Here is a 70,125-nt window from a genome sequence, read left to right as displayed (position 1 = left end):
TGACAAGAAACCTGAGATATATTTTTACAGACTGCTGAAAGCTACTGTAAAGAGAAGCAAATTAATCACTAAAATTCAAAGAAACAAATGGTCTCCAGGCAGTGAAACACGGATTTGCATTTATCATATCATGTTAATATGTTGAATTGTGCAGTAAAATCATATCCTATATATTGTATTATAGTATATCGTATTGACAACTCATCAACTAAATATTTACCATCTTAAATTCTGCATAACTGGATGTTTTTAAATAAACACTGACAAAAACTATATACGTTTTTCAGCTGGACGATATGACGAGATATATAACATTGATATAAGTGATCACCGGGGTTTAGACCAACCTATTTTGTATTTACAAAATGAGTTCACAGGCAAATTTGCTTTATTTATTTTAAATAACGCTAAAAACAGACACATATAAGTGTTAGAAAACACGATTCCTGGCTGCATCCATATCCATTGACCACTGGATATTTGTTCAGTTGTTATGAACATTATATCGAGTTCAGCAACCTTTAGTTTAAAGGGATTATCGTTTCTTTTACTAGCGTTTTTGCATCTTCCCTATTAAATCCATTCACGCTGAAGGCTCTTTTGCCACTCAGTCCGGCTGAGGGGGCGTGTCCCGGCGGGAAAGTGACGTCAATGCATAGGCTCTGTATAATTTAAATGTACGACTTATACCGAAATACCTAACAAGAAATACATATATTAGCAAAAATATGCTTATTATCAGTAGTAGCATAAAGTGATAGAGTAAAAAGTGCTTAGACAAAAAATTGGGACTCTTAAAGAATTGAGTTACGTCCACAATAAATGTTTTCTGATCATTTATGTTTTTTTTGAGGAAAACATTTTCAGGATTTTTCTCCATTTTGGACTTCAATGGTGGCAAACAGGTTGAAAGTCTAAATTGCAGCACAATCTCAGCCGAGGAATAAGGGTCTTATCTAGTGAAACGATGGGTCATTTTCTAAAAAAGAAAAAAAAAAAGAAACCTTGTGTACTTTTTAACCACAAATGCTTGTCTTGCACTAGCTTAACCTCACGCATTACGTAATTATGCACGTGTCGTGTGACGGTAGGTGGATGTATCGACCCAGTGTTTACAAAGCGTAGGTGCAAAGAAAGTTTACATAAAAATATACTTACATATACTTTATTTCAAAAAGGTAGGTTAGGGCAAAAAAACATCTTATTTTCTCCTCCAAGTTCAAAATCATCCTCTTCCTTTTTTGTAAAGAGCATTTTTTATTTATTTTTTAAATGACCGATCATTTCGCTAGACAAGACTTTTATTCATCAGCTGGTATCCTGTAGAGCACTGTGAAGCTGCTGCATTGAAACTGCAATTTAGACCTTCAACCCCTTTGCTCCCATTGAAGTCCACTATATGGAGAAAAATCCTGGAACGTTTTCCTCAAAAACCTTTATTTCTATTCGACTGAAGAAAGACACGAGCATTTTGGTTGACATAGGGGTGAGTAAATTATCAGGACATTTTTATTCTGTAAGTGAACCAGTCCTTCAAAATGCACTAATGTCGTTGCATTTGACTTAAAATTAAGTGGCATCTGTGAAGAACTGATGCTTTACTGTTCCTCAGAACTAACTTTTAATTTTCTTTACCATTTTTACAGTTATTTTTAGGCAGCTGCTCCAGGTGTTTTACTATAGTCAATAAATGTTTTTAGTTGCTTTAAAGAGCACGCAGGTGCCCTAGCAGAGCAGCCACAGGTGTAGTTCATGTGCGCTATGAACTGAGAAGGCGCGCATTCAGTGCACGCTTGGGTAAATATTGAGTTTTGCTATGTTTTTATATTTTGCCGCTAGGAGGCGACAGTGCAGTTTGTTTTTGAATGAAACTTCAGGAGTATACTTTACAAAACAAGAAGAGTTCTGTTATTCCGTCTGGTTATGTGGAATCATGTTCTTCTGTATTGTGCTGGAAACAGAGACGGTGAATGCTAAAAAGTGATTTTCTAGGAATCTGTAGCATTACTTTCTAGACAACTTATACTGGCCGCACAAATATTACACAAAATGGGACAGATAAAGCACAGACCTTCAGAGTTAATGACACACACAGTATTTTTATGATTCTGAGCTATGTTTATGCATTTCTAACGGTACAAATATATGTGCCTTTTTGAATTAAAGTTTCCTATATGGTTATCATTTTAAATTCAAGTAAACTTACAAAGGTTATAGCGCAGAGGATGAGTGATGGCATAATTGTTTGATTACCACAATATTCACACACAAATATTGTAGGTTGTAACACCAGCACTCTTTTTATTTCCTTGACATGAATAACATATACACTACCAGTCAAAAGTTTTTAAACAGTAAGAATATTAATGTTTTTAAAAGTCTCTTCTGCTCACCAATCCTGCATTTATTTGATCCAAAGTACAGCGGAAACAGTAAAATTTTGAAATAATCTTTGGATCTTTCTATTCATCAAAGAATCATAAAAAATGTACTCCACTACTTTAAATATTGCTAATAATAATAATAATAATAATAATACAAATGATGAGAATGATTTCTTGAGTAATAATGCTGAAATTGATCTTTGATCACAGGAATAAATTTCATTTTTAAATATATTAAAATAGAAAGCGGCTCTTTTAAATAATAAAACAAATATTTCAAAATTTTTACGGTTTTCGCTGTAGTTTGGATCAACTAAATGCAGGCTTGGTGAGCAGAAGAGACTTCTTATTAAATATTAAATATCTTTTCAAGAACTTTTGGTTGGTAGTGTAAATGCTAGATTAATGGAAATATTTTATTTTGCAGAAGACAAAACGGCAAAATCAGTGACAACGCTGTAACAAAATGATCTATTATAAATATGGTGTTGTGAGGGAAAACAGACTGACATCTGTTTGCCAATCTTTGGTTACTCCAGTTAATGCTTTAAAACAACATGATAAACTTTCCTCTCACTCATGTTTTTGTCAGAACATGGTGTGCGAAAATGACGAACCAATGATCTTCTCTAAAAATAGAGAAATTAGCCTCGCGTCAGTGACTGAACGCTAATCGGATGCGCATCACTCATTGCGCGCGCAGCTGTGAACTCGTGCCATCATCAGGCGCTCTGAAAAGTTCATGGATAAAAGGAGCACGGCATGGTGCTGGGCGATACCAACAGATCTACTGTCGCGCAAAGCCACGGAGAAACTATGAAGTCCTTGATGGGCGAGGAGCGCGCGCGAGAGACAGGTGCGAGTGTGGAAACCTCTAACGGCATGATGATCTCCGAGGTCCTCATCCCTCGCCTGTTCAAAATTGCGCACGAGACTGGAGAGGTGGCAGTGGCTGCGGGCTCCGGATCCTTGGAAATGAAGCCCTCCGGCTCCCCGATCCTTCTGGAGATGATGGAGATGGCGAACGGCACGCGCTGCGCGGAGCAGATCCTCAGCTACGGAGAGGTCGAGAAGGTGCTGATCGGTGGAGTGCTGACCATGCTCACGCTCATCACCATCTGCGGGAACCTGCTCGTGGTCATCTCCGTGTGTTTCGTAAAAAAGCTACGGCAGCCCTCCAACTATCTCATCGTATCCCTTGCGCTCGCCGACCTCTCCGTTGCGCTCGCGGTGATGCCGTTCGTCAGCATCACAGACCTGATCGGTGGCCGCTGGATTTTTGGCAAGTTCTTCTGCAACGTGTTTATAGCCATGGATGTGATGTGCTGCACCGCGTCCATCATGACCCTCTGCGTTATTAGCATCGACCGGTGAGTGGACTGAATATTGATTATCATAATCATGAATTTGCAACACTTTACAGTAGCATTGTTATTAATGAATTTATTAAGTATCATAAATTAACAATCAACAATAATTACAATATTTATTTGGATATTTTAATACCACTTTTTTACATTTACTGAACAAACAGTATTTATCTAGAATACCAAAGGCGTTTTTGTAAAGTGTTACCGTTGACACTTTAAATTGTTATCAAGTAGGTTTCTCTGAAATTTAATGCCTGTAAGTTTTATTTTTCTGCACTGAACCTCATGAATGGTTCTTATGAGATGACATGCAGCGTTCTAGAAATTCAATCTCTTGGCTGTTTTGATCAGGCTGGTCAATAAAGCCTATATCAAAAATCTAAAATTTGATTTCAGATGCAAAAGACTGTAAGTGCCATTTGAAGTTTTCTTCTAAAGTGAGCATTTTTTTTATCAGGCTCCTATGTGTAGGTTCAGTAATTTCACTTTAATGGTAATGGATAGGTTCTTTTCAACTACACTTAGAGCATTTTGCATCTGAACTTTTAAAATACTTCATAGTTCATGGTATTTATACAGTGGTGGCTAAAAATTATTATAACACTTGTATTTTCACCACCTAAAAATGGTTTTAAGTCAGTTATTTCTATCCTTTGCTGTAGTGTGTCAGTAGGAAATATCAGTTTACATTTTCATTTTAGCATTAATTGTATTAATGCAATGAGATTTTTGTTTGCACAAGGAGTCTGACAACAGCCAGTGCTCCACACAAATATCTGATCTCATCATCATCACCATCCAGTCTGTCTGGAATGACATGAAGAAACAGAACAAACCGAGACAGACTAAATCCAGAAGATCTGTGGCAACGTCTCCAAGGTGCTTCAAGGGACCTACCTGCAAAGCTACACTCTTAAAAATAAAGGTGCTTCACTATGTTATAGAAGAACCTTTTTTGTCTAAATGGTTCCATAAAGTATAAAGTAAAAATTGTGCTTCTATGGCATCACTGTGAAGAACCTTTTAAAGCACCTTTATTTTTAAGAGTGTACCTGAAAAACTATGCACAAGTGCACCTACACTCTTAAAAATAAAGGTTCTTTATTGGCATCAGTGGTTCTATGAAGAACCTCGAACATCCATGGAATCTTTCAAATGCAGAAAAGGTTCTTTATAGTCAAAAATTGTTCTTTAGATTTTTAAAATATTCTTTAAAATTGTTCTTTTAGGAACTGTTCACTGAAAGGTTCTTTGAGGAACCAAAAATGGGTTCTTCTATGGCATCACTGCAAATACACCCTTTTGGAAAACTTTATTTTTAAGAGTGTAGGGCAAAGCTGCTTTAAATGCAAATGATTGTCACACCAAATATTGTTTAAATTTAGTTAATATATGTTCACTGATAAAGAAAATCTATTTATGACAAAATTTTTGACAGTGTCCTCATTTTAGTGTCCTCAGTGCCTTAAACTTTCAACAGTACTGTAGCTTTGCAGGTAGGTTTCTTGAAGCATCTTGGAGACGTTACCACAGTTCTTCTGGATTAGTATGTCTCAGTTTTTTTTCTATTTCTTCATGTCATTCCAGACAGACTGAAAAATGATGAGATCAGACCTCTGTGTAGAGCACTGGCTGTTGTCAGATTTCTTGTACAAACAAAAATCCCACTAGATTATTACAATTAATGGCAAAATGAATGTTTGGAAATGTAAACTGATATTTCCTACTGACACACTACAGCAAAATATAGAAATAACTGACTTAGCATTTTTTAGCTGGTGAAAATACTAGTGTTCTAATAATAATTTTGGCCACCACTGTAGCTGAAGCTAGTTTTGTCATTATAATTTGACTAAACAATATATTTATAAGTCCGTCTTACTAGTTTTCCACACATTTTAATTTGTATTTTCCCTCTATCGCAGGTACCTTGGCATCACCCGACCCCTAACATACCCGGTAAGGCAAAACGGCTGGTGTATGGCCAAAATGGTGCTTTCCGTATGGCTGCTTTCTGCGTCAATCACCTTGCCGCCGGTCTTCGGCTGGGCGCAGAACGTCAACGATGACCGTGTGTGTCTGATCAGCCAGGACTTTGGCTACACCATCTATTCTACAGCTGTTGCGTTTTACATCCCCATGACTGTCATGCTGGTCATGTATTACCGCATCTACCGTGCCGCCAAGCTCAGCGCTGCCAAACACACCATCACCGGCTTCCCTCGTGCAGGACAGGAGGAAGAAGAAGATGAGGTGGAAGCAGAAGGGGCCGATGGGGCGGAAGAACACGTTGAAGTGGATTGCGTAACTGTCGCAATCAAGCTGCAGAGGGAAGTGGAAGAGTGTGCGCGTCTGCCTCGACTCTTGCGAGGAGTGGGCAGGAGGAGCTCGGACCGCAGGAGCATCTCCATTTTCAAGCGAGAACAGAAGGCGGCGGCCACACTCGGGATTGTGGTAGGAGCGTTCACCGTCTGCTGGCTTCCGTTCTTTCTTCTCTCCACGGCCCGGCCCTTCATCTGCGGGACAGAGTGTAGCTGCGTCCCGCTGTGGGTGGAGAGAACGCTGTTGTGGCTGGGCTACGCCAACTCACTCATCAACCCCTTTATCTACGCTTTCTTCAACCGCGATCTGCGCACCACCTACCGAAGCCTGCTCAGCTGCCGTTACCGCAATATTAACCGCAGACTGTCAGCCGCTGGCATGCATGAGGCTCTACGATTGGTGGAAAGACCGGAGGTGGTTGTCTCTGGGTGACCCAAACTATGCACATAACAAAGTTCAGAGGTCAACATTTGCACAGGAACTCACAAGCCTAAATGGTCATGATGGCGTTTAGGATTGTGCCATGTTTGGACAGTACCTTAACAGTCCAAATTAGACAGAGGCGTGCATTATGGTCAATGCAATTGCATTTTCTCATCTGACACAGGAACACAATCACTGGCTTTCCTTAGTAGAATGAGAGAAATTTACATATAGCTGATGAATCAAATAGAGTCCAGCTTTTGTTTCAATTCTAGATAACCTAAAATAACAGAAAATACAAGGAATACATATATATGAATTTATATACAGGACAATATTGCGCAGTATCGTGATATTTTGTCACTCGAGGGATTCTAGATATACAGATCAATAGAACTGTAAGGAGAAATCTGTTTAGATTCATCCATTCCTGAAAGCAGAAAACCACTCAGCTCGGTTTCTGCTTTAAAAACGTTTATCGAGCCGTGAGAAACTCGTTTGTCAACTGTCAGCACCTGTTAGTTCACTAAGTGTGATTCATTTGCGTCTGCATCTTGCGCCTCTGTGCTAAACGCAACTAAAGACAAACCATTTCTACTCTCAGTCTGCACATGCTCGCTCTATAAAACCACCACAATTTTTATCCATTGCCATTAAAGCACAGATCTAATGTCAGCTAAGCTTCTTTCTGCAGCTGTGGTTAAGCCAGAAGGAACAGGACGTAATCTGATCACAGATCAGTAATTAAAGGGATTCTGATGAGATTGACTTGGGTCTCTTTTTTTGTAGGCAGCTATTTATAGTTTGATTGTGCTTGAATCTTATGTGATTAGCTTGTATGTCGCTAGTATTTGTTTATGATACATGTCCCTGAAAAATTCATGCACTTGGAATCAGGTCCACTCTTTTGAGTCCCTCACAATTGACCCTTTGCAGGAAGCTTGATTGACAGGCGATTTGACCAATCATAATGCCGAGTCCACAATTTTGTCTGACAGAAAAATCAGACAGGAGAGTAGGTTAACTTTGGTGGACTTAGGCTACGTTTACATGACAACGACATAGTCAAAAACGGAAACGTTTTTCCCGTGTGTTTTTAAAAAGTTTCACGTATACACAACGTTTTCAAAATGATTCACGTTTACACAGATCCGTGAAAACTGCCCAAAATGCTGTATTACATATGCCAGGCCAGTAGTTGGTGCTGTCAGTACCTGTAGGGAAGTGACGATTAGCTCTTTCGCCATTGTTGTGTATGTTTGTTCACGCTTGCCTTTAAAATCGATACATACTACACGTACTACACAAATGCATGCCGTCACTGTTTTCAAAGATTCCAGTATTGGGTGTTTATATGGAAATTATAACAGTGGCGTTTTCCAAATTATGCATTTTCAGTCCCCAAAACACTGTTGCCATGGAAACGAACAGGCAAAACGCGTAAAAAGTTTCCCGTTTTTGGCTGAAAATGTAGTGTAAACGGCCCCTTAAACTTGAAAAATGGTGTGTATTGACGTCTTTCCACAGTTGAAAATAAAATACCTTCTAATGTTCATTTATGTTCCTGTCATGCTTTAAGGCTTTTTGTTTAAACGCATAACTTTTGCTATGGTTACACCTGTCGTTTACACTTCTCTGGCATTTTCAACCCTCAAAAATGGAGACTTTAGAAAATACTGCAGACTCCGTTTTAGTTTTTAAACTCCGGGGTTGTGTTTCAGTGTAAACGGACCAAAACTTTTGCCATGGCTGCCCACATTCGCTCTGAGTATTCTTGACAACCATGTAAACATTAACATCATGCTCATGTGTTGCATCTCATTTTGGAGGCTCATAAAAAGTAACCGTTAAATTGCAAAGTAACAAAAAAAAAAAAAAAAAAAAGGAAAGAAAGAAATTAGTTTTTTTTACACCCCAAGGTATAACAGTCAATTTTATTATGGTTACTTCTCTTAAATTAAAACATCCTTGACCTACAGCACTACAGCGATCTGTCACGACACATTAAAGAGCCACAAAACAGTATGTATTGTTTGAATTTCTTAAAAATGACAAATTTTGAAAGCTACGACTTTGTTTTATACCAGACGTAACCTGTGCTGTCTTGTCTTTCAGCGCGTGTTCAGTTTCCTCTTTCCTTTGCGATGTATTTTTCACTGATAGTCTTTGCGAAGGGTCAGTTACGTGTGCATAAAAAATAATGTCAGCAAATTTGTAATGACTTTTGTACTTATGTCTGCTGGTGTAAATATTAAAAGCAGATGCACCAAAATGTAAAGATACCTATTCAATGTGTTTTTATTGTAGTAGATGTTTTAATGTCACTCCTTGTGCATATTTTCTCAAACAAGTTGGAATAAATGATGAAAGAACTGGGATTTTTGTGAAGTTCTTGTATTCGAATCAACCTCTGAACATTGCCAGATTTGTTGAAAAGCGCTCCCCAATTACATATTTTTCCCATTAGGTTGCCATTTCTATGACTTCACCTTGGATATTGAATGCATCCAGGCGATGAGGATAAGAGAAGGATGGTGGGAGAAGGGAAAGAAAAGAGAAGCGAAGTGCGGGGGATGTGTTCCCATTCACTTAGAATCACTAAAGCACTTGTTATGACTCAAATCTAATTAGTTGCCCAGTCCTTGAGGCCCTGCTGGGAATTCTATTTTAAGGGTCCAGTGTGTCTACCTGTGACAGCTACCTGCCGCTGGTGAAAAATCCATTCATGGAAAGACTGCATTGCTGCTGCTGCTGATGGACCTGATTTCACACTGGTGTTTCACTCTACGTGAATCTGGTCTGGTCCGTGAGTATTGTATGAGCTCCTGCTGACACACAGAAATAATTTTTGCCCACCGAGCTTAAGAAGTAAGATAACATGAAGGCTGACACTGCAGTGGTGGATGGAATGGAGGACTGTACAATTATAGGTCAGAATAATTCCCTCACATTTTACCCAACTGAGAAAATCCTTTCAGCCGTAAGAGCGAGAGAGAAGAATTTTGAGTGGGCAGTAATCACCAGTGTCTTTCTTTATATCTTTTTTATTACTTGTCTAATTTTCCTTCATCTTTATTTCCACTTTTCTACTGACATTTAAGTGTTCTCTCCATCTATCATGACACTTCATCAGTGATGTGATTTAGTTCAGATTAACTCACCTGAGTCCATTTCTCCTTATGAACACTAATTATAGATTTTTTCTTTTGCATAAATTAAAGGGATAGTTTACCCAAAAATGAAAATTCTGTCAATAATTACTCACCCTCATGTCATTCCAAATCCGTAAGATCACAAATTAGGATATTTTTGATGAGATCTGAGAGCTTTCTGACCCTGCTTAGGCAGCAACGGTGCTACAGTATTGTAAGCTATTTTATCAATGTCCTTACTACTTTTCTGAGCCTTGAACTTGGTAGTACCGTTGCAGTTCATACAGTGTCGGAAAGCTTATGGATTTCATCAAAAATATCTAAATTTGTGTTCCAAAGATGAATTATGGTCTTATGGGTTTGGAACGACATGATGGTGAGTAATTAATGACAGAATTTGATTTTTTTGATGAACCGTTGACATTAATTCTGAAAACCACATTATGCTCAGCTGAACTATCCCACTGAATTACCTTTAATATTTTCCGTAAAGCTCGTTTGAGTCCTTAGCACTCACACTTTGTCAACTTTTTAGTGTACATCACTCAGAGCAGAATGGATAATAATCGTAATAATGCAATTTCCTCTTGCTTTCCTCTTGTCTTGTTGTAGTGGACTGTTGAACTGCTCTTTATGTGATTTCTGCGCTAGAAAAACAGATACGTCCGCGTTCTTCATCAGTCTGCGTCCCATTTACATATGAAGTGGTTCAGAAGTGTGCTGGTCACAAAAATCGCTCCAAACTACCTGCTGAGAGAAAGCGAGAGAGATGAGAGCACTGAGAAGCAGAGAAAAATAACGAGAGGCTTCATCTGTGAGCATTCTGTGCACTTAAGACTGATTAGCTCACACTTGTGTTTGACTCTGCTTTAAAAAAGTAATAAATATTCAAGCTGGCTTATTTCACTACAACAGTAATCACAGTTGCTAATCATGATACAGAATTTGCATTATATACAACATTATTTAACAATCAGTGGCATTCAGAAAACAAAAATTATGACATCTTTAAATCGGCATTCTGATTAGGCTGTTTATCAAAAGAACTCGTTGCTGCTTGTCCAAAATGTTACCTGTTACTCATCAGTGCCCTTTGAGGACGTCTTTTACACACTCAGATTCACTCAGTTCTGTCTCATATGTTTGTCACTCTTTTTTTTTTTTTGCTTTTAGGAAGATTGAAATCTTTGTCTAACTGCAGGGCTTCCTTGCTGCACCGATATGTGATAACCTAAGGACTTGCTCCATTGTCAGCGCAGGTAATTATTATAATGGTTAATGCAATTATGTCTATACAATAGATTGCAATAATACTTGAGTGACTGTCTGTACATCTGGCTTCCTTCAAGTTATTGTTCCTCTGGAATAAGGATCGAAAGGCAGTACAATGTAGAGGAGTGTATGCTAACTAAAATTGATCACCAGGGTAACTCCATCCTAGTTCCATGCTTGTTTTGTTAGATTACTACACAGAATATACTTACAGAAAAGTTATAATAAAGATTGTTAAGAAAGTTTCTGTCAGTACACATTGTTTGACTTATTTTTCACATACAGTATTTTGTTTGTAGGTTGTAGGCAATGTGATTCACCTTACAGCTTGTTGGTTTGGTTCATAGCTTATAACACTTTGAGATTTTTTTTTTTTAATTACTCCTCCTTATTAACACTGAAATGAAACGGCATTCTAAAGTGTCTTTTACTGCACGAAGTATATGAAAAATTAACTGAGACAAGCTCTATTCATTTTATGATTGGCTGTTTTTTTTTCACTACACAGCCTTTTAATCTTGTTGTATATAAACATGTGATAGCTGGGCATATTTTACTGTCTTTAAGACATTTTTATAAATGGTGTGAAAAGCCCAAAAAGGGTATTATTATAATTATAACCCTTCATGACAGAGGCCTGTATATGATCTGTGCACAAACTGCAAAACTCTCCATTGTCCAGTTTTCTAGAAAACGTTAGTCCACAATGTATAATGTCTTATAAAGTCTTAATTCAACCTTTCACAAATTAAAGCCCTAAAAAGTTTTAAATTGTTGCAGAAAGTCAAATATCTAAAAATATACATATTTAAACATCCTTGTTTTCCCTTTCAATTAATTTGTTTTTTCTGTTCCCACTAGCAGATATTTGTTCTTTAGTGATGAACTCATTTCATTTTGATTAATTTCACAGAAAACAAGACTTATTACCTTATATCATTTTGCTTCCCAATTAAATGTTTCTTGTTGTAAGAATTTTTAGACATTTACACTAGAAAACAAGAAAAAAAATTGTACTGTCCATTTATAATGTTACCAAGATTTTTAAATTAAACAAAATCATAATGTAGAAGTAATAGGCTATTTTCTTGGTTTTAACTCCCTTTATGTTCTGTTTGAATAGATGTGGCGGATTGTAGACTCGAAAGTAAACGCCTGTTCTGCTATGATTGGCTAACAGTTTTGTATGTTTGACAGCCTACATCCTCAGTTTGTGTAAATCCACGTGGGGTTCAGAGTATCATTTTTTACCCACCTTAATTTCACACTTGTCTAGTACAAATATGTCACTTTGTTTCAGAAAAAGAAAGGAGGTGAAAAATGACAACATGCCCCGTATGTGGGGTACATTGTAACATGAGAGGGGCACGTTGTAACATGACCATATGACAGCTTAAAATGTTATCTGATTAAATGAAAAAAAAATATATATGACAAACTAAAATATTTTGTCAATAAAATAAAATGAGTAATTTTTTTAATTAAAATAATGGCGTTTTTTAATAAATAAAAATAATCTAATTTTTGAGTTTCACAATGAACACATCGCAACCATGATTGCAAAACACAGCTATACAGTATAGTTTAAAACAGTGTCCGCAAATACATGAAACACATTCAGAAAAACACTCCCCTCCCTCCAAACACAGCTCTCATAGAACACGAGACACATACACAAGCCAAAATGGTTTACATTTCTTGAAAGAGTAATTTCTCAACATTAAACATCGATTGTCAGTCTTTATTCACCTGTTTCTTGTGGTTTCTTTTTATATCCATAAAAGTAAATAGTGAAAATTGCATGGGTAATGTCATAGAATAGCATAGTTTAATATGGCAGGGCAGATTTTAACGCAGTGTTACAACGTTCCCCATCACCGCGACTGGAATATGAAAGTGATTAGTGTCTTCTGCTGGCTTGTCAAGCATTAATAAACTATCTAAACTGATAAATAACAGATTGGCGATTAAAAAAATAGCATATTTGTCTCATTTTAAATTAATAGTAAAAACTGAGATGAAAAATTTACTTAAGCCAAAAATGTACTTTTACTATGATAAAATAAATATTCAGCGATATCTTCAAAAGGCTTTTGAATTTTGCCGCACTTTTTTCTCTGTATAGTGTTGCTATAGCAACTAGTAAATACTGTAAACTTGGTTATGCTGGTGTGTGTGGAAATATTTAAACCACGTGTGTTACAATTTGTGCCTCGCGCACCCCTACATACTCAGTACATATCAAACTATCTGAAATAACAGACAAAGCAATAGTGACCACGTAATAAAAACAGTTACTCACACTTGTGTGTTACATCATTACTGTCAGATCCAATATAGTTGGTACATCGTCTTTTAGTTTTAATCATTCTGAAAATCCAGCGTCAAACTCTGCCTTCTTTGTAAACAAACCCGCAGCAAAATGAAGAAAACAATGGTGCAACATTACTGTCGGATCCAATATAGTGGGCACAGGATTGTCTTTTAGTTTAATCTTTTTGAAAATCATGCACTGAACTGTGCCTTGTTTGTAAACAAATCTGCAGTAAAATGAAGTTAATAAAACACCAAGTTCTCACTGACGTGGTCTTGATCTTCATTAAAAATAAAGTTCATCCACTCTTTCCTAACACTGGGATCAGAAGGAAGGCAATGCAAAGACCGACCTACAATTTGCCACTGCACAGCATCTTCTTGTATTAGAAACCATCTTTATCGTTTGGTTTCCTTTACCCTTCAAATTGCGCAAATTAAAATTTTGAATTGAAAATAAGCAATGGAAATGTCAATTTTTCAAAAACTCCCATATATCACAAGTTTTTACACACGCAGGTGAGGTGTTTCTTCAGGCAATTTGAAAAAAAGGAATATTTCGCAAAACTGCAATGGACGTTTTTATAGTACAATGACCTCTTGTATGTCAAAAGATCAAGGGATTTTTGGTTTCTCAGTTCATGACCCCTTTAAAAAGTCATGGAGATTGGTCAAAAGTTGTATTCACTGTGTGCTTCCTAGACATTTACATTAGGAAAACATACAAATATATTGTGTTTTCTTCAGTTTAGTCCTTACATTTTCTACACCTGGTTTTTAAAAGATCATCAAACCTGCTTGAGAAGCCTAATGGGAAATGTAAGGCTGCCCAGTGCATGCCGACACCTGCCTGGCTACATGTGATCTTGGCACTCAGTGGGTAGGACTGTGTTCAAAAAAAAAAAAAGCATGTCAATCTCTGGGAGTGCTATGGGTATTTAAGCCTCTATGGTCAGATCCCCTCTGTGAGGCTGATTACAGAAGGCTGTGCTCCCCACAGTCATCCTATAATCTCACAGCATGGACACAGGAAACACACGTACACTTACAAACACACCAACACACACACACACACACAACATATGACCATGCTGAATGTAGGACAAGATAGCTAGAGTGAAACACTGATGGTTGTTTTAGAAAGTATGCAAGAAGAAGAAAAAAGGTAGAAGCTGTAGAGTGCTTACAACTGGATGAAAGAATTAGAAGAATACAGACTGAAGATATGGTTCTTTAAAGTCATAAAGTTTATTTTCCCAAAACCTGGAACCCCAGCTATGAGCAGTAGTAATGTTGTTGCCTGTCTGACTAAGAAAAAGCACCCAGACTGTAAGTCCCATTATGGTATCCGCTTACTGTATATCTGCTATGTGAAGGTGATTATTAACAGAGAATAACAGTGTGTGTGGGACATCCAGGTGGAGGAGAGAAAAAGGGAGAACAAACAGAAACAGGAGGAGGCCAAAGAAGAAGGATATTTATATCTAATGCTTATATCAGATGATAGCAGGGTTATTTTTACAACACAGGAAGACTCTTCTGTAATATAATATATCATTTATGGGATGCAGTTTAAAATTGCTGAGCAATACTCTGACATATGCCACATATGTTGACACACATGCCCATATGTTCTTCAGACTTCCCCATGCATGTAACTGATGCACTGAGTATATGAATTCCATATATAGATTCCATCTGTCCTGGCTAAATGTTGCAGATCTGATTGTACACATATCATCTTTAATAAATCACATTAGAGAATTAGTATCTGCAGAAACAGATACACAAACATCTCTGCAGGAACCCTCTTTAAAATTCTGCCAGACCTAATAGCCAGAAGTACAACTTTGCAGTTGGTTTGATGATGCCTCAAATGAAAGATTTACACACACACAAACCTTTTCACACACAGTCCACTACATAAATCTGTAATAACACCAAAGCTGTGCTTGTGAGAACACAGAGACAGAAATGTACATGCAAAAGCTGTCCTGTGAAAAGATTAAATGGCGGAGAGCACAATAATTATGTCATTATTTTAACCCTCAGAAAAAAACAACAAGAGCTGTCACTTAAAGGAGAAGCCCACTTCCAAAACAAAGATTCACATATAATGTACTCACCCCCATTGTCATCCAAGATGTTCATGTCTTTCTTTCTTCAGTGGTAAAGAAATTGTTTTTTGAGGAAAACTTTATAGCATTTTTCTTCAAATAATGGACTGAAATGGTGCCCCGATTTTGAACTTCCAAAATGCAGTTGAACGATCCCAAATGCTGTTGTAAACGATCCCAGTCTTATCTAGCGTAACAATCTGTTATTAAAAAAAAAAAAATGCCTTGCTGTCGTTGAACTCTGTGTTTTCTGGCTCAAGACAGTTCAAAAATAATTTCAAAATCATCCTACATCGCTGCAAAAGTACCGACACAGTCTTTGCAAAGTAAACATGCAAAGAAGATCAAACACCCTTAACAAAAAAAGGTAAAACTGTGATAAAGGACGATTTTGAAGTTGAGGGAGAAAATGAAATGGGAGTTTTTCGACATACCCTAACTGTCATGAATCAGAAAAAACAGTCCAGGCAGAGTGAGACAAGACGAGCGTTTGACATTAAAAAGTATATAAACTATTTTATTTTAATGAAAATAACCGATCGTTATGCTAGATAAGACCCTTCTTTCTCTGTGGTTTACAACCACATTTAGGATTGTTTGAAGCCGCATTTAAACTGCATTTTGGAAGTTTAAAATCGGGGCACCATATCAGTCCATTATATGGAGAAAAATGCTGAACTGTTTTCCTCAAAAAACATAATTTCTTTATGACTGAAGAAAGAAAGACATGAACATCTTGAATGACAATGGGGTGAGTACATTATACGTGAATCCTGGTTTTGGAAGTGGACTTCTTTAAGCAGTACCTTTTTTAAACAATAAACTGTGCTTTATTTACCTCTCAAGAGTGCGTATTTGTTCCTTCGAAAACATTTTTTACCTTTTTTCTGACTGTACTGTATAGACTGCAAAACTCAATCAAAATTAAAAAGCCACAACCGCATAAAATAAGCACATGAAAGGAAAACATATTGCAGAAGAAATTCTAAATATGAAGTTGTGCCTTTTATGCGGTCTAATCCATAAAATGTTGATTTCAGTCAACTCCAAAAATGTTTATTCAACTTGAAATGTTAAATTATATTAAGTGACAACTTAGATATTTGAGTTGAATCAACTTAAAATTTGAAGGCAGCTGGGTTACTTACCCATCTGTTAAGTTTAGCAAATACAAATATCTAAGTTGTTACTTAGTACAACTTAACATTTCAAGTTGAATAAACTTATTTTAGTTGACTGAACTTAAAATTTTAAGGCAGCAGGGTAACAAATTATTTTAAGCTGACTCAACAAATTGTGTTTTTTATTTTTTACAGTGTACCCTATACCTAAACCTAGCCCTCACAGGAGATACTTTTACTTTCTCAAAAAAAAAACTCATTCTGCATGATTTATAAGCCTGTTTCCTCATGGTGACCTCACAAATGTCCCCACAAGGTCAAAATTTACTGGTATTACTATCCTTGTGGGGACATTTCATCCCCATAACGTGATAAATACCAGGTACACAAACACACACATATACACAAAGACAGCTTCAGACATCCGTCACACCAAGGTTGTTTACTGAGATAAATTGGAATGTATATCAACATATATTTACTACACAACACATCTTTAAGTCATGTCTAAGTAGGTTTTATTAAAAGTATTAATTAAATGTTTAATATGCATTAAGGTTCAGATTTAGAGAAGACTATTAGAATGATTTATTGGCTTACACACACACACACACACACACAGTCTGAAAGTAAATGGATCTAAAGAGATGGGTTTCTCTCCAAAGCCAAGTGGATTAACTTAATTAGTCCAGTCAGCAGCATAACTACAGCAGACACACTGTGGCTTAAGGTTCAACTGTTTTCTGCACTTCAAGACTGAATGTGTCCTGGAAATATTTCACCATGAAGCCTTCAGGCAATTTAAATGTCTGCCAGAAAGGTTTTCATGAGATTTTGATTAACGAGTGAGTGGTGCAGTAATGAGAGTGGCATATACAGAAAATGAGGTTTAGGCTACCACCTCTTTCCCTAAATCTTTGCTTTCACTCACTCTTTAACATTTTGTTCTCCTCTATTATACATTCTCTAATTTCTAATTTTCATTGTGCCCCTTTCTGCCCAAATCTGGGTTTGCAATCTTGATTAAGCTGCTCAGAATGAGTCCACTCCTCTCATTTGCCTCCATCACGGCTGACGGTGGCAGGTCTTAGGGTATGCTGATGACAGCTTTATTGTGCTATTAAAGGATCTTGCATCAATCAACAAAAATTATGAAGGAAAGGAACAGAAAGAGCGAGACAAAAAGAGAGAGAGAGAGAGAGAGAGAGAGAGGGGTGTTTGTCCTCATTCCTCTATTGAGAAATGTCTGTGCTGCTGTTTCAGTGAAATGGAATGGTTCTGTATGATTCCAGTAGTATTTTATTTTAGGCAAATGATATTTTGACAAATCCTAAATCTTTCTTGAGCACTAAATCAACATATGAGAATGATTTCTGAAGGATATGACACCAAAGACTCACAGTACAGTAACAGATCACAGTAAATAAAATGAAAATCTATTAAAATAGAAAACAATTGTTTTGAATTGTAATAATATTTCACAATATTACAGTTTTTAATAAGAGGACATCAGATGTAAAATCACTTTTACATGGTGTTTGCATATAAATGTGTCTTAGCAGTGTGTGGACATTTTTGGGTTTTGGCTTATGGTATAGAAATGAATGGGCAACAGCTCTGGTGGACATTCCCGCAGTCAGCATGTCAATTGCACGCTCCCTCAAAACTTGCAGCATCTCGGCAAAGGAGAAGTGCTCACTAACACAGATTTAGACAGATTTGTGAACAATATTTTAGAAAAATAGGCCTTTTGTGTACACAGAAAAAGTTTGTGAAGACTCATGAAAAATGTTAATGAAAAATGGGAGCAAAAACAAGTGTTGTGTTTATAATTTGGTCAGTATATTTAAAACAGTTACATTTTTTCAGGACTTTTGGATTAAAAGTGACATTTATAAAATTGATCAAAAGTGACATTTATAATGTTGCAAAAGAATTCTATTATAGATAAATTCTGTTCTTCTAAAGAAGAACAGGGTTTTAATAATTTAGGGTTATAGTTTAATAAATAGTTTGGACGCACACAAACTCGCGTTACATCTCTAGATGAATCTAACTTGTCTTTCACTGAATTAACTCAAGTGGCTACAGAATCGGTATATGACTCATTTACTGAAGCGTTAGTTTACAATTTTTCATTACCTTCAATGATCCATCTTAAAAAGGTCAGTGTTCCTAGTTAGAATTCTATAGAAAAACACACACACACACACACTACTGTATAACAGTCTACCTCTAAAAAAACTACGGGATACAAGAAAGTGAGAATTGATTAGCGGACAGGATGAACTATTAAGAGAATTCCCTGAGGGGCTGATAGTTTGAGGCCCTTTTGACCTAGAAATCATATAAGATCGACCAGTCCAACTTAGAAACTCGCGTTTGGTAAGGTACTTCAAAAATTATTTCATTCCATATATGGTTTCTATTGAGTGACCTTAAGAGGGGTAATATAAGACAGAAATAGTGTTTTGGTGCCTGCTGTGTCCTGTTCACGCTCTGCAGAGCATGGCAAACGAGCATGTGAACACCGCAATCAGACATAAACATTAACCTCAAAAGGACAACGAAACATCTGAATAATAAAAAAGGCAGAAAAAGGGAGAAAGAACGTATGAATCTCACTCATGCTCTTTATTTAGTTGTAAAAATGGGGAAAAAATGGAGTGCCATTATGTTAACTTAAAGGTCAAAGCATCGGTGGTAATAAGGGTGGCGACCTTTATAGCAGACGGTCAGATCTGAGCAGACAGACATTACTGATCTGATGCACCAGTACTGCTGCAGGCAGTTTGTCTATGAAATGCCACACGCCATTCACCTCTGGTCACAGTTTCAACCATGCTGGCGATCCCAGCATTAAGGTTAAACAGATATTTGATAAATTACTTTGAAAAATTGTTATGACAGTCCTTAAAGGAACAGTTCACCCAAAATGAAAATTTGCTGAAAGTTTATGCACCCTCAGGCCATCCAAAGATATGTAGCTTTACATCACTTGCTAACCCAGTGGATCCACTGTAGTGAATGGGTGCCGTCAAAATGAGAGTTCAAACAGCTGATAAAAACATCACAATAATCCATAAGTAATCCACATGACCCAGTCCATCACTTCAGTGTCTTGTGAAGTAAAAAGCTGTGTGATTGTATGAAACACATTCATCATAAAGGAGTCCATAATCCATAATAATGCTTCCTCCAGTGAAAAGTCCACCCCCTTTGTCCTCTCACATCAAAAACCACTGACATATTTGTTTAAACTTGTTTTCTGGAAAAAGCAATATTATGAATAGAGAGGAATTCAAATATTCTTGATGAAATTCAAGAGCTTTCTGACCCTGGATAGCAAAGCAATCTTAATTTGTGTTCGGGAGAAGAACAAAGGTCTTGAACTATCCCTTTAAGTCAATTTTGGGTGAAATGTACATTTAAAATGACTGAGTTGACAGGTTGCTGGCCTTTTTACACAGCTTTCTTTTGCAAAACCACAAATACAGTTCTTGAGAGTTTTATCTGGATTTGTGCAACAGTAATTCTCATTTAGAAAGCCTTATTCTCTGCAATAATGAGTAACATCGAATTTTTACAGTCAAATGCAATTAGATCACACCATTAGAGTCTCGTTTTAACTGGCCAGACGAAAATCTGTGTTTTTGTTGTCTGGCTGCCATTTTAGTTAAACTGCCTTTTAAATCCTTTTAAACATTAATTATGTCTGTGTGGTCAGAGAACAAAAGCAAAATCATAGCCAACAGGCCAAGTACCACCCTGAAAAAAAGCTGAATTATTCTTTTGTACTTTCTTTTTTGCCAAAAAGAACAAAGTTGGACTTTAATTAAGCACCACAGCTGATTCCACTGCAGAAGTTCAAGTTGAATAGTTCTGCAGCAGGGGTGTTAAAACAGATTTACAGGTGTTACTTGTGCTTGTCTGACCTTACACAGCTTTTGATTTGAGGTTTCTACTTTCATGTTAAAGATTCGACTAAAACACATACATGCTTTTCGGTTTGGACTGCGCAAATATGCAAAGACATTTTTAATGTTACAAAAGATTTCTATTCCAAATAAATACTTTTTTTTTTTTTTTAATAAAAAAACCTGAATAAAAACACTACCAGTCAAAAGTTTTTGAACAGTAAGTAAGTATTATTACTATTATTATCAATATTTAAAACTGTTTTTTTTTTTTTTTTTCAGGATTCTTTGATGAACAGAAATATCCAAAGATCAGCATTTATCTGAAATAAAAAGCTTTTGTAACATTATACACTATACCATTCAAAAGCTTGGAGTCAGTATAATTTTTTTAGTAAGAAATTATAGAAATTAATACTTTCATTTAGCAAGGATTCTTTAAATTGATCAAAAGTGATGATAAAGACATTTATAATGTTACAAACAATTTCTATTTCAGATAAATGCTGTTTTTTTGAACTTTCTATTCATCAAAGAAACCTGAAAAATTCTACTGTTTTCAACATCATAATAAATGTTTTTTGAGCAGCAAATCAGAATATAAGAATAATTTCTGAAAGATTGTGTGACTGGAGTAATGATACTAAAAAATTCAGCTTTGAACTCACAGGAATAAATTACATTTTAAAATAAATTCAAATAGAAAACAGTTATTTTAAATAGTAAAAATATTTTACAATATTTCATTTTACTGTTTCTGATGTACTTTGAATCAAATAAAAGCAGGCTTGGTGAGCAGAAGAGACTTCTTTAAAAAACATGACTGGTAGTGTATTTAATAGTTTTCTGAAAAATGTTGAGCAGCACACCTGAATTTAACATTAATAGTATGAAAATATTTCTTGAGCACAAAATCAGCATATTAGAATGATTTCTGAAGGATCATGTGAGACTAAAGACTGCTGAAAATTCAGCTTTGCCAGAATTAAATGACTGTATGTGCTATATTTTTGATCAAATAAACAAAACTGAATTGTATTTTTCATCGAACTGACAGAAGCAACCAAACGCACAAGCAACATATTCAAAGAGGACGGTTCTTCAAAACGTGGCTCTGGCCTGATCAGACTCTTAAAACAGTGGTAGCCAATTCATTTACCTTAACTATTGAACCGTACAAGCCACGGCAGGGAAGACGGAAGACAAGAAAGAAGAAAAAGGTGGGGGAGGGAGAGTTATCGAACAACATCTGAATGAAGTGAGGGGGAAAATGAAAGGTGACACAGAGTTTGTTGTCTTTCTGGGTCATCTTTGCAGTGACGACCCTGACTGCTTCGTTATTGAGGCACAGACTGAGTTCAGGCAAACCCCATTTGACTAATTAAAATGTGCCAGCCATGATCCAGAGTTCAGATAATAAGAATTACAGCACCTGGCAGGACTTATTATTTAGACACACTTTACACAAGTATCTATCTATCTATCCTCTTCACAGAGTTCCATGGTATTACAATTGTATTGGGAAAAAAATGCTTTAAACCTGAACAATATTATCACCACTGCTTTTAAAACCATTATGCAATCCTAATATAGATTGATATGGTGGGTTGCTGGTTCGACGTGATAAAAGGCTCAGCATGAGCATTCATTAGGGGTTATTAGACCAAACTCACAACACCCTACATGATAAATCCATTATGTTTGTAGACGGTAAATACGCAATGTCCAGAATCACTCAGAACTGTAGGGTGCTGGAAGTGTGAAAAGTATGTAACAGCAGGTGCTAAATGGTTTTGAAAACACATATACACACACACACACGTCACTGCTGTTTCTGATGTGGGGAAAAAGTTAAAAACAACCTAAGCACCTTAGCAGCTGTGACCAGCTGTTCCTATGCTTAATAAATGCTCACATATGTTTTTATATAATAAATAGAAGTCCACTTACATACATTTCCAACACAGCAAATTCATTCACAAATTTTTCTACCCACGTTACGAGTTGGGGAACGTTTATAAATTTTGTCTGGCTTCCGGTCTCTTTTGCGTCCAGCTTGTTATGCTGCTTGATATTGCTAACTGGTGTCTTACCATTACCATTACTATTTTAATGTATTTTCTTAATTATGAACACACTGGTTTGTAATGCAAAAAGTTTTACCGTTTACCGCACTTTGTTATTCTTCTTGTTAATTCCCAACAGCAGGCTAATGAACCGGAAGCCTCACACATTCACAGAAAATGGCTTACATTCGCGTTTTTACAGTAACGTTAAACATGCTAAGTTTGACGGAAGTTTGACCGTAGTGCCGAGTGTTTTAAAAGCGGTTACAAGAAATGCAACTTTTAAAATAAAAATAAAATACAGACATAAAAATAAAGCAAACATCCCTTATGAAAACGAACCACGGTTTTATTATAGTTTGGCACATTGATTACTATTTGTATAATCATATTTTTACTACAAATACCATGGTTAAACTATAGTGTAGCAGGACCATGGTTTTTTTTCCTTTTATTTGTAGTAAAACCATGGTTAATTAAAAAAAAAACTCAAAACAAAAGCATTTCTCTAAACCCTTTGATCTTTTTATTGATGATATATACATAAATATCTATTTCTTTATGAATGACTGCCAAATATGCATCACACTAAGTTTACTACTTAATGTTAAAACGTATGTAAATTTTATATGCAGTTCAAATACATAAATCTTAAATTAAAGTATTTTTTTTAAAAAACATACCTGCCTTTAATTGCAATAATGTGTTTATGAACTGTCTTGATCACCTGTTTCACTGATGGACATTTTACATATTTAAACATACTGAACATATTTTGTTTCTGCATGTACAACTAGGACATGTCAGGAAAAAACGCTTCATTTCAACAGTACAAAATTATAGTCACTCAGCACTATATCAAACCCTCACCCTGGCACAAATAGGGCAAGATGGCGCATGTGACTACAGAGCGTCAATTTTCTCACAGTCTGAACAAATTGGTTGGATTAAAGCAATCAGATACACAAAGTGGAAATCTTCACCCAGCATTCCTCTCGACGGACTGACTACTTTGTTTCAAACCTATTTAAAGCGCATCTCCTGATGAGGCCAAGCAATTAGACCCATCCCCACAGGCTCTCAGTTCTTCTGTCTCTTCAGCACATGACGGAGTGCCGGGAAAGATAGAGCTGCACTCTGCCTGTTTATCATTTCAAATGATGTGGTAATTTTCTGCCCTAAATTATAGGTACGGCAGATGATTATTACTGCATTGTTTACCAGGCCTGGATGCCTCGGATCAAGCTGATGCTTACATGCCTCCCCGCCGTTTTCTACACGCAGAGGAACGAGACAAAAAGAAATTGGAACAAAATATAAAAAGACTAGACTTTGTGTGTCATCGCGTCAATTAAGTGACGCAATCAAATGACACGGACAATGAGTCACCTTGCGCCAAAAACAAAAAACAAAAAAAACAGACAAACAGTGGCATATAACACGTACAAACAGAACGCATAATTACAGTGTCATGACCCTATATGAACTGGGAAATGTAAACATCCATATGTGCGTAAGTGGACCGGAAGGAAATACATATATGGGCACGTAAACAAAACAGACTGTGAATGAAGTTTTTCACACCCCATTTCTGACACTCACAATTATGAAATCAAGGAAAATTGCCCTGCAAAGACCTGCACAAGCACAGCTGGGGTGCACGTGGTTCATTTTGTATTTTTTTCTTTTCTTTCTTTTCATCTCTCCTTATTCCTCCTCCTCACACAGCCAATTTTCACTCCTCCATTTTGTCTTCACCACATGCTCCCACACTTTCGACACTATCAAAACCGTGATTCATCATTGCAAGCAGCCACCCCGTTCACATCCTGTCATTCAGTGCCAACAAAGACATAGACCTGTTCCCAGTTCCTCACCCTTCCCCTCTCTTCTTTTATGCCATCTTAGATAAGGGCACAGGGCCACGCGCTGCGATCGGGAAATTCAATTACCCGTCTGTTACATAAGCATTTGTTCAGTAATTCAAACGAATAGTCCTCTGGGTGTCATTAGGCATCTGGCATACAGTTTTACTGACGTGGTAATGGAGAGTCTTTATCATGTGAATGGCACATATTAATGGTTTGTGACAGGGTGATACACACAGAAACAAAAGAAGGTTGACAAGTGGTATGAAAATTAAAATCACAAAAACCCATGAACTTTTACTTTGTGCTATATTTTGGGTGTATACGTGTGCAAAGTAGTAAGTGGTTAGGGGGAAACAACAGTTAGGCATTTACATGCAGGGCAGCACAAGGACAATGAAAACAAATAACCGTGGTTTAAATACCTTGTGTCAGAAATGTGCAGTAGTGATTTCTGAACTTCCATTCCAACTCAAGCAGCAAAGATTTGTTCAGTCTTCCATACATGAGCTTATGAAAACTGTCCGTCATTTCAACGTGCCATTAAAAGCAGCGCTAGTGTTAGTTAGTATTTCCAGGGTAATATATTATGTGCAATATACGATAGCTAATGCATAATATGACATTGTAAATGAAAAGTGCGACAGATTACAAGTAAAAAAAAAAAAGAAAAAAAAAGAAAAAGAAAATAGGTTTTAAAAACTAGTTTGATTTAAAATACAAAAAAAAAAAAAAAAAAAAATACTGAATAAAAAAATATTTCTCTCCAGCTTATTTCACGATCCTAGTACGAAGACGTTTCTTGATAAGGTTTTCACTTTCTTTCTCCTCTGGATTCCGGCCAATGATCTGCAAGAAAGGTCAAATGTCAACTGTGACTAAGAACGTCATGTAATTTTAGGTTAAAATATCTAGTGATGTCCTCGACTAGTAGTCAATCATTTTAAGCATTATGCGACTATTAGTGGCACATTTATTAATAAACTATATAAATCATTATAATGAGCCTTTAATTGCCTACATTGCCTAATAAGAGCTTGCCACAGCACACCAGCCGATATAATAATTATGAATGTGTCAGGAAAAAACAGCAAGGAGACTGCATTAACGTTTCAATAATTTATTGATAAACTAGTGATCTTTTTGTTTTCGGTTTAAGAGATTAAGTCGGCGACACTGACTTGTCATCTCCTGCCTGTTTCATATGCATTACGTAATCTGAGAATTTTTGTTTTTTTATTTGAATAGGTTCATTTAAAAGTAGACATTTTACTCTCTATAGATTAGAGATATTTTTTTAGTTTTTAAGGCAAGCATACACAGAGTTTCAAAGTTTTACGCTCAATTTCAAGCTCAAGATGGCAGAAAGCGCATCCTGTCTGCTTTCACTATTTTACAAAAGCGCAACATTTCGTTGTTATTGTGAGTGCACACAAATAAACCCAGAGTCTTCACAGATTCAAAAGATGTATTACTTTTTATCCTTATGGCCAAAAATTAATGAAGTATTTTGAGAGCAAGTGACCGCACCGGCGCCTCCATCTGTCATGCAGTGAGCGTGCTACTATTCAGCTTCCACACTTGAATAACGCACATTTTTCTACATTAACATTAGATTGAGTGGCCAAGTAAAGTTGCTACTACTTATACATATTTCAGACAAAAAGCCATATTTTAGGTTGGTGAATGATAGGTGAGCTTTTATATGTCCTGCCCAAAATACTATATTACTACTTAGACCAGCCATTAACGATCTGTCTGTCACGGACTGTGTGACTTCGCCACTTCCTGTGGATATTTTTTCTGCAACTAGGCGACTATTAAAATATTGGTCGACCAAGCATCTTCTCGTTGACTAACGATTAGTCAGCTATTAGCGGGCAGCCCTAGAAATTTCATTGTATATTCTGACAACCTAGTACACTACTTTTCAAAAGTTTGGGGTCAGTAAGTTTTTTTTTAAGCTCATTTATTAATGCTGTCCTTCTGAACTTTTATTTATCAAAGATTTAAAAACAATTAATCAAGATTTTCATTAAAAAAAAAAAAAAAAAAAAAAAAAAAAAAAAAAATCAAAACAACATTGATAATCATTCGGACTGCAGGAACTAGGAATGGTTTTAGTTTCTAGGAACTCCATTTGGGTGAACTAAATTAGCTTGTACTTCATAACAGGGTCTAAAACAGTTCTATAGGGACCATCAGTGACGTAAGTGTACACTGACTGGCCAAACGCATATAAGACTTCTTTCAAAAACACTAAAGAAAAATCCTACAGACCCCAAACTTTTGAATGACTGAGTGTTTATCAGCACAGTACCTGATGGGCTGGTATGTCCATTGGGGAGGAGATAGCTGGTCTGTCGTGTTTTCGTTTGTCACGTTTGGATTTGAGTTTTAGAGACATCGCCCCACCATCAGGGGACTTTCCGCTCATCAGTCCCATGATCCTCTTTGCTGAAACAGAGAAAGAAAGAGATTGTCAGACAAATAAGACGCCTGAATATGATGAAGTATAGAAATTAAGAAAAAGGTCATAATAATGGAAAGTTTTTTCCAGACCTTTACTTCCAAGAAAGGTAGGAGAGCCCTGAAGAAAGTCTCCAATCTTTTGGATGGTTTTGTCTTTTTTCCCTTTTTGGTTCGACTCCTGGGCATTAGAGGGCTGAGAGAAATGAGAACAGTGTTCATCACTGTAATCACTCAACACTGCTATGATCAAGATTCACGACTCTCTCAATCACAGTCTATGAGTGTGTGTGTGTATGTGTGTGTGATGCAGTGACTCTGAGCCGCTTTCTCTTGCTTAACTCCTCCACTGTCTATACCTCCTTCTTCCACCTAATTTCTATCTTATTACATTCTTTAAAGGGATAATTCACCCAAAAATACAAATTCTGTCATTAATTATTCACCCTCATGTTGTTCCAAACCTGTAAGACATTAATTCATTTTCGGAACACAAATTAAGATATTTTTGATGAAATTCAAGCGCTTTTTGACCCTCCATTAGACAGCAAGGTTACCACCACGTTCAAGGCCCAGAAAGGTACCAAGGACATTGACAAAATAGTCCATCAGTGGTTTAACTGTAATGTTATGATACTACAAGAATACTTTCCATGTGCAAAGAAAGCAAAAATAACAACTTTAACAATTAACAATTCTTCTTATCCACATCAGCCTAGCATGCACGTATCACGACGCATGCGCGTGCTTTCCTCACAAGTGAACAACACATGCTGACGTAGAATGAAGATCTTACAGGTTTGGAACAACATTAGGGTGAGTAATTAATTACAGAATTTTCATTTTTGGGTGAACTAATCCTTTAAATATTCTAAACAAGAATTTCAGTATCATACTGTGGGATTGATTTTAGTTTACTTCAATTAGTAGTGCTTTAAATCATTAGAATGTGGGCACTGACCTCTTCCTGATGAGGCGTTAGGCGAGGAGTCATTCTACTCCTTGTATTCCTGAGGTTCTCACTTTCCACCCCATCCTGAGAAAAGTGCAAGAGTAAACAAATATTTCAGAGTTCGAAGGCTAATGTAAATGCTATGGTTTCATTAAGGCCTGTTTCACACAATTTGTGTCTGTGAAGTGAGAGCAAAGCAACTACACCAACAGGTTCACACTGTGCTTTCACACTAACAGTGTTTCTGCTGTGCAACAGACCTACGCGTTTGTACAGAAAACAAAGTGATTCCTGGCTTACAAGACTTAATATTTATTTCAACAAAGCCTATAATTTTATATTATAAAATGGTTATTGGAAGTGGGACATAAAGAACGTTAACTTGACCAGCATGAAATCTAACTATCGTCCAAAGTGTAGCTATAAATTGCTTAGATTGTCTCAATTCAGTCAGATTTACTGAATAACCATTTGTGTGCACCAAACACTGCATGTGAAAAAGATCATAAGAGTTTAACATAACTTAAATAGGACAGTTCACCCAAAAATAAAAATTACCACATGATTTACTCACTCTCAAGCCATCCGAGGTACATGACTTTCTTCTTTCAGACAAATACAAACAGCCTTATATTAAAAATGTCCTGGCTTTTCCAAGCTTTACAATGACAGTGAATGGCTGCTGAGATTTTGAAGTCCAATAAAGTGCATCCAACCATCATAGAAAGTACTCCACACGGCTCCAGGGGGTTAATAAAGGTCTTTTGAAGCAAATCGATGCGTTTGTGTAAGAAATAAATCCATATCTTAACATTCATAAACTGTAATCTCTCACTTCCGCTCACTGTCGTATGTGCGTTCACGAGAGAGTGGCGTTCCAGCGGATGATGTAGGCTCTGGTGAGAAGTGACAAAGGCGGAAACGCAGAGGAGAGAGCAAAACAAAATACTGGTTATGATTTGGAAGTACAAAATGAGGACTTGTATAAAACAAAAAACAAAAAATAAATAAATATTGGAGGATTTCAAGAGAAATCTAGCATATTTTCACTGAAGTTTTACGCTATACCTATGTCCCATCTTATCCACTGGAACGCCGCACTCTGTATGTACGACAGCAAAAACTAGAGATTATGGTATATAAAGTTTTAAACACGGATATTGTTTATACACAAACACTTCACTTTAGAAGTCATTTATTAACCTGCTGGAGCCATGTGGAGTACTTTTTAATGATGGACTAAGTCCCTTTTTTGGTCTTTTAAATCTCAACAGCCATTCACTGCCATTATAAAGAATGGAAGAGCCAGTACAGTTTTTAATTTAACTCTGACACTGTTCGTCTGAAACAAGAAAGTCATATACACCTAGGATGGCTGGAGGCTGATTAAATCATTTTAATGATTTTCATTTTTTTGGTGAACTATGCCTTTAATATGGTCACCAAAATGAATATATGCAGCTCACACAATGCAGACAGTGAAACAGGCCTTAGTAGAATCTGAATGCATGATTGTGGTTGGTCAGATAAGATGTGATGGATGTTATGATGATCAAATTGTGAAGGAAAAAAACAGTTACCCAGACGTGGTTAACAGACCCTCTGCTTATGTTCTGATCAACAGGCAATTGTATAAGGTTAAATACATATGGAGAAACACAGACTGACTCTCTGATCTAAATTTTTAATCCTAACAAAACACAAATTGGTTTGAGGTCAACTGGAAACCGTGCTGGTTAAATTCTTGACGCTCAAAAGAGCACAAACCCCTGAGGATAAGTCGACAGATCTAGTGCCAAGAGAGTGCAGTGCATTAAATCATCATTAATAAGACAACAGAGCATCTGCCATATCCCTCTGAATCTCTCTCCACACACACAAACACATAAACAAATAATACATGAAAAAAAAATCTAATCTGCAGAATAAATAAATGATTCAGTCTGAAAGCGTTCTTAGTCTCTCTCCAGTGACTCATCATTTTCATTTTCTTCTCGTCTCTCATCTCTCACCGACCTGTCTGCGTTTTCGCTCCATCACTCCCTTCCTGTCGCTATCTCTCTCTCTTTAGACAACAAGATCACATCTGTGACATTGCATGTGACAGGCAATGCCACGCTCGTAACCCCCACCAGTCTAAACAGGGTGGACAGGGGTGGATCTCTGTCTGTCACACCTGTCACCTGCTGTTTCCAGTGTTGAGAGGTGAGATCCTATGCCACTATCTGACTTGCAAGCTTGCATTAAATGAAGACTAATGCCCTGACTTCCAGGAAGCTGCCAAAACGTTTACCGTTCAATCGTATCTGAGAGAAATGCATGAGGAAATCAAGACTGATGGCTTGTTCTGCAGTCAGGTGCTGGTGTTTCCCAGCCATGAAATGGGAAAGTGCAATTACAATAATTCAGAGGTGTCGAGGGTGAAGGTACTGCATGATCACAATGATTTCCTCCAATTAAATGTGAGAAGTCATGACCTTGAGGATTCGATGAGTGAATGATGAATTATGGGTCTATTTTAAACTCTACAGAGCATTATCTCCCAAAGCCTTTGTTGTTTATGCATCATGTACAAACGAATGCCCTGCCGCTGAGGGCATGGCTGGCTCTTACAGGTAACATCACCTTAATGGATCTGCAATATTATATAGCAAAACCCGCTCCATTTACACCCTCACCTTGATAGAAAGGTTATTATTTCTATGATGCATCGAAGGCTTGTGGGATAATGACTCATAAGCTGCATTTCCACCATCAGGAAATTCAACCAAATGGCCTGGATACAATGGTCACAAAAATTTTAATAGGGACTTTAAAAGGTTAATGAGACTACTGGTAGGATTTAATTTCTGCATTTTTAGACTTTAGCTACTTCGATCAAAGTGGTCTATAGGTCTTGTTCTGTTTTTAGTAAATGAGCTTGGAAGCTAAAACAGAGCCTTTAAAGTCAACATGAAACAGCATTTGCAAACTTAACTTTCAAAATAGGACACATTTCAGAGTAAAACAGAATATTCAATGCAAATAAAATAAAATTTTACTCATAAGGAGTAAATTGGATTGTAAATAAGTGGGGGATTTCATCTCAGAATAAAGCCAGACCTAATTTCTGTTTGCAGTGGACTGTGAAAGGCTCCCTGAATGCTGAATCCACAATCCATTTTAACAATCCATGCTCCGAAGTTCCGATCTGAATAATAGTTATAGTATTTTAACTAAAAGGCCATTTAGTTTTAGTCGTATTTTAGTCATCTGAATTAGTTTGAATTTTAGTCAACTAAATATCATAAGATTTTAGGCACCTAAATCTACAGCAGATTTAGTTGGCTAAAATCGAATGGGTTTAGTTAGAGTCTAATGCATTTATTAAGCATTTCTCCTACTCATTGTATAGGTTTGATATTAAGGTTTTATCATGACAGACACAGATTTAACTGCTGTGACACAAAAACATGTCTTTATATTAAAATTAAATGAAACCACTTCTCATAAAGAAACAAGAACATGTTCGTCTTTTTAATGAAATACCAATAGTTATATAGGCTAATTATGCATTCTTTATAACAACTTGTTCACCAAGCAGACAATTTTTTTCAAGCACACATATGTCTTTATATAAATAAATTTAGATGAATCTTTATTAGGGCTACTAAAGTGATTTAGTCATGAGAAGTGAGTGATTTTCTGTCTTTCTTTTGTTGTTTGATTAACATCAATGCCACAGACAATAGCAACTAAATTAGGCTGCTGTCACTTTAAAACCAAATGCACAGATGGAATGGACTGATACATGTCTGATATTCTCCCAACTGTTTATGTTCACCTAAGATGTAACCGAGTGTGTTTACATGCATTTCTCCATTCATGAGATGCGAAAGAGTACTCGTGTGCTATATGAGAGGCGTTGCTTTGGTGTGTGCACTCAGAAAACTGGACCAAATAGAATTTTTTTTTTTGCGTCATCAAATTTATCAATGTGTCTGCTCTTCTCTTACTCCCAGATATTAACATTTTTGGATGTATTACGAGACTTGCAGCAAACAGATCAATAGGCTACAATAGAGTTAAAACATGCATCTAACCTTCTAACCACGCAGCAGATTTGTTCTGAATGATTCTCTTCACAAATCTTCCCTCCCTAACATTTTCATCTCGCTTTTTCGTTGACGAAAATGTCAATAGATTTTCGTGAGTTTTTGTTTTGTTATTGTCTCGTTTTTGTCAGTAGAAAAATGTTGTTAATGAAAATTATTTTCATTACCGTCATTTCAGATCTGGAGTCAGTTGTTCAAAAGTAATCTGATTTGATTTTGGCCATCGGATTGGATCAAATCTTGAAAATGAATTGTTTAAAAGAAAAAAAAAAAGATTCTGAATTCAGATTAGATCACAAAATCCAATCTTGGTTTTAATCTGGATTAAATCCTCAGTTTGTGTTGTTCAAAACATTTTAGTAATATTGGAATACTTTTGATCCAAAAAAACTTTCTGATTATTCTGATCCCAGCAGAAGGGTGGATTAACAAAAATGTAATAAAACTTTAAAACTGGTAAAAAAACAACAACAACATTTTCACATGTAATATATCCCCAAATCCCCAAACAGCTGTCAATATCAAACAAAAATACTATATTTAACTTAAAGGTTTTTCTTTTCTTTTTTCCCTTTTTTTACTTTTAATCACTGATTATAAACTACATTGGCAAAATCATCAGAGATGAACCAGCCAGAAGTAGTTATTTGTGTAAATGCAATGTAAAACATTGGCATTTTTTCCCCATTACCATGTCCCTTTAGAGGCTCTGTAGAGCACTAGTAATCCAGATCTGGAAAAGTGTGGATCTGGATCAGGGCAATTCAATCCAAAACCAGCACAAAAGTAAGATGAGTTACCTGAACCTGGATAGCAAAATATGGGATTTCCAAATCATTCTGATCCAGATTAAACATTTTGAATAACTGGCCCCTGGATTCGTACATCACAAATTATTTAAAATTATTTCATCGCAAAATGATTTATTAACCTGCTCCGAAGTCCTAATCTGAATTAAATGATTTGCGATACGCTTCAAAACACTGAATCATTTTGCGACACAATGGTTTAACAGATTCAGAATTTTGAAAAGCTCAGTTTTACCCATAACCACGCTTTTTAAAATCATTACAAGCAATGATGAAATTCGAAAATGAATAGCTCTTTTAATTTGATCTGGTTTTAGCTAGTGAATCGCTTGAAATTAATCAATCAGAGCGGTTCCACCGTAAATGACTCACTCATTTGATGTTCCTCTTTTCGCGTCTTCAACCATGTTTACACTGCACTGTCAGTTCTACTATTGGCTTATTTTGCAAATTTTATGACATTAACTGAAATAAGCGTAAAAAGGTATAATGTTTTTTTGAATTGCGTGAATTTTGCATGAAAAGATATGTGCTTATTGAAAAAATTACACACTTATTTCATAGATAAATTGCATTTCAATAATTCAAGCGATTTTCAAGTACCTTTTTAGGAATACTGCTATTTTCAAGGGTATTCTAGGCCTTAAATTTCAAAAAGTCAAATTTAAGTGCTTCAAACACTTTAAGCACTTTGTACAAACCCCGAGGAAGGTTTCATTACCTCTAACAGGTGCTTAAAACAATGACTAAATGCACCACTGTAGATTTGGAACATCAAGAGGACAAGTTAATAATGACAAAATTTAATTTTTCAGTGAGCTTTGAAAAAGTCAAGCGAGTTCATTTGGCTTTCATGTTGATTTTAAGGACAAACTTCGCCAGCAACTTATTTAATGGAACACCTCCATCACACAGACTTGTCCGAATTGATTTAGTGTGGAGAAAAAAAAAATATAAGTAGGCAAAAAAAAAAAAAAAAAAAAGTAATTACACAATTTATGGATTTATACTTCCAATATCCAGCTCAGTGGGGTAACCTGAGAAAATTAACATGACCCTGAGTCTCTGAGAGTCCAGACCATTAGGAGTCCTGAAGGTGAAAGAGCTGCTGGGGCAGGATTAAACAGGAAGAGGGTACCTGTGGACTGGGTTCAGAGAAAGCTTTCTTTTTCATCGCACTGCTCCTTCCTCCTTTCCTCTTCAAGCGAACAGAAGCGGCATTAAAATAGTTTTTGCCATTCAATTACAAAACTCTCCAACAATTAGCAGCTACAGAGCATGTGGAAGCGTGACTCTGTTGCCAAGGACAACCGGCAAGAGAGCACACGATTCTTTGACAATAAGAGAGAGCACTTCTTTGGAGTGAAAAGCATTCTTTCAGGGTGCAACGTAACATCTTCACTGCAGTGTCTGGATAGAATAGCCCAGACTACAGACTCTTAAGTGCATAGCTACCCTTATAAAGTGTAATATAATAAAATGTTAACAACCTGTTTAGTCAGCATTTATGGTAGATTTGTATTTGCGTATTCGTAATCCCTTCGTCTGAACAATTCAATTAAATTTCCATAAACAGGTTTTAGAAATCTATAAACCTACTGTGTATTCTATAATTATTGTTATTGCTCCCAAAACAAGTGTCCGCAAGTGTTTGTGTTGCCTGGAGAGGAGTGTATGAAGTTAAGCCAAGGCACGCTCAACCACACACACATATAAATATATTCTCTCACACAGAACTATATGCTTAATAGGACTGCCATTTTGTTTTCCATGCACAATGAACACTGATCGTTAAGTGTAAGTGAGGAAAATTAGAGCCTTGTTAATGACTAATTAGAACAATTAAAGGGCTGCTGGCTGCACAGATTAGGTCAGCAGCAGATGGTCTGCTGGTTTTATGAAGAATATCAATAATAATATTTTTTTAATAATCAACTAAAGGGGAGGAGAAGGACTGAACAATGTGCAATAAATCTGAAGGAACATTCTACTCAAATCTCCCATGATTCTAAGGCTAGAAATTGAGAAGATTACACATAACGCTCAAGCACAAGATGACTGAAGGTCATTCCAGTCACAGCACTCAATTCTGATTTGTGTGAACTGAGCACCATTTTCTAAACCCCCTCCACTGGTTTAATTTCTCACCTTCTCCATTTCTCCGCTCTTCCTCTTACGTGTGGGTCGGGAGATTTTTACAGTAACGGCAGAGTCTTCACCCTGCCGCTTTAGAGCGAACCGATCAGGCTGCAGAGGGCTGAAGGATATTTCCAGCTCGGGCCGCGGGAACCTGGAACGTCTGCCTGTTTCCGTGGAGATCTCTGACGAATCTAGCACCAGCGGACAGCTCCCGGACGAACTCTGTGATATGAAGATTATTATTATTAACTTAATTATCATAATCAATGGACTGAGAAATATGTGCATTATTCATTTAGTAGATGCTTTTAATCTAAAATCAGCTAATTCAACAAAAGCTGTTTTGGTGCTCAAGGATGTTGAAAACAGTAGAAACAGTGGTTCTTTTTTTCAGGATGCTTTTATGAATGAAAGAACGGCATTTACAGTTGACGTCACAAGTTTACATACACCTTGCAGAATCTGCAAAATGTTAATTATTTTACTGAAAAAAGAAGAAGGATCATACAAAATGCAAAATTTACTACAGACCCAAAAAAGATTTTTCACATAAAAATGTTTACATATAGTCCACAAGAGAAAATAATAGTTAAATTTATAAAAAATGACCCTGTTCAAAAGTTTACATACACTTGATTCTTAACACTGTGTTGTTACCTGAATGATCCATTTTTTGTTTAGTGATAGTTGTTCATGAGTCCCTTGTTCGTCCTGAACAGTTAAACTGCCTGCTGTTTCTCAGAAAAATCCTTCAGGACCCAAAAAATTCTTTGTTTTTTTCAGCATAGTTGTGTATTTGAATTCTTTCCAACAATGACTGTATGATTTTGAGATCCATCTTTTCACACTGAGGACAACTGAGGGACTCATATGCAACTACTACAGAAGGTTCAAACGCTCACTGATGCTCCAGAAGGAAACACAATGCATTAAGAACTGGGGGGTAAATTTACCCTGATCTTCAAATTCAAAATGTTTTCACCCTCCGGCTCTTAATGCTTTGTGTTTTCTTCTAGAAAAAAAATAACGATTTTATTCAGCAATTTCTCTTCCGTGACAGTCTTTCACGCACATTTGCGACAGCATGCGTATGTGTGTGCATTCCTGCGCTTATCGTGGTACTCTCGTAAACGTGCGTCGAAGGCTGACATGGAAGAGAAGAAATTGTTGAATAAAGTCATTTTTGTTTTCTTTGTGCTCAAAAAGTATTCTCGTAACTTCAAAAAATAAATGTCAAACCACTGGCTGTGAACGTGGTAGTTGCATTGCTGTCTATGCAGGGTCAAAAAGCTCTCGGATTTCACCAATGATACCTAAATTTGTGTTCCAAAGATGAACGAAGGTCTTACGGGTTTGGAATAACATGAGAGTGCGTAATAAATGACAGAATTTTCATTTGTACGTGAACTTTGCCTTGAATTAGAAGGAAACAATAATGTATTAATAAATTCATTCATTATATCACTAGTGGCTGCATAACAACTTTCCCTTGTGGTGTTGTCTGTTGTCAGTGACAGATGGTTTAAAACTAAGAAAGATGAATATGTGTTTGTGTGTTACAATTGGCCAAAAAAAAAAAAAAAACAAAAACACTGTGCATCTACTATTGCACAAATTGGGTACCAGCTAAATGAAAAACTGAAAGAGTAACAATTATAAGCAAGCAACAGAAAGTAATTGACATTTTTACAATTAAATGATAAACAAGATGTATTTCTATTTTACCTGACTGCTGACAGATCCTCTGGTTCCAGTTGCGTATTTAAGTGTGCTGGTGTTCAGAGGTTTCATATCAGATAATTCGGCTTCCAACGTCTAGCACAGCAATTAAGAGACAGTCAATTAACATTCCTCACTCTACATCTAATTATAAACTCCATTTAATAAACAGCTACAGAATGTCTAATAAACCACACGTATCACCTCAGGTCGGTACAAATATATACTGAGAAACTGCCTGAATGAATGCATGTGGACAAAACAGTGTGGGGAATTCTTTGAAAGACATATTGATGTACCAAGAAGTGAAAATAACTTTTTTTCCTGAAAATACTTTTTTTTTCCTGAGGTGAATATGATTGAAGGACAAGGCCACTTAGCAATGTGTTTTGTACATACGCCAAAATGCTGTCTATCTGAGAACACTGAGTATAAAGTCACTTCAAATTACGATCTTGGTCTTTTGATGGTGATTATATTTGTCATACGCAGACTCTAATGATGAATCATCAAAGGTAACTAGTGAATGGCAGTAATAAGACATGTATGTTAAACCTGGGTTGATGAGTTTCTCCGAAGGCTGCTGTCTATGACACTGACACGGAGCTCTTCCTTTAGTTTCTGGATCTCTGCCTCCTTTGCAGCCAGCTGTGCCTGCAGTGCCTCAGTGCTGCTGTCCTCAGTGACCTCCTGAGACAAGGACAAAATGATTAAACAACATTTCATGTAAGGTAAAATTGATGAAGCAATGAACTGAAGAACAACACAGCAAAGAATCAGGTGGCAATACAGCCATTTAATGTGTATGGTTTAAAAATAAAGTATAATGTCAGAAGAAAGACTATTGAAAATGCATATCAGAGTAAAAAACCAAGCTCTGAAGTCAAAATAACTGCCTGTAGAGTTCAGAAACAGCTTGCGTCAAGCCACGGATTTGGGGAAGAGTTCAGAAAAAAAAAATTCTGCTGCATTGAAGGTTTACAGAAGCATGTAGCCTCCATTATCCAAAATGGAAGACGCTTTGGACAACTAGGACTCATCCTAGAGCTGGGCTCCTGGCCAAACTGAGCAATTGATGTAGAAGCGGCTTGGTTAGACTGGTGACCAAGAGGCTGATGGTCATTCTAGTTGAGCTCCATGATCATATATGCAGATTGAAGAAACTTACAGAAGGACAAACATCACTGCAACACTCCACCAATCCTCTCCTCAGTGAACAAAACCCACTTGGAATTGGCAAAAAAGCACCTAAAGAACTCCCAGATTGTAAGAAACAAGATTCTCTGGTCTGATGGACCTCAATTCCAAGCATCATGTTTGAAGGAAACCAAGCACTGCTCATCACCTGCAGAGTACCATCTCAGAGGTAAATTGTGATGGTAGCAGCCTTATGCTGTGGGGCTGTTTTTCAGCGGCAGGGACTGAGGGACTCATCAGAGCAGAAGGAAAGCTCAATGCACCAAAATACTGAGATAGCATTAATGAAAACCCAGTCCAGAGCAGACTGGGCAGAAGGTTCATCTTCCAACAGGACAATGACTCTAAGCACACAACAAGAGTGGCTTATAGACAACTCTGTAAATATCCCTGAATGGCCCAGCCACAGCCTGGGCTTCAACGCAATCTAATATTTCATCCAAGCTGACAGAGCTTGAGAGGTGAAGAGGTAAGGTGAAGAACTGGCAGATAATTGCCAAATGCAGATGTGCAAAGCTGGTCACATTACACCCAAAAAGAATTGAGGCTGTAAAGGTGCTTCAACTAAGTATTGAGTTAAGGGTATGAATACTTATGCAATGTACCTATTTCAGTGTTTTATTTTTAATACATTTCCAAAGTTGTCACAAATCAGTTTTTTGCTTTGTCGTTATGGTGTTCACAAGGCACTGTAGGTGGCACGAGTCAAAGTAACATTCATATGGATTGCATGACCCAAGGTTTCCCAGTAGAACACTGAAGGGATAATCAGTGTTATTCACTTCACCTGTCAGTGGTCATAATGTTATGCCTGATCGGTGTATGTCATTTTATTAGATTTTCTTGGCTTCAAAAGAGCTGTATGGCTCTTTGAAGTTCTGATAATTTGACACTAACGCAGTAAACAAATCTGGACCATTTTGTAGTCGTACAATCACAGGAAATTAACCCTTCAAATGTCTGTCAACCAATCAGAATCCAGCATTCAGTGCCACTGAACAATGACGACACTGCTATTACACTTTCCAACACGCACCTGTAATGCTACTAAATGAATTACCTCAAAAATGATTGAATAACGTCTGAATTAAGAATGCTTTTATCTCATCTAATTTTTAAAAAAATACATGCTGAGCAAATTTATGAAAAATGTTTATATTTTTTAATAACTAAGCTGTTTCACTGCAATGTACATGATATTAAAATTACATATTTCAATTAAAAAAATGTATATTATTATAAATCTACCAAAATGTGTAAGAACACTGACATTTTTTGCTTATTGCCTACCCCTTGTGTGTTATGTGTAATAACTGGCTGATGCATCTACTGGTTCAGTACATCTTGGTTTAATGGTCCAGAAACATTTCTTATTTTAATCACTGTAGAAAGCGGATGTCCTGCTTAATATTTTTTTGGAAACCATGATACTTTTTCAGGATGCTTTGACAAATAGAAAGTTCAAAAAAGCAGCATTTCAGTTTAATTCAATTTAATTTAATGCTACTTTTTACCAATTAAAATATTAATTTCTAGCAGGTAAAAATTAACATGAATATAAAGAGAGTTTGTATATGACACTAGACTGACCTCTGGTGTTTGGGGAGTGTTTGTGGACTGTAGGATCTTGATCTGTTGGTCTTTCTCTGCATTGGATGTGATGAGCTTCTTCAGCTGAATCTCTAGAGCAGAGACGAGTGTGTCTCTCTCTTTTCTCCAGCTTTCCATCTCTTCCTCACGAGCAGCAAGACGTGTGGCAAGAGACTCCTAATTGACACAAATCAACAGTCATTCTCTCTTTAACTAAAAACATACAGTACCAGTCAGAAGTTGTTGAACGAAAAGATTTTTTATGCTTTTTAAAGAAAACTTTCCTACATTTATTTGACCCGAAGTACAGCAAAAACTGTGAAATTTTGAATTATTTTTACTATTTAAAACGACTGTTTTCTATTTTCAATATATTTTAAAATTTAATTTATTTCTGTAATTTCAAAGCTGAATTTTTAGCATCACTACTCCAGTCACATGAACCTATCATTCTAATATTCTGATTTGATGCTTAAAAAAAAAAAAAAACATTTATTATTATTATGTTGAAAACAGCTGAGTAGAATTTTTTCAGGTTTCTTTGATAAACAGAGTTTAGAAGAACAGCATTTCTCTGAAATAGAACTTTTTTGTAACTTTTGATCAATTTAAAGCATCCTTGGTAAATAAAAGTATTAATTTCTATAATTTCCGAAGGCTCTTGTGACACCGAAGATTGTAGTAATGATGCTGAAAATTTAGCTTTGATCACAGGAATACATTTCGTTTTGAAATACATTTAATTATAAAGCATTTACTTAAAAAGTAAAAAATAGTTCACAGTGTTACTGCTTTTGCTGTATTTTGGATCAAATAAATGCATGCTTGATGAGCAAAAAAGACTTCTTTAAAAAACATTAAAAATCTTACTTGACTGGTAGTGTAATTGTCTGATATTGCCTCTAGAAGCACACACTGCTCTTTACCATTTCGACCTGTTGGCGAGCATGCCGTTCTCGATCGTCAGCAAATCGCCTCATGTCCTGGTTCCTTCTCTCCTCAGCCTCTTTAGCCTGACCAATCAGAACCAACTTCTCCTCCATCCACTTCCTGCGCTCTGCCTGGTGCTTTTCATTGGCCAGCTACAAACATGAACCCCGAAGAATCAAACAAAGACGATAAGCACATGTTTCCACTTACAGTTCAAGAGAAGTTGAAAATAAATTTGGACAAGAGACCTTTAAGCTCTCCTGGGCCTGAGTGGTCTGTTGCCTGGCCTGTAAAATGTCATCAGTGACTGATATGGAATCTCTCCTGTTCTTCTGTTCAGGAAGCATTTCTTTCAACCTCATCAATTCTGGAAAAAAGTAGTTTTTTTTTTCCATTGAAATGATCATTAAAATGATCTTTTAAATCATCTCAAATTATGCTGGAGAAGATTTTTCTATTAAATTTAATCTTTATTTAAATGGTTACAGTATTTTGCATCTTTGAATTACTGCAATACTTTAATCTGATATACTTTTAAATGCCATACAGTACATTAAAGTATTATGAATGCAATATTCTCTATGTAATCTTGTACCCTGAGTGAGCTCATTTATCTGAGCTTCTCTGTTGTCCAGCTCCACGTCCAGTTCTGTCTGTGTTTCCTCCTGTTCTGTCAGAGCCAAACGCATGTCTTCAATAACACGCTCGCGCTCCTGCAAATCTACAGAGCCCATCAACAAACATTAACATGCTTTACTGTTTATTGCCACACATTTAATTATACACTTGAAAATAAATGACACCCATTACTGCATGCACTCATGCAGAGGCAGGCAATTAAACAAGATATATACCATTACATGCTTTCTGATAGAGCAGCAGATTCTCATCTGACTTTGATTCAGAAGATCGTTCCTGTTTTAGAACAAAGAGAAAATATTCAGTTCACATGACAGTGGTAATTAAAATTTCTCTCTTTGTGGTTTTAGGTATTCATAGCAAGTGCTTACAGCTTTCAGGTGGTTGATGGTGCGTTCCCTGCTGGCAATCTCATTCTGAAGCTGTGCTTTAGTCTTTTCTAGATCACTGAGCTTCATTCGTAGAGATTTCTCAGCATCCCGCATGGAGGAGATCTAAATCAAACCACGTAAAGAGTTTTAGCACAAGCGAACAGCAGTCAGATTCAGTATAAACTCTGACTCGTTTCGGGCCAGGCAGTAAAGACGTTTGAAACAGAGTGAGTTCTCACCTCTTTCTGGACCTGCTGAATCTGTTTCTTTGAGTCACAGAGTTTTTCCCGAAGATCTGATGAATCATCTTCCCTTCTGCGCAGATCGACAGCCATACTGTTCAACTTAGACTCACTAGTTTTAATCTCCTCCTTTAACCTGAGTGATGAAAAAACGCATATACATAAAATGGATATCAAAAAAGAAAAAGCAACAACAAATCTGACACAAAAGTATTGATAAGTTGTGGCAGTTTTGGGGAAAATTTTAGATTTTCTTCATCAGTACACTGTCTCTTTGTCCAATTAAGAGACGTGTATTTCTCTTTATCCAGTGAAGCTTGAGTACATGTGGTGTAAAACGAGTTCTTCTCACTTCAGCAAATATATGTTTCATTTGCTATTACTGCACTGCAGGTATATTTTGGCATTATAGCACCCATCCTGCTCTATAAATAATGACATGAGCCAATGAAAAATCTATGCTGGTCAACCACTAGCTAAAAGCTTTAAAGACAAGACCATTAATCTGACAGAATACACTACACACTATCTCAATTACAAATATACTTGTCTTCTAGTGCTTATTCAGTAAGGAGACAACAAAAAGCCTTTCAGGCTGCTAAAATAAATCAATGTCTTTTTGTGTGGAATGATCATTAAGCCAACAAAAGCAGCAATCTTGTGCAATATCTTTTACAAATAAAGCAAGAAACACCATTTCACGGAATAAGGAACAAAATATCTTAAACTGTTTGATGCTTTTCTGAAAACGTGTTCAAACAAATCATCAACACTTAAAGAAAAGCCGCTAATAACACCATTTAAGTCAGTTCTAAGGATACAGATCAAGGTTTGTTTCACAAAGAATCAACTCTTAAAGTCACTAAAAATTCACTTTGACCATGTTCAAGTGAGTTGACTAAAGTCTGCATTAGACAAAATGATAATACACAATATACTATATTTTTCTATTTCACACATATTTTATGCTATCATTCTAAAGTTTGGGATTGGTAAGATATTTTTTCGTCTTTGAAAAACATCTCCTATGCTTACCAAGGCTACATTTAAAAACCATAAAATTGTGAAATATTACAATTTTAAACTGCTTTCTATTTTAATGTAGGGCTGGATGACATGGTCAAAATGTATATCACAATATATTTCTTAATTTCAGTTGATACAATATAATTCCAATATTGATATGAACATTAAAAAAAGCCCCATAAAAACCTCCAGTAAAATCCTTCAGGTCCCACAAATTTTTTGGCTTTTCAAAATTTTTGTCCATTTGAACCCTTTCGAACAATGACTATGATTTTGAGTCTTTTCACTCCAAGGACAATGGAGGGACTCACATGAAACTATTACAGTAGGTTCAAACGCTCACTGATGCTCCAGAAGGAAACCTAAAGAGACCTAAAGAGCCAGGGGATGAAAACTTTTTGAATTTGAAGATCAGGGTAAATTGAACTTATTTTGTCTTCTGGGAAACATGTAAGTATCTTATGTAATTTCTGAAGGTCAGTACTAAATCGAAAAAAAAAAAAAAAAAATATGCTATTTAGGCAAAATAAGAAAAATGTATACATTATTCTGTTCAAAAGTTTTCACCCCCAGCTCTTAATGCTTCATTTTTCCTTCTGAAGCATCAGTGAGCGCTTGAACCTTCTGTAATAGTTGCATATGAGTCCCTCGGTTGTCCTCAGTGTGAAAAAATGGATCTCAAAATCATACAGTCATTGTTGGAAAGGGGTCAAATACACAAAAATGCTGGAAAGCCAAAGAATTTGTTGGACCTGAAGAACTTTTCTCACAAACAACTATCACTAAAAAAAAAAAAAAAAAAAAAAACAGTAGATTATTCAGATAACAACACAGTATTAAGAATCAAGTGTATGTAAACTTTTGTAAAAGTTAATACATTTTATATAATACATTTTTATAAATTAAACTATTAATTTCTCTTGTGGACTATATGTAAACATCTTTCATGTGAAATATCTTATTCAGGTCAATACTAAATAAAAAAAATAACATGCATTTTGTATAATCTCTCTTATTTTATAAAAACAATTAACATTTTGCAGATTCTGCAAAGTGTATGTAAACTTTTGACCTCAACTGTATGTTATGTAAACAAAAACTTTTATTTTGTGTAAATACATGAAAAATAGAAAAATAATGAATGTGCTTGACATTAATGACATGAAAATAAACTGAACTGATTTTGTATGTTGGTTCAAATTTGTGTTTTAGGAAACTATATTACAATTTAGGAAAAATATGAATGAGAACTGACCGGTTGATCTCTTCTTGTCGCTTTTGTAGCTCTGCATCTTTCTGAGCAATGGCCTCCTCTGCCACAGCCAGCAGCTCTCTCCTCCTCTCCGCCTCCCTCCTGCGCGCTTCCTGGACAGCTTGCGTCTCCTCCTCCTCCAGGCGCTCCTGCGCTTCCTTCAGCTTTTTCTGCAGCACTAACAGCTGAGCCTCCTTTAACACTAGGGCGTTCTCCCTCTGTGCCAGCTCAGCCTCCTTTTCTGGCATTGCCATTTTTATTTTGCTATGGGTCTCAATGCTTTTAGATCCAAGAGTGTTAGGGTTCATCAGCCCCACCTCCCTATCTGTAAGCCCCTTCTCTTTAGACAAATGTGCTGAGTTTCTCTCCTCCTTCTCTTTCTCAAGGCATTTGACCTTCTCTTGTAGTTCAGCTTTGACCTCACAAAGGGTTGTCACCTCAGCCTGCAGGTCAGAGATGATTTTTTTGAGATCAGCTATTGTGGAGGTTTCTGCTTCCTGTTTCAGTAGTGTAATTTCCCGTTCAAAAGTCAAAATGTGTTTGTCCTTCTCTCCCAGTTTGTGATCTTGCTTAGCCATTTGCGATTTGGCAGCAGCCAGTTCTTGATATGCACCTTTTAAATGTTCTGTAGTGTTGCTAACATTGGACACAACTTCAGCTACCACTGGTTTTGTTTCCAAAGATGTCTGATGTACCTTCTCCTGAGAAACTCTTTCTTCCAGTTTAGACTTCAGATCCTGGATGCAAACCTTTAATGTGTGGCACTCCTGCTCCAGATCTGTGATCTGCTTGTCTTTTTGTTTGGATTCAGCAAGGTAACACTCCAGCTGACCTTCGACCTTAAGAAGGGCGGAGTCTTGACATCCATTATCTGTAACATCATCTTGGACTTTTGAGTCCTCCAGGGGACCTATAAAGAATGAAGAACTTTAGAAACACTTAACAGATATCTATAAATATTTTTATATTAATTATGTGTCAGTCAGTTACAAACGATAACACAATATTTATGTGTGTTTGTTAAATATGAGTTGTTTTAATTTAAAAATTGCTTCAATATTTAAATTAGTTTGGTACCAGCCATTTCAAATGTATTGCTTCTGGACTGGTAACGAAGCCAGTAATCAATTTAATTCAAAATGCACTTCTCTTTACTTGCACATTGGGCATAAAATTAATTTTCAATTTGATATCATTCTGAAGATGAAAGAGGGGCATTTAAATGTGGAATCAGTCAGCCTGAAAGCCTCCTGTTCATACTTAAGAAGCACCTAATGTGTGTCTGGGATGCTTTGATACTATAATAACACTCTTTCTTACTGATATAAAAATCAAGCCTCCTTTTTATTGGTATTTCTGTGCAGTGTTCTCCATGTGTAAAAATAAATATACTTCTTTATTTAGTTGATCTCATAAAAACAATACACTTCACAGAAGTACTTTGCGATACATGGATTTATCACGCACTGCAGTAAAATTTCCTAAAACATATTTATGTTCATTTCTTTACGCTCGAGAGCCTTTTTCGACCATGAAGGTATCGCCGTCCTTTGACCCGATTCTCTCGGCCAGCCCCTCTGGTTGTGACAAAAGCTGGGAGGCACTTTTCAGCACCTGGGGCGGAGTCTGTACCTTTCTTGAGTGGGGGCTGTTCATCAAGCCCCTCCCCTTCCTGACGCCGCTTTCTGGTTTCAGTCCGGGTTTCGGGCCGCTGCTCTGAGCAGGTACAATTGCGTTTAAGATGGATGTTTTCCTTTTTGATGGAGTCAATTTGAGTTCTCTGGAAATCCGCAACAAAAGATAAAAAAAAGAAGTGTAAGAACTGTAAAAGAACTGTTCACCCATAATGACAATTCTGTAATTTTGCTTGTTTTCTGGAAAAGTAATGGATGAATTTGAACACAGATCTTTTCTACACAAGAGTTCATAGCATCAGTGGGCAAGCTTCAAATAGATAAATAGAAACAAAACAAAATAAACAAAAAACATAAAAGGACTTAATAAGAATTTTCATTTTTAATATTTTTTCCATAAAGTTAAAGGGGTCATTGGATGAAAAACTCACTTCAACATGTTGTTTGAACATAAATGCGTGTTGGCAGTGCGTTTACACAACCACCATATGATGATAAAATTCCACTAAGTGGTATTTTTTAAAATCTTTATAAGCAATATCCCCTTTTCCAAATCAAGCCATTCTCAGCATCTTCTCTGTGTGACATCACACCATACAAGGACGCTCCCACGATAGTTGATTGCAAATCATTTGTAATGCAGCTTCACCTACAGCAGAGGTGAGTATAAGGGGTGTCCCCCGTTAAAAATTGCATTCCGGTGGGTAAAAAACAAATTTTTTGGCAGGCTTCCCCTGGTAAAATAAGCATTCCAGGAGCTAAATATTACGTTATTGGGGTCACTTTAACCCGCGGACATGTAAAATAACCCACAACAACAATGTTAAAGAAACCCAATTCCGCAGGACTTGGCAAAACTGAACAGAACTGCTCCGAAAGAGAGGGGCGGGGTGAGCAGAACTCATTAGCATTTAAAGGCAAATGCAACAAAATGGCTTGCTCTGAAAAGGGCTGATTTAATAAGGTAAAAAGGGTGTTTTTTACACTACCACTGACTAATTTTAACCAAAGTATGTTATAGACTTCTCATTAAGACCCTAACGAATCATATCAACTTGTGGAAAATGGGCATCCAATGACCCCTTTAAAACACTGTTACACTACTGTTCAAAAGTTTGAGGTCAGTAATTTTTTTTAAATACATTTATTTACTTTATACTGCTTAAAAAGATCTACATTTCAAATACTGTCGTTTTAAACGTTCTATTCAAAGAATGCATCGCAGTTTCCACAAAATTATTAAGCAGCACAACTGTGCTGAAATGTTTCTTAAGCACCAAATCAGCATATTGGAATGATTTCTGAAGGATCTTGTGACACTAAAGACAAAAACGGTTATTTTAAATTGTAGTAATATTTCAAAATATTACAGTTTTTACTGGATTTTTGATCAAATAAATGCAGATTTTGTGGGCACAAGATGCTTCTTTCAAAAACAGACAACAAATGTTTGAACAGTAGTGTACATCCAATTATGGTGGACATGTGAAAACAATTTCTAGATGTTCACACTCACATCCTGAGCCGTCTTTTCTACATGTTGGTCAAGAGCTGTCTGGAGTTTGGAAACCATCTCATCCTTTTGTCTGCACATTTCACTTAGTTCCCATTCCTTTTGCCTGTGGCTCTCCAGAGCCTATAATCAGAAGAACAAGCCACAACTTCAACTACATTTTTACAGCTTCTGAAGGGGAGGAAAAAGTGGAGCTTGCCTATTCTGAAATGCTGTAAGTCTGGTCCTCATACTGGGAGTTAAAATGTCAGAAGCCTTTTACAGAGGCTGTTTTACCTTCTTCGCCTCCTCCAGCTCATCTGACAGTCTGCTCTGAGTTTCCAGCTCTGTGAGGGAGTATGGGGCTTAGTGTTAGATCAAGCGATTAGGAAGCCTGGTAAGGTGAAGTGTTAACACTAAGCAAGTGTATGTGGTTAAAGTCCTACTTTAAAAGCATAATACAGGGTTCCCACACTTTCTGGCCAATGAATTTCAATGAGTTTCAATGGAATTTGTTTTGGGTTCACAAAAAGCTATTTCTAGTTGAAGAAATACTATTAAAATTGAATGGAAAAAAACTAGAGATACTAGAAAAATACTAATTTTACTAAAAAATAAATAGTTACATTTTCCATGACCTTAACAAGAAAAAATAAATGACTTCTCCAGGCATGGGGGAAAACCTATATTTGTAGGTTTTCCAGAATAGTGGGAACCCTAATATTAAAAATATTTAACATTGAAGGGACAGGGGATGCACAAAACATTTCTGTGGAAGTGTGCAAGGGCAGATTTGCCGTGGTCCTGTTTATCTGTAATAGTTTCTCACCCTGTGTTTTGAGTAACAGCTGGTTCTGAGTTTCACTGAGCTGTTCTGAAAGCTCTGAGACCTTTTTCTCGAGGCCTAGCAACGTCATAGAGACTTTAGGGTCAGAGGTCACCAAGCAGGACTGGGCAGCCTGGGCATCCTGTCTAATTCCAGCCAGGTCACTGCTCATAGAGTCAAGTATGCTGTCTAGAGAGTCATGATTCTCTTCCTACACACACACACACACACACACACACTTACAATTGAGCATTAACAAAAAAAACACACCTTTCAAACCTTTGAAAGAAATTAATTACACAACTCTGAATATCTACTGATAACTACAGCATGTGTGTACCTCTGATTTGGTCGCAGCTGAATTCATGCTGTCATCCCCCACAGCTGTTTTTCCAACCAGGTTTTTGAGAATCTCCAGTCTCCGTTCACACCGTTCTTCAATTAGTTCCCTCTCTCTGGTTATTCGCTCACTAAAATAGAAAAAAAAAAAAAAAAAAAAAAAGATGCAGAAAACAGTCCGGGTCATCATATAGCCTGACCTATAATTTGCTTTAATTACACATAATTGAGCACGGGGGCCTGTGATCTCTGACCTGTAATCTTCCTGCATCTGGGAAATCAGTTCAGAGAACTCTTTTGTAACTTCATCTCGAACACGTGCCTCGATATTTAAGTGTTCAGCGGTCTCCTTCCTCAACTGCTGCTGAATCTCCTCTATAAATTGCAGCTGGGCCTATACATACAAACACAAAACAGCCATATTGACAGAAACCTCAGTGTTATGCAAACATAACACACAGCAAAAATATAAAAATTTAAATACATGCATTAATATGAATGAAAAACAAATAAATTTAAAATACGTCTTGTATGGCTGATTAAGACAAAAACTAAAATTACCACAGATGTGATTTACAGTATAAGGTGCCAGAATTCACCTCATAAATCCCCTTATCGAGCAGCACAGTCTCTTTCCCTTCGTCCTCAGCATCCAGAATGGTGTCCTCCATTTCACTCTCCTCTTCATCCTCAGTGTCAGAATCTTCCTGGACATCCTCAAGGCTGGGGTCCCATCGTACCAGCGAGCTACGCCGCATTTCCCGGCGATCAACGTTGTTGATAATGAAGGACACCTCTCTAGCACTCCTTTTCACCACCACTGGAATGCTCTTAGTAGTGAGAACCACCACCTGAAAAACACCACAGAATGGTCCAGAACTGACCTAAAAAAAACTATTTGGGATTTCAGCAAAGAAAAAAAAAAGAAACATTTCAGCAGTTTGAGGAGTCAAGAAACCTTGACAAACATGATGGGAAAACAATTCAGTACTCCAAAAACGTAAGATACAGACACTGAAAAAAATGAAAATTCTGTCATCAATTACTTAGCCTAATGTTGTGCCAAACCCATAAACCATAAATACGACTAAAGATATTCTTTCAATGAAACCTGAAATATTTCTGTCCCTCTATTGCAAGTCCATTCCACTAAAATTTTGATGCTTAAAGGGGTAGTTCACCCAAACCTGCAAGACCTTCATTCATCTTCGGAATGCAAATTAAGACATTTTTGATGATATCCAGGTCTATGCAGGGTCAGAAATCTCTTGAATTTCTTAAAAAAAAAAAAAAAAAAAAAAAATCTCTTAATTACTTCTAAAGATGAAAGAAGGTCTTACAGGTTTGGAACGACATGAGGGCGAGGGTGAATTAATGACAGAATTTTCATTTTTGAGTGAACTATTCCTTTAAAGCTCATAAACACATTGTAAAAATAACCGAGATGAATCGAGAGGTTTAATCTAAATCTTGTGAAGATGAGACACAAACACTTTATATAATAATTAGATTTAGGCTTTTTCTTTTTTAGAACAAAGATCAATACAAATACATAAAGCACATTAAATATGCTAAACAGGAACTCAACTGTACCACCAGATTGTGTCTCTTTTGTAGTCTTGGATTAAACCAAGAATTTCATATGGATTTATTTTACAATCTCTTCATGAACTTTTTAAAGCGTCAAAGTATTAATGGAATATTTTCAAACGGGACAGAAATCACTCAGCTCTCATTAAAAATATCTCAGTTTATATTAAATATTCAAAGATGAACGGCACAAGGGTGAAGAATTGATGACAACTTTCATTTCTGAGTGATCTTACCCTTCAAGGGGTGAGATGCAGACATATTAAGACATTACACACCTTTTGAGCTACAGCAGAGAACTTGAGTACGTTGAGTGTCTCATCATACATGGAGGCACACTGGTTAATGTTTACAATCATACAGGCTTTGCCCCGGCCGGTAAAGTACCCCTGCAGATAGTGAGTGAGTTTACTCTCTCTGAATGGAATGTGCTGTCTGAAAGGACAAAATAAGACAGTTTAAAGAAAAAGAAAAGGAAAAAAATAAAATAACATGAAAGGGGAAAAAAAAAAAAAAAAAAAAAAAAAAAAAAGCTATACCTGGCCTGCTGGTTATTTCTGAGTGCATTGATGCATTTTCCCAGGCTGAGTAGAGAAGTGTTGATGTTTCCTGCCTCTTTGAGCCGTTCACCTTTATTTTGTGTTTTCGCACATCGCTCTGATCCGGCCAGATCACACAGCGCCAGCCTTGAAGCAGAGTACAGACTTTTACAAACCATTCTGAAGTGCAACACAACCTGTAGAGAGCTCAGATCAGGACATAAAGACATACTCGCTGACTGACTCCACTCTGGGTATTCCCACATCTTCCACCTTCAGGATCCGGACAGAGAAAATACTGTGGCTACAAAAATCAGGCAAAGAGGACATGAAGTCAGAATAACATATGCCCACTTCATTAAAATATATAAACAACAAGAAGTTAGAGAATTTGTGTGGTGTACCTTCTGCTGGAGAGCAGGTTGAGTTTAGTGCTAGAAATGCTCTGGTTCCTTTTGCCCAGTTTCATCACTTTTAATGCTTCATCAGCACTGCTCACCTGCACCCATCTCAGATCTAGAAAATTAACAAAATAAACTGTCACAACACAGCACATCCATTTCCTTAAATCAACTGACTAAACCCTTAACACATTTTTTTCCTGTTGCTCTAGCACCAGCACCTGGCCAGTTTTAGCTATTACAACCTATTATATTTCCAAGCAAAAAACCCAGAAGTCACATCAGGAATTACAAATGACATATAATTTGCTTTTTGGAATGATTTAATGACAAAATATTGTGGTGTAATCTCACTCCTGAAACATGCAATGCCAAAGTCATGGGTTTGATTCTCAGGGAATGCTTGAACTGATAACATGTATAACGTGAAAGAAATGAAAGTCACTGTGGATAAAATCATCTATCAAATGCATAAAGGAGAAAGGCATATGACAATGCAGCCTTACAACATGCATTATTTTTCGTTATATGTAAAACTACTACATCAGGGTTCAATTATTGCTTGGACGCCCCATCAGCACCATGAACACATTGTAACCAAGTAACCATTTAAAGGAGAAGTCCACTTCCAGAACAACAATTTACAAATAATTACTCACACCCTTGTCATCCAAGATGTTCATGTCTTTCTGTCTTCAGTCGTGAAGAAATTATGGTTTTTGAGGAAAGCTTTTCAGGATTTTTCTCCATATAACGGACTTCATTGGTGCCCTGATTTTGAATTTCCAAAATGTAGTTTAAATGCATCTTCAAAGGGCTCTAAACGATCCCAGCCGTTGAAGAACGGTCTTATCTAGCATGATCTGTCATTTTTTTGGAAAATAAAAAAATTGTATACTTTTTAAGCACAAAAGCTTGTGTAGCTCTGGGTTGCGCGTCCTTGACACTACGTACTACTGAATCATGTCGAAAGGTCACGTAGAACGTAGGCGGAACTACAGACCCAGTGTTTACAAAGTGAATGCGCAAAGACTAAGAAAGTCAAAACGCTGTTTACAATCAAAAAGGTACAACGATGTCAGATGATTCTGAAGTTGTAGGAGAAAATAAGATGGAGTTTTTCGCCATACTTTTTTGAGCCGAAGTATACAGACGATGAACTTAGACGTGATTCGTAGCGGCGTGGACGCGCATCCCAGAGCCTGTGCTACACGAGCTTTTGTCCTTAAAAAGTATAGAAATTTGTATTTTTCAAAAAAAAAAAAAAAAAAACAGATCGTTTCGCTAGATAAGACCTTCCTCGGCTGGGTTTAGAGCTCAGAAACTGCATTTTGGAAGTTTAAAATCGGAACAATAAAGTCCATTATATGGAGAAAAATCCTGAAATGTTTTCCTCAAAACCCATAATATCTTTACAACTGAAGACAGAAAGACATGAACATCTTGGATGACAAAGGGGTGAGTAAATTATCTGTAAATTGTTGTTCTAGAAGTGGAGTTCTCCGTTAATGACAGAATAAATAGTACATTACACAAACAGATACTTTTACAGAGTTACAGAAGTTATAGAAGCAGATGCCTTTACCTTTGATAAATGAGTTTCCTTTGACATCCTGACAAAGACGGAGATTGGTTCTCCGTGAAGCATTGTTTGAATGCGGTTCTAGCAAGTCGTGAATGTTCTCATTGTAGATCTCACAGAAAGAGACCCAAATAGAAAACTTGGTGTGTGCATCCATTTCCACAGCCAAACTCCTGTCATTTACTGAGTTTATATCACAAAGAGCATCTAACAGGCAAAAAGAAAATTATGCATCAGCCAGACAAACATAAACAGACTGCACAACCTTTGAGAGGTTTAGAGTAACCAAAAAAAAAAAATCCTTTCTTTACCTTCAAGATCAGACTTGGAGCTATGGCAAGACGAACTCTTCTGTGCATCAGTCTAAAGACAAGACAAAAACTAAAGACTGAATCAAATTAAACACCACTGAAAATCCCCTGGCAGTTCAACTCACTGACATACAGTACCTCTTTAAAAAGTTTGAGCAGGTTGCGTTTGCCAACTGCCTCCTCATTTTGCTGCTCTTTGGTGAGCCTGATGAAATCCCGGCACCTTTGGGGTTTTAGGCACATCTGGGTGAAGATGCGACCATCCAGACTACTGAAGATCATGTTGAGGGAACGAGGTAAGATGCCTGGATCAGTATCCGGACCTAATACACCAAAACACAATCAGGACATAGTGCTTGAATTTGAATATTTTGCAAAAGCAAAATCACTGTTAAAGTCAGCACAGTATTGAAATTCATGCTTTGTATTTTAAAAATGCACTTTAATTATGCATTGTTATCATCCATGCTTTGCTTATTAATTTTTTGACCTTGTAAGTACACTACCAGTCAAAAGTTTTTGGACAGTAAGTTTTTTTTTTTTTATGTTTTTTTAAAGTCTCTTCTGGAGAAGACTGGAGTGATGATGCTGAAAAATCAGCTTTGTACACAGGAATAAATTACATTTTAAAATATATTCAAAAAGAAAACAGTTATTTTAGATAGTAAAAATATTTTACAATATTCCTGCTTTTGCTGTATTTTGAATCAAATAAATGCAGCTGTCCAAAAACCATTTGACTGGTAATGTATTAATCAAAATATCATAAACACATTCAGATCTGCCTGCATTCAGACAGACAGATTCATTAGGTGCACGCTACTTCAAAAACAAAAAACAAAACAACAACAAAAAAAACTTGTAATCTTTCATTAAACTTTTTTTTGCCTCGGAAACAACTATTTTCTGCTCAAATTAAAATGAGTTGTGAAGCATTAACACATTGACTTTTATGCTCTGTTGACAGCATTTGTGGCATTATGTCAATTACAACAGAAAATAATTCAGTCTATCAATACAATAAGAAAAATAAAATATACAAACCTAAAAAAGTGAAAGTCTTCCCAGCATTGGTGACACCGTATGTGAAGACCAGGGAATTGTGCCCCTCTAGCACATCCATCACTAGACCCTTCACTGTGCCATCAAACATCTCCTTCTGTGTAGTGTCTGATCCATAAACCTAAAAATACCACAATTTTAATATCACCACATGATTAATCTGTCATGAAAGACCAAGTTTTGAGCATGACTCAAGACAAAGCACAACATTTGACCTCTAGCAGTATTTCCAAAGACAAATTTGAAAATTCTTGGACAAAAAGAGGGTTTGCAGTTTTGTCAAGGTTTGGTCAGATACTTGGATACGCGGCCATATTGGAGATACTCAGATGTAAACAACAGCATGGACTGCACGGTTAATGTACTACTGAATATGTTGTTCTGCTAATTTATGCCATTTAAAATACAGAAAAATGTGTGTAAGCTGCTAAATCATATAGAGAATGACTTAGTAAGCAGAAAAAGCCACAATATTTTGACAAACTAATGTTAATGGGTGGTAAAGATACGTACGAGCAGTATACATCAAGATATTAGCCTAATATTTCACCTACCTGACCGGAAATAAGAACAAACACGAATGTTGTCAAGATTCTTGCCCTGGAAATCCTGGTTTAGTTTGGCCAACCACAAATGCATTTTGCTCCTCAGACAGTTTTTTTGCACTCTTCTCCTTGATTTTTTTTACAACTTTTGGCAGTCCATAGTACTCCAAAATGTTTTTCCCATCCCGACCGATTAGTACAGCCCAAAACATGACAATAATTGAACATTTTAGCAAAAATAATCAGCAAAATATGAGTTTCGCTCGGTTCAGTGGCATTATTTACGTTCAGTGCCGCATCACGAAAACACCATACAGGGAAAACTACTGCCTCACATGATCAATCACCATAGACTGATGGTTTTGCTTGCCTGAGAGAACTGGAAACGTTGAGCTGTAACTGGCACTGATTTATCGCTGAGCCTAGCAGAAAGAGATGATTGTGGAGCTTTGAGGAGCACGGTCTCTGGAGGCTGAATGGCCACACAGTCCTGCAAAAACACAAAGAGAAAACACAGATTAATCATTTAATTTAGAGGCAATATTTAAAACAGATCTTCAGGGGCATTTGCCCTTTAAAAAAATATTTTTTCTTAACCCTATAAAAACATTTCTACATAAGGCTCTGCAAATGAAAATATTTTATTTCTTATTTTCACCTGTGATTCTCCATTCTCAATCTCAGCTGCTGAAAATGGTCTTATCCTTAGATACACCTTCAAATGTTCCTTCTCCAGGTCAGACGGGTCCTTCAAAAGAAATATCAAGGCTCAAAACATTTCTGTTGAATATTTCATAAATCACAAATGTAAAAACAACACAGGGTCCTGTAGCATTTTTCATAAAGTCATGGCCGTCTGTCATCTTACCTGGAAATCTGAACACTCGCTGAACTCTGAGGAGAGATTTCTTCTTAAATCTTCCACAACTAACATCTCCGGTCTTGCCGGGTCATCCTTTAGCCCTGATTCCATCATATTGCTCTAAAAAAAATAACATATAAACATAGGAGAAGACATAAAAGAGGAGGATGAAGTAACAGCCTCTGATATACAAAGAATAACTTATGACATTCCTTTAATCACATCCGATGGTACTAATACAGCTGCCTTTTATTTGAGCATTTTGTCAATTGTATAGTCCTGTCTTCATTTTAACAGACAACCTCACAACTTTTACAGATACTTTATAAATACACCGGGCAAAAGAAAATGACATTAAGACCCACCCGAACCCACAACCTCAACCTCTCACAAATAAGAACCGGACAGCAAACATACGCATTAAAACAAGTTAATTTAGTTGACTTACAGGGCTGTTAAAGGACAAAGTGTGTTTGATATTATTGCTTTTAACTTCGCTGCTGTGTTTTATTTGTGTTGTCTCATCTCCCAAACTGTCGCGCTTACTTATTTTCAAATTCCACCAATCGGATAAGCGAGAGCAACTGCAAAGGCTGCTGGGAGCGCATGCTCGTGCACGTCATAGTGACGCTATAAATGCGCAGACGTTGGACTGCGCATTTCTCATAAACAGGTTTCTGCTAGTTTGTACACAGTTGTTGATTTGTTATTTCAGTCTGATTTGTGTAATTCGTTTGTAACACTGCAAATACAATATACAAAAATTTAAAAATCATTAAAAAAATCACCATCAAAAATACAAATTCCTACATTAAAATATCGAACCAAAGTACAACCAAAGTAATCACATTAGAAAGTAATAAAAGATAATAAGCAAACAAGAAGATATACCCTAATAGAATAAGAAAAATAAGAAGAAGCTGCGCAAAACATTAAGAAAAAATGTCAAAATTGTTATTCTAGATGTCTAGAACGCCTTTAATAGCCCTTGAAGGCTAAATACAAAAACAATTCTTGTTCTGAGACATTAAAGTGACATTTACAGTTTGTGTATATAAAGAAAGTAAAAAATTCTCAATAAACGAATGTAGGTTATGCTGGTCATATTTTTGTCATTGATATAAAAACCAAAAGAATACTACCAGTCAAAAGATTTTAAAACTTTTAAAAGAAGTCTCTTCTGCTCACCAAGTCTGCATTTATTTGATCCAAAGTACAGCAAAACAGTAAAAATGTAGTTTTTAAACAGTAGGAGTTTTAATGTTTTTTTTTCTAAAGAAGTCTCACCAAGACTGCATTTTATCCAAAATACAGCAAAATTATGTATTATTATTATTATGTTGAAAACAGCCGGGTAGAATTTTTTCAGGTTTCTTTGATGAATAGAAAGTTGAGAAAAACAGGATTTATCTGAAATAGAAATCTTTTAATACATTATAAACGTCTTTGTCATCATATCTTATAATCAATTTAAAGCATTCTTGCTAAATAAATGTATTCTTTCTATGATTTCTTCATATTCAGCATATTACATTGATTTCTGAAGGATCATGTGACATGCAAGATTTAAGTAATGATGCTGAAAATTTTGTTTTGATCACAGGAATAAACTACATTTGAAAATATATTAAAATTGAAAGCAGTTATTTTAAATAGTAAAAAATATTTCACAATATTACTGCTTTTGCTGTATTTTGGATCAAATAAATGCAGGCTTGGTGAAACGTCTTTAAAAAAACATTAAAAATCTTTCTGTTTGAAAACTTTTGACTGGTAGTGTACGTCTAATATAAAGAAAAGTCAGTAAACACTCGGTGACTCATACCAAAACGCTTTATTCACATAAGATTAAAATGATTCTAAATTACTTTTGAGGGTTTAAAAGAAAGATTTACAAAACACATTTACCAATGCACATTTCATAAGTGATATCCATGTACCCCATGCCAAAGTCTTTCACAAATCCAGTCTATAATTACAAAACAATTGCAATAATAATATCCATCATAATAAACATTCTCAGACCAGCATTCACATTCTGTTCCATTTCTGAACACTTATAGTTCTGCCTCCAGTCTGTCTAGACATTTTCCCAGTAGATCAAACTGCCATGGACATTTTTCAAATGTTATGAAATTAAAATAACATTAAATAAATACTCGAAACAAGCAAACAAACACACAACCACTCACACATGTTCATGTCTCCTGCCACTCAGCAAAGATTCTTTGCTCTCAAAATCAAGTGAGACAAGTGAGAAAACAATATTTACAGATAACCTCATCAATATTTCAGACGCTCCATCGCCAGCAATTAGCGTCATCATTATGTAAATTGCAAAATACTGTTCAATTTAACGTTGAACGTGAAAGAAAGAAAGAAAGAAAGAAAGAAAGAGAAGCATTTTATAACACTTCAGCATCAGGGTGGATGTTGAAAAGTTGCACATCTGGATTTGGTGCTTCCTCTTCATTGACGTTATTCAGGATGTTTTTCAGACCTTTTTGCCACGAAAGCAGAGTCTCCATTGGTGTCTTTCCATTCTGTAAACAACAGATAATTTTAGGACATATACACTGAAATATACCCATTTAAACAGATCTACTAACTAAGACTTAGAGACAATTCTTTTTGCACTGGCTATTTACATTATCATTTCGAATAAGAAAAAAGAATAAAGCATTGCATTTTGATATTATGAAGAGTCAGTATAGAATCCTGTAATGCTTCAATATGTCTCTAGAGGGCACCATTTAAACTTCAACGCCATATAGTAAGGATTGTATGTATTCTAATTGAACTTACATTGTTTTTGGCGTTTAGACTGGCTCCATACATCATCAGCAGTTTTATCATTTTAAATCTGTTTATCCTCACTGCGTCATGCATTGGTGTGTCTCCCTCCTACATAAACACAATGCATTGGCATTAAAGAAAAAAAAAACAGTGGGACAATGCATTAATATCATGAGTTTGCTATTTAAACTGACACAAAATTAATTTTTCATTAGATTATGACATATATTAAAGTTGCCATATTAAAGGCTCTGAATGTTTTGGAAAATATTTGAATAAAGCGCAAAAAGAATACTTACCCTGTCTTTAGCATTTACATCGGCTCCACAGTGAATGAGAAACTCGGCACATTCATAATGTCCTGTTCGAACTGCAACATGGAGGGGGGTGCTGCACAGCTGAAGATACACAACAAGAGTTTTGGTTAGTATATTTTGTACACACTTAAAACTTTAAGAACAAGAAAGATAAAACTCATCATGAGAATGATTTGTGAATGTTATTATCACTGTCCAAAGATCCATCTGGTGTCAAAGGCTTGCAGGCGTGTTCTATATACCTTGTCTCTGGAGTTGAATTTAGCTCCTTTATTGAGAAGCAGCTCTAGGGCAGGCAGGCTTCCACCTCTGCAGGCCCAGTGCACAGCTGTGGCATCCAGCTAAGAACATACGATAAAGAAATTGCATCTCAGAATCATAATCTAAAATAAATGTGCGATAATATTCTTGTAGCACTGGTGTAACAGTCACATCCACCATCTGTGCTACCTTGTCTTTTTGATCCATGGATGCTCCACTCTCCAGGAGCTTCTGCATGATCTCTGTGTGACCTTGGGCACTGGCTTTATGCAGAGCTGAGCGCTTAAACTGAAAGAGAGAGAACAAGTGAAAGTCAGTGTTGTTATTGTTAATGAAAACTGATCATTTTTGATTGTTGCTTGAACTAAAATCTAAATATTAGATGAAAAACCTACAAAACTAAAACTATAACTTTAAGGTGAAGAACCAAAACACGTTAGTTTGAAATTAAATATAAAAAACTAGTTCTCTGCAACGATTAATCATGATTAATCGCATCCAAAATAAAAGTTTTTGTTTACATAATATATGTGTTTGTACTGTGTATATTTAAGGATATACAAATACTTGCACACATGCATGAATATATTTAAGAAAAATATGTTATTTTTATATATTAAATATATTTATATGTATAATATTAATCATATCAATAAAATTAAATACGTTAATACATGTAAATATATACTGTATGTGTGTGTGTGTATAGATATATACACAGTACACACACATATATTATGTAAACATACTAATTTGGATGCAATTAATCGCGATTAATCGTTGCACTATAAAAAAACGTAATATAGCCATAATAGCTATATAACTGCATATAAATAATACTAAAATAACACTGATGAGAGTTTAAAGGGATAGTTCACCCAAAAATAAAAAAGTGTTCATCATTACTCTCCATAATAGTGTTCCAAACCTTCTGTGGAACATTAAAGATGATATTTTGAAGAATGTTGATAACCAAACAGTTTTGTTTACCATTGACTTCCATTGTAATATGTCTTTTTTTCATTTTTGGGTGAACTCTCCCTTTAATTCTGGAGGACTTCACCGCACAAGCAAAGGAAAATATGAGATGTGTGTGTTTTTGAATTCTACACTCACATGATCGCAGGCATTGGGGTCTCCACCATCTGATAAATATTTCTCAACAACAGGCATTTTATTCTCTGTGACAGCCTTTAGGAAAAGAGCCTGGTCCACGGTTTCAGGCTATAAAAATGTTAGATTATAATTACATCTCAAATCTTTATGATATAGCCGTATCTGTAATGCATTATGAAAGAATTTCCTCACCAGGATATCAGGCTCTGGCTGTTTCTTTGTCATTTGAGTCTTCCTTTCCTTTCTTCTCTTCCTCAGCTGCAAAATATTGTAGAGGTCTTCTACAGTTTCTAATTTTAGTTGTCCTGATCGGTCAACCTAAGAAAAATCAAAAGACGTGTTTTTTCATTATGTTACTATATGAAATTGTAGCCATAGTGTTCAGTTTTATCAAGTTGTATTTATTCTTACATTAAGTTTAAGGTTCTCTTCGCTTGGTTTGATGGTGTCATTCAGGTCCTGTTGTGTCTGTAGTCCATCTTGTTTCTCCTGAATGATGCTGGTTTCATATTCTCCTGCAGCGAACACCTCTGCACAGGCACTTTCTGCCACCTTTCCCTCGGCTCTCTTCCCGGTGACCTGTGATTAGAAGTGACGCTCATCAGTTTTGGATTTCATATACGAAAGAGTAAAAGTCAATAGAGTACAAGCAACTGCAGTCTAGTGTGACCACAGCTTTAACACACTCAGTTTCAAGGACTGAACAGCTTCCAGAGAAAGAACAAGTGTGTAGTTTAAAGCAGATGTAGTTTAATTTAGTGATTGTGTGGGTGGGGTGGAGAGAGCGTTCAGCTGTTTTGAGAACCTAAAAAAATAATTACACACATTTGTGTCGTTTCTCTTGTTTAAAATAGGATGACATGCCCGTGCAGTTGGGTTATTCTAGACACCCTGGATCCTTCCTAATCGCTGACAGATATTTAATAACATCACACTGCTCCATCCCCCTCTCATGCTCATGCTTTTTTCTCTTTAATGCATTCTTTCTTTTGTGCGCTTTCTTTCTGTTATATGCCTAATTTCTTTACTTTCTTTATAAGAATATGTGAACACAAACATTTCCTCTTCTTTTTTTCTTGTATTGTTTATTTAATGCATTTTCTTTATCTCTTGTGGGTTTTCTTAATATAACTTTCAGGTTTTTTCATTGTAAACACTAGCTTTTAGTTTGGGGTTGACCAATTATCAGCCTGGACGATTATTGGTGCCAATATTAAGCATTTTAATATGGTTATCGGTATCGGTTGTATTTCAAAACCGATTTGCTGATAAAATAACTTTTTAATAAGGTTTTTGTTAGAAACCTTGTTATTCTTAATTTTGACATTAATTTTCATTTTTACCCCAGACGTATATATCGGTTATCGGTTTACTCGATCTGTAATAATTGGTATCGGCCATGAAAAACATGTATCGGTCAACCCTTTATTTGCAGTATGCTGTAACAGTAAACAGTGTTATTTTAGTATTATTTATATACTATGTACTTTTAGTTATCGGTAGTATTTCAAAACCGATTTGCCGATAAAATAATTTAAAAGCATTTAAAGAAAGTTTTTGTTAGAGCCCTTGTTATTCTTATTTTTGACAGTAATTTTAACACCAAACATATATATCGGTTCGAAATATTAGTTGTCTGTCTACTTGATCTGTAATAACAGGTATTGGCCATGAAAAACACATATCAGTAAACCCCTAGTTGTAGTACGCTGTAACAGTCAACAGTGTTATTTAAGTATAATTTAAATACTATATACTACTTTTAGTTATCGGTAGTATTTCAAAACAGATTTGCTGATAAAATAATTTAAAAGCATTTAAAGAAAGTTTTTGTCAAATTCTTGTTATTCTTAATTTTGACATTAATTTTCATTTTTACACCAGACATATATAACGGTTTAAAATATCGGTTATCTGTCCGCTTGATAATCGGTAACTGAATAATCGATATTGGCATTGGCCCTGAAAAACACATATCGGTCGACCACTAATTGTAGTATGCTCTAATATTAAACAGTGTTATTTCAGTATTATTTATATACTATGTAGATTTATTTATTTTGTTACCTTCTTTTGCTATTTTTATTATAAAATATTTCTATTTAATTAATTTACATTTTAATTTTAGTAATGTTAGCATTTTATACACATTTTTTTAAATTAGATTTTTCCTCAGCTGTATTTCAACTGGTTAATTTGAGTTATCAATTTTCTTCATTATAAATCTATTTCTTTAGCTAATACGTTTCTTTCTTACAACAATATGTCAGCATAAACAGATTTGGTGCATTTGTGTATTTGTGTTTCTTTTTATTCTTTATGAAAATTAATCATCGTTTCACTACAAATAAAACCAAAAAACCATGGTTACTATAGTTAAACCATGGTAACCATAAATTACCATGGTTTAGCTACACTAACCATGGTATTTGTGGTAAAACTGTGGTTAATATAACTAATACCCCCCAAAAAATGGCTACTACACTTTTACTATAATAAAACCATTGTTAAACACGCATTTGCATGAGATTTTTGCACTTTTATCTTGCAGAAAAGTTCTAATATAAATCTTGAAGTTAGTTGGTAACATGTCAACATTCAGACGAGACTCCCAGCATACTGCATGCATCAGCACAAGACTTACCAGCTCTTCAACACGCAGCAGTCCCATGATGTCTCTGATCTGGAGTTTGTGTTTCAGCTCTCGGTGCGCGTTCTGCTGTAAGGTTGTCAGTGAGGGATGTAGTTCTCCCTATGGTTAATTAGAGTCCCAAAGCGATCGGTGTTGCCTGCTCAGCTCCTTGTTGATCTGTGCATCATCTCTCCATCACCTCTCTTATTTATATACACGCTTCCCGAGTCTGGCGCGGACCATAAAAAAAAGTTAGATCATGTTCCTTACTTTCTCTCCCACTCTTTCACCGCCCACAAAATTCCAATGGCGCGAGACACCTTCATTCATCTTTCCCGAACATCTACTGAATCTCGCAAGCGATGACTGCACGAGGCAGGAACGCGCGGCTTCCGTTCTGGTATGGACTGCGCTGCTCGCCAGAAGCTCCAGACTCCCAGGCTTGACCTACGACCACTGACACGCGGGTGGGCAACAGGTGCACGACAACATGACTGCATGGGCTATTCTGCGCGTGAGAAAAGCAATAAAAAAGCGTGACGCGGTCTTTTAGTCAATTATAGTAAGGGAGACTAGTTGTCACACTTTTCAAGCTTACTCCAGTAAATTTTAGTCTCTTTTATTCAGTTCAGGTTGTATTTAGGCACATGCACTAAAGTCATGCTCACAACATTTCCCTCATTATTGCCATTATAGGTGCCATATATCGGCCTATTCAACTTTTTTTTTCAAGCCTGTGGGCGAGACTTCCGTTCATTAGCCGCTATAGGGAAATAACGAGAAAAATAACAGCGTGCAGTAAACGGGAAAACTGTTTGCACTACAAACCAGTGTGTTCCTAAGGTAATACATTAAAATAATATGGTAAGACACTTGCAATATCAAGCAGCAAAACGAGCTGTTTTGTATAGCTAAAAATAGACTCGATGACCAGAAGTCAGACCCATAAAATTTACAAATGGCCGTGCCCGCTACAGAAAAAATAAGTTAGATAGGGTGAGTTGTCACAAATGGTTAGCTTCCATTATTTTTTCAGGTAAACATAAATAATAAAACAATCACAAATACAAATGAATTAATAAAAAAGCAAAAATACTAAATAAAACACAAAAATATCTATGGAAGCCTGTTTCCGCCATGGAAAAATACGAAAGCTAATTGGGACTTTTTAATCTCACAATTCTGACTTTTTCTCTTGCAATTTCAAGTGTACATCTGACAATTTTGAGTTGACATCTCACAATTATGAAACTCTATATATTTTATTCTCAGAGTTGTGAGCTGACATCTTGCAATTCAGATTCAGATTAAAAAATTAAAAAAACTACTCGTGACTTTTTTCTTGGAATTGAGAGTTTGTATCTAACAGTTCTGACTTTTCTTCTCAGAACTGTGCAGTTCTGACTTTATATTTCAGAATTCTTATCTTGTGAGACATAAACTCAGGATCATGAAAAAAAAATTGTGAAATAAAAAGTCACACACAAAGTACTTTTTTATTAAGTGGTGTGGTGGCTTCTATAGATATTATACTTTTTTGGTTAGAAGAATATATAAATACCTATCAGCTTTGCACTGTGTGACAACTTGCCCCAGTCCCCTATATAGGCTAGTATAGAACAATACAGTAGGCTTATGATAGTCTATAGTACACTATTTATTTGAATATTAGTTTATGAGAATGACATTTATATTCAAGAACAGTTATTTAGTCTTGTACGTCATGGGATAGTTTTTAGTGTTCATGTCACTATGCGCCCTTTTGCATACTTCTTGTGAGGCAATCAAGAGCTGTTAACACTCACTATATTTAATGATCGATTTAATTCAAGCTTCCATTGTATCAAATGATCAGAAATAACATGCCAGGCTGTCAAGTTGCGCAAATCTGTCAAGAGCATGACAGGTATGGAATGATGTCTGTGAACTTCGTTTCACATGACAATACTGTCTGATGAGAGTCGGTAACACAGGCTTTAAATAGCTTTGTGGTAATGACAGAGTGACAAGTTCGAGACACCTTCTCACCACTTATGGACAGGGAGCAATATGTACAGATATATCAAAGCTGATGTCATCCATCAACGGTCGTGTTTTGCAGGTGCAAGCTTCTGCAAAACGCTCCTGCCCTTCAACCACAAGCTGAACAGGTGCAGAATTGCATACAAGTTTGATTGCTCATATGATCAGTTAGTGATACATCTGAAGTTTACTGTAAAGAGTGAGGAGCTCATCCAGCCCATCAGCCATAAATCAAAATCAATTGTGATATTATTTGAAGTGCTGTTTTCCTTAAAAGGAGACACTTAGGCCACTGTCTGGACCTATATCTGAGAGTTACCAAAGGTCATGACTCAAGATGTACAAGTGACTAATGAGAGGAGCTTTCAGGCCATTTTGAAGTGTCTGCTCAAGGGCAAAAAGCTAGATTGTCACTTGTGAAGTTCATACCTTTTTATTAACCTCAATGCTCAAATCCTCAAATGCTTTTTTATGCTTTCAACAACATTACAACAATATAAACAAAATTCACAAACAAGCACATGACCTTAGTATTAAACATTAGAAAATAAAAATGTTAGTACTACACTGAAAAACATTGTTTGTTTGTTTGTTTTAAATTTACATCTACATACAGTTTTATGCAAAAGTTTGGGTACCCCTTGCAGAATCTGTCAAAATAGAGCTGGGAGGGGGTGAAATCTTTTTGAATTTGAAGATCAAAGTAAATTGTATTTAATTTGTCTTCCAGGCAACATGCAAGTATCTTCTATTGCTTCCAAAGGGCAGTACTAAATGGAAAAAAATTATATTTCAACAAAATAAGAATAATTTGGACATCTTCATCCTGTTCAAAAGTTTTCACCCCCCGGCTCTTACATTTAACCTGTTTAATGCAACGTGTTTCCTTCTGACGCATCAGTGAACGTTTGAACCTTTGTTAATAGTTGTGTTTGAGTCCCTCAACTGTCCTCATTGTGAAAAGATGGATCTTTGTTTTTTATTTATTTAATTATTTATAATTTATTCATATATTCCTCCACGCGTAGTATGCCATTTTAAAAAAATTACACGGCTGCATCTTGAATGACGCACTGTACACTATGCACTTTTACACTATGTACTTATGCACTATGTACTCAACAATTAGCTATTAAGGTTATTTTGACATTCATAATCAGAGTCTGATAGCCCCTCCCCCCTCACTACATATTTAAAGCTGCGACAGTTGCGTGCATGAAGTGTCCAACATGCCACACTTTGTTATATAAGTGCATCATCCAGGTATTTAAAGTGCACTTTTACATATTGGAATTTTTAGTGTGAATAAACTACTCACACTATTTATACAATAAAACATCATAGAATATTGCATAAGTACATAATTTGGGATGCACCTATAGTGTAGCCTTACTATGAAATGACACTTTTTCCTTTTAAAATTCCTTTTTATTGGCACAAAGATATTTTTATTATAATATAAAATGTATAAGCAATAATCAATTAATTAAAATATAAAAAGTTGGGTTACTATGGTCAGCCTGGACGGAAGAGCAGGGAAATCACGCCTCAGCCTAAGATCAGTTTTAGCTTTCTGTAGGGTGTGGGACATTTGGACAGGGCGCAGCAGTACTCCTGCTGTAGGCTGTTAAGTCATGGATCTAGTGGAGTCCTCTCACATTATTTGAGACAGAAGCCCTCGAAATATGACACTTATGCCTATTAATAGTAGTATCCAATGGTGGTGTTAAACTCTTATGGAACAGACTTTCATGATTCAAAAAATGCAACAAAAACTACGAGCAATAAGATTAATAAACAAAAACTTGGATCAGTGACTGACTCACACATTTTGTTTGAATACTATATTTTAAGTAGCTAATAAGTGCCCCCCCTTCTATTCCATCAGAGATAAACAATTCCCTGCAATGCAGCATTTTTGACAATCTCCTAGACGCTGCACCGGCAATGAAAGAGAGCAGCGTCCTTCTCTCTGATATTCAGTATCAGAAAATTCAGTTTTGAAGGCGTAGCCCCATGTGTTTTCATACACATGTGTATCTGTGTTTGTATTGACAGGTGTGAGGTTTAGTTAAATTTAGCCATTGGCTTTGTGGGTGTCTCTAATAAGGGTTATTTACGGGGTGTTATCAAGTGTATATGTGTCAGTATTATTGAAGGCTTGCAGGGATTCAGAGCTCTAACCCACTAACCTTGGCAAATGGCTTCTCTGGCAAGTGATTGCATGTGTGCGGCACACGCAACAGCTGCCTTAGTTGTTATTGATATAGAGATGATTTTTTATTTTTGTGGATCCAAACAGGCACCACACCAGAATAACTGGGCATACTCAGAGTTTAGTTAGCAGGATGTACACAGACAACCCACTCGTTCCTGCCCACTCACATGCATACATACAGTTGAAGTCAAAAGTTTACATACACCTTATGTTTTTTAAATGTTAACCAAAATAAGAGGGATTGTACAAAAGGCATGTTGTTGTTGTTTTTAGCACTGACCTGAAAAAGATATTTCACATAAAAGACATTTACATATAGACCAACATGAGAAAATAATAGTTGAATTTATTAAAATGACCCCATTCAAAAGTTTACATCCCTTTGATTCTTAATTCTGTGTTGTTACCTGAATGATCCATAGCTGTGTTTGTTTTTAGTTGTACATGAGTCACTTGTTTCACCTGTACTGAAAAATCCTTCAGGTCCCACAAATTATTTGATTTTTCAACATTTCTGTGTATTTGAATCCTTTCCAACAATGACTGTATGATTTTGAGGTCCATCTTTTCACACTGAGGACAACTGAAGGACTCATATGCAACTATTACAGAAGGTTCAAACGCTCACTGATGCTACATAAAGAAAACACAATGCATTAAGAACTAGGGGGTGAAAACTTTTTTAATTTAAAGATCAGGGTAAATGTAACTTATTTTGTCTTCTGGGAAACATGAAGTATCCTCTGTAGCTTCTGAAGGGCTGTAATAAATGAAAAAAATATGATATTTAGGCAAAATAAAAAAAACGTCCATATCTTCATGCTGTTCAAAAGTTTACACCCCCAGCTCTTAATGCATCTTTTTTTCTTCTGGAGAATCAGAGAGCATTTGAACCTTCTGTAAAAGTTGCATATGAGTCCCTCAGTTGTCCTCAGTGTGAAAAGATGGATCTCAAAATCATGAAGTCATTGTTGGAAAGGGTTAAAATACACAAAAATGCTGAAAAAACAAAGAATTTGTGGGACCTGAAGGATTTTTTCTAAAGATCAGTGGACAGTTTTAACAGTTCGGGACAAACAAGAGACTCACGATGAACTAAAATCACAAAAAAAAACAAACAAACAAACAAACAAAAACACAGCTGTGGATCATTCAGGTAACAAGAGAGTGTTAAGAATCAAGTGTATGTAAACTTTTGAACAGGGTCAGCTATTTTTTTCTCTTGTGGACTATATGTCTTTTATGTGAAATATCTTATCCAGGTCAGTACTAAATAAAAATGACGTGTTTTGAATGATCCCTCTTATTTTGGTAAAAAAAAAAAAAAAACATTTTGCAGATTCTGCAAGGTGCATATAAACTTTTGACTTCAACTGTACTTAAAAACATACTCAGAAACATATGCTATAATAATAGTAATGAAGAAACATACATGTATCGAAATGTACAAGTGTTATGTGATAAATCTATATATTTTAAAGTTATTTTATAGGTGTAAGCGTAAACAAGTGTTCAAAATGATTAAATCTCAATACAAATGGCTATTTGGAAATCTGATTTAACCCTAGAGCTGGTTAGGAGGCCCAGGCCATACTGGAGAGGGTTAACAGTAGAACGTCAGCAAATCAAACATACTGTAAGAATGTGGAATCATGTTCTCACAATGGCAGGGGCTTGGAATGCTATAGGGATTCAGAAGTGCTGTGAAGTTTTAGGAATGGTGAGGGGATTTAGGAACTTCCAGTTATGGGAATTCTATGTCCACAGCTGTGTCCATATGGCTCATGTGTTGTTTCAAGATAATATATCTTCCCTCAAGGTTTTGCATGACAGCTCACATGCTGACCACTTGATCCCATCGATGTGTCCACAACACACATATATTTCCTCACCACCTGATCATTCCAAGAGTGCTCAGGAAGCTTCTATGACAAGACAACATCTTTTACTGGCGACTTACAATATGTGTATTGGAATGCTTCCACATTTCGGTCTGAGTGATGAAAGAGCACAGACTGTTTAAACAATACAATAAAATCACTTAAAACATGAGTTTTTTAATAGTAGATTCTGTTATCAATAGCAAGTTTATTAAAGGGATAGTTCACCCAGAAGTTAAATCGTTGTCATTATTTACTCACACTCATGTCGTTCCAAACCCGTAAGACTTTTGTTAATCTTCGGAACACAAATTAAGATATTTTTGATGAAATCCGAGAGCTTTCTGACCCTGCATAGTCAGCAACACAGCTTCTGTGGCCCAAAAAGGTAGTAAGGGCGTCATTAAAATAGTCCGTGTGACATCAGTGGTTCAACCATAATGTTATCAAGCTACGAGAATACTTTTTGTGCACAAAGAAAAAAAAATGACTTAATTAAACAATTCCTTCTTTTCAGTGTCAGTCTTCGCCCGCATGTTCTTGAGAGTACAGTGACGCATACATGTGGTGCTGCTGACGCAGGAGCCGGCATTCTGACTTCTGAACCTGGATCCACTGCGCCTTGTTTACGCATGTCTGAAGATTTTGACAGAGAGGATGACTTGCAATTTTTTGCCCAGCCTTACTAATTTGAACGAGACTATACATGATGAACTAAGAGAGATGGACTTTCTATGTCAGAACACCAGCTCCTGCGTCAGCAGCACCACACGCACACGGAAGAGAATAAATTATTGAATAAATTTGTTATTTTTGTTTTCTTTGTACACAAAAGTATTCTTGTAGTGTCATAAAATTACGGTTGAACCAATGATGTCACATGGACTATTTTAACAATATTCTTCTTGGTCTGTCGGTAGCATTGCTGTTTATGCAGGGTCAAAAAGCTCTCAGATTTCATCAAAATCTTAATTTCTTAATTTGTGTTCTAAAGATGAATGAAGGTCTAATGAGTTTGGAATGACATGAAGTGAGTAATTAAAGACAGAATTTTTATTTTTGGGTGAACAATCCATTTATTTTATTGTACCCTGAGGGATTATGAAAAGCATGTCTAATAATTAACTCAGGCAAAGACATATCAACAGTCCAGTCTCCTGAGAAAATATAAGTATTATACGGTCATGATTTTGTATGATGTGATTTGCATGGAAACATTAACAACCCCTAAAACTAACCATCAGAAGATCATACGAGAACATACAAATGAGATTGTATGAATTAGCCACTAATTCACCAAAGAGTAAAATATTGACAAGTTGTTAAATAACAACTAAAGTCACTTCCTTCCAAAGACATAAAAACCACTGCAGACTTCCACCAACCAGTCTCTGTGAGATACACCATAACCAAAAACGTACACTGAAATGGTTGAGGTCTCAGCAGATTTCAAAAGAGCAGAGGAGAAGAATTACTACAGAAACACAATTAATGCAAGTACACAAACACAGATACAAAGGGCTTGGCCAGACCTCAGCCTTGTTAAACATAGGCTATACTCTTACATTTGTTTGATGATAACCAACATTCTCATGCCTCTAACAATAAGTGGTATTATTTGATGTAGACATACTGATTGTAACACACTCAGCAAAATTATTTCTCAGCTTGTTGCTCCTCCATGACAGTAATTTGCTTAGAAGAAAAAAAGAAACGTACAGGATGAGGTTTAGGCCAAATCAGGTCAGAACAATACTTAATTACATGAACACTTGGCCAAATTGGATGTCATTAAATATGTCAGAGCGCAATTCATTAACAAACACAAGTATGCACTGAATCCTCAGTGCTGCCACAAGAGGTGCTATAACAGGAATTTGCACGTCATTGTGTTACAAAAAATTGTGACAAATCGGGTCCATTCATCAACTATCAATTAAAGGGAT

General features: G+C 36.2%; 3 protein-coding genes across 3 annotated transcripts; 1 reads left to right on the top strand and 2 right to left on the bottom strand.

Annotated features, from left to right (window-relative positions):
• Positions 1 to 3,124: 3,124 nt before the first annotated feature.
• Positions 3,125 to 8,870, top strand: htr7a (5-hydroxytryptamine (serotonin) receptor 7a). The gene is made up of 2 exons (XM_051132679.1): positions 3,125 to 3,754; positions 5,680 to 8,870. Exons 1-2 carry the CDS (start codon positions 3,147 to 3,149, stop codon positions 6,506 to 6,508), a joined length of 1,437 nt encoding a protein of 478 aa, XP_050988636.1. The 5' UTR covers positions 3,125 to 3,146; the 3' UTR covers positions 6,509 to 8,870.
• Positions 8,871 to 22,977: 14,107 nt separating this feature from the next.
• kif20ba (kinesin family member 20Ba) lies at positions 22,978 to 55,516 on the bottom strand. The gene is made up of 34 exons (XM_051134254.1): positions 55,386 to 55,516; positions 54,944 to 55,057; positions 54,734 to 54,823; positions 54,446 to 54,565; positions 53,513 to 53,651; positions 52,607 to 52,791; positions 52,469 to 52,520; positions 52,161 to 52,364; positions 50,579 to 50,690; positions 50,407 to 50,478; positions 50,175 to 50,321; positions 49,914 to 50,070; positions 48,645 to 48,896; positions 48,300 to 48,439; positions 48,047 to 48,176; positions 47,710 to 47,917; positions 47,178 to 47,227; positions 46,905 to 47,024; positions 45,387 to 45,534; positions 43,758 to 44,664; positions 41,474 to 41,612; positions 41,235 to 41,357; positions 41,079 to 41,139; positions 40,820 to 40,945; positions 40,473 to 40,591; positions 40,221 to 40,376; positions 39,295 to 39,471; positions 37,063 to 37,197; positions 36,514 to 36,603; positions 34,798 to 35,010; positions 27,756 to 27,830; positions 26,888 to 26,990; positions 26,646 to 26,782; positions 22,978 to 25,174 (listed from the first exon to the last, which is right to left on the bottom strand). The coding sequence occupies exons 2-34, from the start codon at positions 55,049 to 55,051 to the stop codon at positions 25,097 to 25,099; spliced, it is 5,073 nt and encodes a 1,690-aa protein (XP_050990211.1). The 5' UTR covers positions 55,052 to 55,057; positions 55,386 to 55,516; the 3' UTR covers positions 22,978 to 25,096.
• Positions 55,517 to 56,761: 1,245 nt separating this feature from the next.
• Positions 56,762 to 62,444, bottom strand: ankrd1a (ankyrin repeat domain 1a (cardiac muscle)). Its single transcript, XM_051133467.1, has 9 exons — positions 62,072 to 62,444; positions 59,839 to 60,006; positions 59,620 to 59,745; positions 59,428 to 59,535; positions 58,501 to 58,599; positions 58,293 to 58,391; positions 58,033 to 58,131; positions 57,743 to 57,841; positions 56,762 to 57,480 (listed from the first exon to the last, which is right to left on the bottom strand). Exons 1-9 carry the CDS (start codon positions 62,096 to 62,098, stop codon positions 57,343 to 57,345), a joined length of 963 nt encoding a protein of 320 aa, XP_050989424.1. The 5' UTR covers positions 62,099 to 62,444; the 3' UTR covers positions 56,762 to 57,342.
• Positions 62,445 to 70,125: the final 7,681 nt, after the last annotated feature.

Source organism: Labeo rohita, chromosome 17 (genome assembly GCF_022985175.1).
Source record: "Labeo rohita strain BAU-BD-2019 chromosome 17, IGBB_LRoh.1.0, whole genome shotgun sequence".
Classification (NCBI taxonomy): domain Eukaryota; kingdom Metazoa; phylum Chordata; class Actinopteri; order Cypriniformes; family Cyprinidae; genus Labeo; species Labeo rohita.
Note: the sequence above shows the minus strand (reverse complement) of the source record. Positions and strands in the feature narration are given on the sequence as shown.

Coding starts and splice junctions, on each gene's coding strand:
- htr7a (XM_051132679.1), top strand. CDS start 3,147: ATGGTGCTGGGCGATACCAACAGATCTACTGTCGCGCAAAGCCACGGA. Junction 3,755..5,679: donor TGCGTTATTAGCATCGACCG/GTGAGTGGACTG, acceptor CCTCTATCGCAG/GTACCTTGGCATCACCCGAC.
- ankrd1a (XM_051133467.1), bottom strand. CDS start 62,098: ATGGGACTGCTGCGTGTTGAAGAGCTG. Junction 59,746..59,838: donor AAGAGAACCTTAAACTTAAT/GTAAGAATAAAT, acceptor GATTTTTCTTAG/GTTGACCGATCAGGACAACT. Junction 57,481..57,742: donor GTCTAAACGCCAAAAACAAT/GTAAGTTCAATT, acceptor TGTTGTTTACAG/AATGGAAAGACACCAATGGA.
- kif20ba (XM_051134254.1), bottom strand. CDS start 55,051: ATGATGGAATCAGGGCTAAAGGATGACCCGGCAAGACCGGAGATGTTA. Junction 50,322..50,406: donor AGAGTGGAGTCAGTCAGCGA/GTATGTCTTTAT, acceptor CTCTGCTTCAAG/GCTGGCGCTGTGTGATCTGG. Junction 48,897..49,913: donor TCTCTGCTGTAGCTCAAAAG/GTGTGTAATGTC, acceptor GGTGTTTTTCAG/GTGGTGGTTCTCACTACTAA.